Source organism: Lissotriton vulgaris, chromosome 8, assembly GCF_964263255.1.
Source record: "Lissotriton vulgaris chromosome 8, aLisVul1.2, whole genome shotgun sequence".
NCBI lineage: Eukaryota > Metazoa > Chordata > Amphibia > Caudata > Salamandridae > Lissotriton > Lissotriton vulgaris.
The window spans coordinates 885,091,831-885,163,919 of NC_141696.1; positions in this window are offsets into that span (position 1 = coordinate 885,091,831).

A 72,089-nucleotide genomic window follows, 5' to 3' on the forward strand; every position below is an offset into this window, starting at 1 on the left:
TTTTGCATTAAGAAATAGCACTAAATGCAGACTTTCTGTTCGCACGTAATTTAGTGTCATCTTGTGGAATTCGTAGGCAATTCTGTGCAATTATGCCGTATAGAATTATGTAGGTTAGTCCCACTCCTATCTATAACCTATTTAGGGCCTGATTACGATGTCCGTCGAGAAGCCCCTGACCAACAGTCGGATTCCCCTACACCGTGTCGGAACCCATTGTAATCTGTTGGTTGTAAACAATTCCAACTGACCCATTACGAAGCAGGGGAACTATTCTGTCATTCTGAATCGGTTCCTAAGGGCATTTGGAGAATCCAAATCAGTCGTAGCTGATTCGTACAGCTCTATGGACAGTTTTTCTGACTGACTGATTACGATGTCGGATTTCAACAGCCTTTTGTGGCGGGCACCATGGGGTGCCCACCACAGGGTGCATGGTATTCCGCAGACACCCATTTTCCACATAGGAACCCGTGTTGCCAGTCAGAACACAGGCTCCCATTGAAGTCAATAAGAGTCGTTCCAAATGGTATTCGGGAGCATAGTAATCAGTCGAGAGGAACCGCAGACCGTGATTCGGTCAGAACAGAATCCGACAAGGAGTCAGGCGGTTTAGTTTCTGTCCGACATTGTAATCAGGGCCTTTGGAAGTGAATACCTAATTTCAGAGGGGGGGGCGTTTTCCACGCTGCCACGATAGGGGATCTGAGTATTCGGATTAATCCACTAATTCACCAGCTGCTAACATGCACCACCATTCTACTTCAAACCTGTGGAACAAGTTTATTTTGCACTGACCCTTGACTAACTGGTACTGGGCTCCAATGTAGGAGGAGAAGACATATTATTTGTAACTGCATTTCTTCTAATTTCCGTAGCTCTTCTTACTCACCAAAAACATAATTTTCTTTTTTACTGTTCCTATCCCATATACTGTCATACTTCAGGCCACAATCATTTTTCCATTCCCACATTTTTCCTCTTCCTTCTAGGAATCTTGGTGTCATATTTAATTCCTTTCATACTTTCTTTCTGCATATATATTTGGACGATTTTACATTGACTGCGACTGACAAAGTCACTCCAAGTAGGGACGCTTCCTTGAACACACACATACCTCACACATAAGAACAGATCTCAGTGTTTAGGCTAGGCACTCAGATCACCAACTGAACAATCAGATAGAGTGAAAACAAATGTGAAAACATATGCTTCTCATATAGGCAAAGTCCTGCAGCATCTTATCAAAAGGGGTTGCCTCTCCTATTTTGCCAGCACTTAACAGAAATCACAGTAATAAAGCAGAAATTAACAGTACTAGGAAACCTGATATACATTGAACAGTTTCCCGGTGTCTGCAGTGGCAGTACTGTGTCTAGTAATGCATGTATAGGACACACAGAGTGGGTAAGACTTACATGAACACTCTCAGGAGGTCTATTCACAAACTGCATTTTGTAGAACATTTTGTTGTAAAACAAAATATATCAGAAAATACTATTCACAAACCTACATGTGTAGTTTACACCTACCTAGTTTAGGGTCACTCCATGTGTAAGTATAAGCTTTAATAGCAAATATGGGAGGGTGTGCCTGGAAAATGGGTAATACTTACTACTAGAGGTGATAGGAAATAGGCAAGATTAAGGATGGGTTAAAGGAGGGTGAGGGAGGGACACATACCGACTCACAAAAGAGTATGTCCATTGCTATTCACAAATGTTACTTCTAAAGGTACTACAGACTAAAGGAGATCTACAACTTCAGCATATTACTCTATCTCAGAGTCCAGCACCATACATGGTCAACTGCTGGTATTATAACACTATCCGTTAGAAATCAAATGATTTGGGACGCAAAATAAAATGCGTAGGAACTAATGTTAAAATTCATTTAATTATCTAAAATAGTTAAAAGAAAATAAAAAGCTTTAATTAAAAGTTTTAGTAAACATATACAAATAATACATATTTTTTAAATATTTATAAACTATTTGAATAACCTCTTTGTGTTTGAAAATTGACCTGGGCTTAAAGACTAATACAGCGAAGTCACATGTTATGGTGGTGGGGAAAGCACACTATAAAAAAGATCCTGTTATATCAATAACGATAAGTTACTCCAGGTTTCAAATTTCTCTTCTCTAGTCGTCCCCTTTAATCCTAAAGGCTCATGGGTCCATCTATTAGAAGTTAAGATGAGGAGCTTTGATAGAACTCTTGAAGCTCTATTCAGGTTTTCAAGGAAGTTGGGTTACAAACCCATCAAGACTTTCAATAGCATTTATAACAATCACTGTTGTGCTGTTATCATATATGGGGCAGGGGTTTGGGGATACTGTCACACATCAAACTTACAAACTATTGAAAACGTCTTTCTTAGATGATTAATGTCTGCTCCCCCCAGCCTTCAGTTTATCATTTGTCATAAGGAATTGGGGTTAATCCCTTTAACAGCTCAAATTCAAATTTCTCAAATCATGTTATGGGGTTCGATTTGGACAAATGTAGAACCATCCTTTAATCAAACAATAATACAAGATTGCTTAAACTGCGATCATGTTAACAAAATACTGTGGTTTAGCTATGTTAAGAGTCAGTTGGCACTCATTGGGAGGCAGGATTGTTTTATCAACCCCCACTTAAAAAGGGAATAATTAAATGCCCTAACAGAGTGTAGGGAATGTTTGGAACTTAGTAAAAAACATATAGCCGACTTTTTTCTCATGGTTTTCACTGAAATAATTGAGCCATATCTTTTGTTTCCATTTAGCTATTCTCATTTTTTCCCCCTCATAATATTTAGATTCAGCATTGCTCATCTATTAATGTCGAGTAAAACATATCACCACACTTAACTGGACCCCTGCCCATGTGATTGTAATTCAACCCAGAATATGCTGCATTTCTTTTTTTTCTGTCAGGTATACGACAAACCACGCACAGATTTTATTCTACCACTTTTGCAGGTGTTGAATATTAGGAAATGCAGGTACCTTTATTTTACCTCCAGCTCCTTCAATCAGATTATATATGTGATATGATATACAGATTTATTTCCGTTACAATGGGATTAAGTAGGCTAGTAAGAAAATGATTGTTTTGAAAATTTTCTACTGTATTGGATGATTTAACTTTGTTTAAACATATTATTTTTACTTTTAGATGATTCAAATTTTTTTGGCATTACCTAGAGGCACTGCACACTATACAAATTGTCTGTTTTAAAGGATGATGAATTTCAGATTACTTGATTTGGATGGCTATGCAGTGTACTGTGAATATTTGTTTTAAACATACTGAGTTACTTTTTTAAGTATTTTATATATTGTTGTACTTTTTATGTGTATCTTTTATGGTTTGCCAAACTTAATACATTTTGCCGATTGATTGATTGATGTAACAACATTTTTATTAAATATAATTAAATTACTTGTAAATATCAATTATAATAATTATTTTTGCCTGCCAAAAATATTTTTGATATTAGGTTGGAACTTATTTTTTGATTTAAGTTTGAGAAAGATAATATTATTTTAACTTGTACATACAATAATTAAATATTTATTTTAAGATTTAATTATTGGTACTGTAACAGTTTTCTTTAGTTCTACATTGAAAGTATATTTAGATCTACAGAAAAAAATGCAACTGCAATATTACCTACATTTTGAAATAAAAATGAAATTATTTTCAATATATATATTAAATTAAAAATATTTTTCCCAAGTTTGCATTAAGAATTAAATTCCCAACTAAATTACAAAAATATTCGTTTATTATGCATGAATAACATTTAATCTATGTAATTAATTAAAAGTAATTTTATTATATTTTCATAAAATGTATTGTTACATTAAATGTAAAATCCATAAAAGGTTATTAACATATATAATATAATCACATAAGAGCATGGTCTAATTTACTTTTTAAATTAAATTATATGTTTTTTAAAATATTTTAAATGATTCAGTATAAACAAATATTATTTACTATTGGGTTTACATTCATGTACCGGCCTACATTATTTTCTACAGGAGATTTTTTCAGTACCAGGGGTTGGCCATGTGCTATGCTGGACTTACTACTGTTGCGTTTAGTTGTAACTTACGTTTGTAAGTGAGGTTCCAACACTTTTTTCAGGGAGTAGAGGTGTATATCTGCACTCATGGGGAACTTTACCCTCAGATTTTTTGACCAGTATATAGTAAAAAAGTTACGCAAAAGTGTAAGAGTCAAATTACACATGTGAATTACTCACAAGTGTAACTTACTTTTGTGAATAGCCCCTCTATTCGGTGACGAAAATAATATTTTCAATTGCATACAAAATTTGCCCTAGAGTTGTCTGACATTGTTAATAAAGGACTTTATGATACTCTCTTTCTATGGCGATTCTTAGTTTACCATGGGTAGACCTCCACTGTGTACAGTAACAGCATAATGACTAGCAGAGTTTATATGTAACCAAAATAATGGAAAATATATCCATTAACAATTGTGTTATTAAAAAAGGCTATTTATCATTACAGGCCTAGTTAAGGAGGCAGAAGATCCATTCACTTAACTGATGCCTCTCACTTGGCATACTCAGTATCCTTTTTAAATATTCCTTCAATTTCATATGGGATAAAATATAGAATTTATTATATGACACTAGGACCTCTAGTACGGATGAGCATGTATTTCACTGCACTGAAGATGCAGACACCCAGGCAGGAAGCATTTTTTGCAAGACCCTCTTAATTTCAATTTTTGTTGGAGGAGCTGAAGGCGTCAGTAAAGCTTCCCTAGCTCACCTGTATAAACATTTATAACTTAAATGTTTTTATTTAAGCTTTACATATCCAAAAGAACAGAGTTTTTAACATCACATAAAACATATTACCCGTTTAACTATTATCACTTTTGCTCCTTGCAATATTGCTACCATGAAGCTTTAACCATTTACACCTTCAACAACAAGAGTAAATAAAGTGGGAGGAAGAGGGGAGGCTGAGAAGAGAAAGTCACATGATTGAGAAAAGAACAAAGACCTCTTATCCACCTCAATAACAGTGGGCCCGATTCACAGAACTAACTTAAGACAAAATCCTAAACTTACTACTTTTGGTATTCACAGAACATGCTTACTACTTTTGTATTCACAGAATGCACTTACTACTTATGGTATTCACAGAATGGATTTACTTAGCCACGGCCAAAATCTCCACAACCGGGCCGGAATCTCCACCTCCTGGTCGGAATCTCCGCCACCGGTCCGGAATCTCCGGCCCGAGTGTGGACGTAAAGTTAGCTGTCATAAATCCATTCTGTGAATACCAAAAGTAGTAAGTTCATTCTGTGAATACCAAAAGTTGTAGGTACGTTCTGTGAATACCAAAAGTAGTAAGTTTAGGATTTTGTCTTAAGTTAGCTCTGTGAATATGGCCCAGAGTGTTACATTTCTGCCACTGAACTAGGATTTAAAAAAAGCCCCAGAATATTCCTCCTAGTTATTTTCAGGGTTTTTACACTTTGGAACAGGCTGCTCTCCTTGCTTTGCTTCTCAGAAGCTTTGGGCAGGCTTCACCTGTGTAAACAAGTAAGTATTAATACCGCACACCATGTAGGGTCCACATGGAAGCCAAAGTGAGGCATTAATGTTCAAAGGTAAGACTCTTCAGTAACTCAGGTTTGAAATGTTAAATTGTTATGAAGACTCCCTGAAATCCCTTGGATGAAAATCACCAGTAGACGTTGCATGTCTTCAAAGAGTTTCTTAACTCACTGGTGTGAGGGATTTTTGCCATTGCATGTCTTTAGGAGGTTAATCAAATATCTTAGGTCTCATACCATTTCCAGTATTTATATCACGGTGTGATTTCAGAATATTCCATAAATCCTAGAGGAGAGTTGTTTTTTTATGATTTTTATTAAATCTTTTGATATTTTATTGAGGTTTACAGATTATATGTATTGTGTGAATATTTGGAATGTGTATATATGTTTGTCAACATTTTAACATGCATTGGAATATTATACACTTTCTTTTTTGTGGTTTCAAAGTATAGATGAAATTCTTAATTTTTTAAGTGCTGTATATTTTTCAAAATCTGGTATCCATTTTTCAGGTTGTTGGTGGTGTGGATTTTAGGGTCTTATTTGCAATGCTTAGGGCCCCATTTGGATAGCGGGCGGAAAATCACCCGACTGCCATGGAGGCGGGAAACAATCGCCCGCCAGGACAGCTGATAAACCGGCAGTCAAATTAGGAGCAACTGCCAAAAAAGACCGACCGTGGCAGTAGCGGGAAAATGGTGAGGTCCAAAAACCGACCACGGCGGTCGGAAATGCTGCGGAAAAGCTTCAACCCGCCGCAAGCAAAGCGGAGACACCGCACGGAAAATTAGGATATCACCGATGGTCCCGCGGTACGATCCGCTGTTTCAGACCGCCGTGGTCGCACACAGGAGTGAAGGGGAGAGACAGCGGAAGAGCTGCAGCATAGCCACCGCAGCGGACGGTACATGAAAAACATGGCGGACGATGCCAAAACACCGCAAAAATGCCAAACTTAGCACAAACCAAAGTAGCCATGCCCTCCACATACACAAAACACATACCAATGAAAAAACAAATGCCCAAAAAAACATACAATTCCCAGGACAACACCCACAACACACCTGACATCAAAATCCCATTTGGACAAACCCACACAGCTGAGTATAAAACCAGCCCCTTTACTGACCACAATCCTTTGCAACACTCCAGAAGAGAAGGGCATACACCAGATCTGACAGGAGAGGCAAAAGAACACAGCACACACACCACCACCACTATCATCATCACTACCACCATCACACCAGCACCAACAATCCCCCACCACACAACACACCTCACATCAAGACCACACCCACCACACACACCCCTGCACCTACAAACACTTCAAACACCACGCACCATGGCAGCACAGAAAATGCCTAAATTCACAGAGAGTGAGTTAACAGTCATGGTCAATGAGATAGTCAGAGTGGAACCACAACTGTTTGGTGGCCTGGTCCAACAGACACCATTAGCCACAAGGACCAAATGTGGGAAAGGATAGTTCAAAGGTTCAATGCAGTAGGGACCACCCCGCGATCCAAGAAGGAGATCATGAAGCGGTGGCATGATCTCAAGAGGGTTGTCAAAGAGAGGAGAAGCAAGAACTGGGAGCTGGCTGAAAGGACTGGCGGTGGCCCTCCCATTCCACCAAAACCATTCATACCATGGGAGGAGATGGTGCTTGCCATACTGCATCCTGAGAGTCTCACAGGAGTATCCGGGGGAGTGGAGGCTGGTAAGCACTAACAAATGTTAACCAACACATTCATAAGTACTTCCTTGCACAACCCAAACACCATTGCTTTTTCCACCCTTAACTAACAGTTACCTAGCCATCTTGCATGGGAGGCCTGTTTGGGGGTGTGAGGCCTGTACCATGTAAATGTAAAAAATGTAAATTGATACTTGTATAGCGCACTACTCACCCGCAAGGGTCTCAAGGCGCTTGTACGAATACCGCTGTGGAACCCATCCTGGCTTTCCCTGTGAGGCGTCCACTCCTGGGCACCCCCAAGGTGGAAGCCAGGCATCCTTAGCGTTGTGGGGGCTGTTGTGGAGATTAAGCAAGCTATCGCCCAGATTTGCAGAGTGGGACTCCATGATTGGAATAGGCACCGAGGCGAGAATTATCAGGTCCGTGGAATTTTTTGAGCCCAAGATCCGCCGAGGCAGGGAATTGAACCCTGGTCCCGGGCTAGACCTCTGCATCAGGGTCTGCCGCTCTAATCATTGAGCCACACTTCTCCCACCATACCCCCGTCCCACACCTTAGCAGGATAGAAGCCTCCCCACCCAGAAGCATGTGTCAGCCATTGCACTGTTCACCCTCACCTAACAGGTAGGTAGCCATCTTGCTTGGGAAGCCTGTTTGGGGGTTGGAGGCCTGTACCACGACTCCCCCCATAGCCCCTGTCCCACAGCCTACCAAGATGGAGGCCTTCCCCAACACCACCCAGAAGCATGTGTTAGCCATTGCACTGTTCACCCTCACCTAACAGGTAGGTTGCCATCTTGCTTGGGAGGCCTGTTTGGGGGTGGGAGGCCTGCACTCCTACTCAAACCATGCCCCCTGTCCCACACCCCAGCAGCATGGAGCACTCCTTCCCACCCGGGAGCACCTGGAAGCCTTTGCACTGTTCACAAACAAACTTACAGGTAGGTATCCACCTTCACTGGTCTGGCTGTTTGTGGGTAGGAGACCTGCATCACTACACACAGCACCAATTGCATGCAATGCATCGATACCTTACATGTACGAGTAATTGATGTTCCTCCCCACCATGTAATTACGCCCAGTATTGCACTTAATAATAATAGTGAAGATCTCTCAATTGTGTAGTGTACGGACAGTCGATGACACGCAGCTAACAGAATACTTGTACAGTGCCCAACACTGAACATTCCCCATCTAATCCACAGGGGATGAAGAACTCACTGCTGAGGACAACAGCGACCAGCAGAGCCAGTCTCCACCCCGGTAGATGGATTCTCAGCTGTTGACCCCCTGGATAGTTTGGAGGGTGAGCTCCAGGCCGGCCCATCTGGTATGCCAGGGACAAACAGGTCCCAGGCCCACATCCTCCCCACCACCACGTCAGCTGCATCACAGCCTGTGCCTCTACTGCTGCCACCACCACCACCAGTACCACCAGCAGCACTCTCGTTGTCCCAGGGTATGACCAGGACACACCAACAACTGTGGAGGGCAGGGAGAGTGTGCGTGGACCCACAGTGGTGAGGCAACAGGTCCGTGGCAGCAGGGCAGGTGGGAGGGCCAGGGTCACCCCCAGACCTCAGGAGGTTGGCACACCATCCCTGGACCATTTCACCATAGTCATCGGGGCATATGAACAGGTCCAGGGACAAAGTGGCTGGTCTGACGAACTATTATGTGAGCTGATCCTGCTAATGAGGTTCATTGACACACGCATTAGCAAATGGTGGACCTCATGCTCCAGCAAGTGGCGTTACTGAGGGACAGGCCTGCATCCCAAACAACACCTCCACCCCCCTGTGTTTTGCTGCAGGAAGACAGTGCGCCATCCTCCCCTGCAGCCACAGAGAGGGGTGAGTCCTCAGATGCTGCTGGCCATGCAGCAGGCCCCCCGCTAAAGCAATCAAGGGAGCATCCAAAGAAGAGCCTGGGAGTCTCTGGAGGCAAAGCACCAGCCACACACCAGTCACGGAGTCAGCCCTGATGGCAACCCTCTTCCCCACTGCATTGACTATTCGGACTGGCCTTCCCCACACTGCCTTGTGAATAGTACCTCTCTGTTGGACAGGGTCACCACCTCCATGTGGTGTCTACTCTTGCATCTCATCTACCATGACTGTCAACTCACTGCTCCGTCACCACCTTCATGTAAATATGCCCGCACCCCTCACATGTCAACTTTGTAAATAAGATACCTTACACACTTGAATTTGTACAGTTTTGTTTTTGCTTCAATATCTACAGTGTTGAAAATGTCCATGATGTATCCAAAAGATGTACACTATGTAGTCCTGGAGAATTTCGAGGCACCAATGGAGACACAACAGAACAACAGTCACTGGCATTAGTGTGGCATCACAGACATACACTATACAAAACATCCACATAAGTCTACAGGCAGACAACACAATGTGTACAAGCAGAGTACTATATACGTTCACATGTGAAATGTTACTGCCACATTTCCACACACAGCTGACTCAACATGTGCCTGTCTGTACCATCCTTGCATAGCCCTTCACAACATCAGCAATCACACCAGACAATGTACAAGTCGTACCTCGTCACCCACCTTCAAGTGAAGTAGAGGGTGATGAGCTGTTGACGCATGTCAACTCCTTCCTCCTCTCCACTGTCCTCCTCACTGGACTAAGGGCCCTGAACAGGCGGGGGCCTTGGGTCCTCACCATCATCCAGGAGCAGGGGAATCTCCTTGTGAATGGCAATGTTGTGCAGCATACAGCATGCCACAATGATCTTGCAGACCTTCCCAGGCGAGTATGACAGTGCACCTCCAGTCCTGTCAAGGCAGCGGAATCTTGACTTGACCAGGCCAAAATTCCGCTCAATGACACCTCGGGTCCTGCCATGGGCCTCATTGTACCTGACGTCAGCCGGGGTCCTGGGTTTCCATAGTGGGCTCAGCAGCCATGGACGGCTGGGATAGACGAGTCACCTGTGAATGACAATCACACATTGCAATGTTGCACAGGCAGACGGCAGAAGGTCACACACAGCATGCCATATCACTAGGCCTACTCACCCACAATGCAAGCACGCTCGGGAAAGCAGATTTGCCATCACCTGGGGCACCATGCTGTTCCTCAAGATGTACGAATCATGGGCTGAGCCGGGAAATCTTGCACACACATGTGATATGGTCATGTCCGCAAGGCACACCACCTGCACATTGATTGAATGATAATGTTTATGATTTCTAAAAATGTCCTCACTCACCTGGGGTGGCACCAGACCTACATGGGTACAATCAATGGCACCAACAACATGGTGGATGTGCCCAAGGGGATAGAAGTCACCCTTTACAATGGCCAATTTTGCTCCCCTGGGGAAATGTATGTATTGATCCTTATATATCATCATGGCTGCAAGAACATCCCTCAGCACTAGGATGAACATGGGTTGCGACATCACTGCAGCGCGGGCCATGGTCTCCAGGAAGGAACAAGTTGCAAAAAAGTGGAGGGCTGCCATCACTTTGTATGTGGCTGTGAATACTGTTGGGTAGTGGCGATGAGGCTGCAGGTGGGGCTCTCAAAGGGTCTTCTGTGTAGGTCTGTTGAGCGGAATTTTCGAATGATCGCTATATCCTCCATGTCCTCTAGCACTGTCAGGTGACAAATTAGATAAGGCCTCCTCCTAGTTGAGATGTAAATGGACAAATGTCACTGACAACCATCATGAGATGGCCACAGCACATACCGTTAAGGATGTCACGGAAAACCATGAGAGATGCGTGGCACACCAGGTTACATAGGTGTACATTTGAGACACACAGAGGGCACACCTCTCCATTTACAATACACAAGCGCAAACAACACATAGGTCAATGTGAATGCACACATACTGAAACCCACATTTCACATTTGCACGGCTCGTACCGTACCAACCACCAATGTGTGTAAAATCACCATGACTGTCTCATACCCATCTGCTGTACCTGCCACACCTCAATGCATCATTTGAACTTGGCACACATCAACAACCCAATGATCACAGTAGCTGCAAAACTGTGACTTGTGTGCATGAGCTGATATGAAAGCACAAGTAAGTAACAACACCATACAGTGAGACAAGCCTTGCCAAGGTCAGCACTGACCCACAACACATTGATTTCTTACACATTATTGACACCAGCTTAACACTGTGAAGCATCATCAACCATCAAATGCATAAGTGACATAGCAGGGACCACAGACCAATGTGCGTCACACATAATGTGCGTCCACCTGTGGATTATGAATGAAATGAAATGAAAATTAAACTTATATAGCGCGTAACTACCCTGAGGCCTCGCATCGCTTTAGCTCGAACCATTCAGGCGGCAGGGCAGGGCGCTAAGCTCTTGCAAACAAATGCGTTTTTAATAGCTTTCTAAAAGCTGTCAGGTTGTTATTTTCTCTCAAGACCAACGGAAGAGCGTTCCACAATCTTGCAGCATTGTGCGAAAAAGAGCGACCACCCCAGCGGGATTTTTTTACTTTTGTGATGGTGGCCAGATGTAGCACACTGGAGCGGAGAGCTCTAGAAGGGAAATATGGAGTGACCAAAGGGAGCATGATGGATGGACCTGACCTACGAAGAGCCTTCTGAACCAGGCACATAGATTTGAATTGTATCCTGGACGCTACCGGGAGCCAATGCAACTTCTTCAGGGCAGGTTTGGCCGACTGCCAGTGAGGAATCTGAAAAAGTAGTCTGGCGGCACAATTTTGAATAACCTGGAGTTTGGTGATTGTAGTAAGGGGGGCTCCAAGGTAAAGTGCATTGCTGTAATCCAGGCGTGAGAGAATCAGGGCCTGGACCATGACTCTCCTCGCCTGGAACGGCAATAGAGGGAGAACCTTCCGGAGCATTCTCATAAGTCCGAAGCATGTGGCAGAAGTCTTAGTAGCCTGGACAGTGAAATCAAGTGAACTGCCTAGCCAAACTCCCAGGCTCTTTATCTGGGGTTTGGGGGGAGGACGGGGACCTAGACAGGAAGGCCAGATGGGGGTCAGGATGGTAGGTGAGGGATTACCCAAGAGCATGACTTCCATCTTTTCCCCGTTTAATCTGAGACAGGAAAGTTCCATCCATCTGGCCACAGCCTCAAGACATGGGCTCAGAGTGGTAGACGACCCCTCAGCATTGTTCAAAGATACCACAAGCTGAGTGTCATCTGCATAGGTGACAATACGGATGCCAAATGGATGGACAATCTGTGCAAGGGGCCTCATATAGACATTAAAAAGTGTGGGGCTCAGGGCAGAGCCCTGAGGCACCCCACAGCTGAGTGGCTGTTTGGCGGAGGTAGCTTCCCCTTCAACAACTTGGAAGAAGGAGGTGAGCCATACCAGTGCCGAGCCCGACACTCCCATGCCACTAAGACGGTGTAATAAAGTGGCATGGTTAACCGTGTCGAATGCGGCGGTGAGATCTAGTAGTATGATGGCCGCTTTTCCTCCCTGGTCCAAAACTGTTCTGGCCTCCTCAGTCACTGCTAATAGAGCTGTCTCTGTCCCATGTTGAGGACGGAATCCAGTTTGAGAGGCACATAACAAATCATTGGAATAAAGATGTTCCAATAGGATGTTATTAATGTGCTTCTCCAGCAGCTTACTCATCCATGGCAACAGAGAGATGGGACAAAAATTAGCTACATTATTCTGATCTAAATGAGGTTTTTTAAGTAAGGCCCTAACCATTGCACATTTCCAGGACTTTGGGACGGTGCTTGAGGTAATAGAGGAATTTAAAACGTCCAAAATGGCTGGGCGATTTAACTCAATAGCCGAGGTAAGGACTTGTGGCGGTGCTTGGGGGAGCCTGAGGTGACTTTAGAAATTATTTTGTCTAGCAACACTGGGTCTATAAGGGTGAATTTTTCTAGAATTCAGGGAGGGGGTGTATTGGGGCTTGCTACTATCTCGGCCTCAAGGACGGTTGGATCAGAAATAAAAGAGGAATAAATGGTCTGAATTTTTTGATAAAAGAAAGTTGCTAGGTTATTGCAGCGAGCAAGCGCCCCATCTAGTGGTATTTCCTCCGGGGGGGGGGGGGCAGGGGCTGATCAGAGACTTCGCTATCCGAAAGATTTCCTTGGGGGCATTGGCGGCTAAAATAATTTTTGATTCATAAAACTGGGCTTGAGTTGCCTTAATTTCAGTTTTTTAGAGTCTGATGGCGGCTCTATAATCTGCCTTTTTTCCCTGTGTCCGATCTTGTCTCCAGATCCTTTCTAATTTGCGGCATGATAATTTCATATCCCTTAGTCTGGGGGTGTACCAGGGAGCTACTTTCTGCCTTTTTATACAATGAAGAGCTTCCTTCGGAAGAGCTAAATCAAGGGAGATGTCAATCCAATTATCAAAATTGGCACTAGCTATATCAGGGTTAGAGGACCTCGGAAACTCGCATGCCGCAAGCATGGATTCCCACTTAATAGAGGGAAGTTATGACCACTTCCTACCCAGGTGTCTTTTAGGTTCTTGTACAGGGGGGAGCTCCCAGTGACCCAGTTAATAGGTAACAAGTGGTGATCCGTCCAGGGTATAGGAATAGGGGGTTCAGTTTTTAGGGCATCAAGATTACTGAACACGTGGTCCAAAAGGTGACCTTTAACGTGTGTCGAGAGGAACCCCTTTTGAATCAGGTTAATTGCTCGAAGGCTCAGCCGAAGGCTGTTGGCTGCTGAGTCAAGTTGATCATCTAAATGAAGGTTTAAGTCACCCAAGACGGTGAAGTTAGCCGATATAATCGCTAAGTTAGCAGCTAAGTCTGCTAAGTTTGAGGTAAATTGACCTGACGAACCGGGTGGTCGGTAGATCAAGAGACCCGTGAAGGAATCTGTAGAAGATAGCTCTAATGAAAACAACAGGCTTTCGCAGGCTGGTATAGATGTAGGTGTCAGACGGCATTTAAATCTTTCTCTGTAAATGATGGCCAGACCACCTCCTCTACCCTTATTACGATCGAGCCTCTTGATTGTGTATCCTTGTGGGGTTGCCCATACAGTGGCTGGATCAGCTTCTATATGGAGCCAAGTCTCCATCAAGAAGAGTACATCAGGGTTGTACTCCTCTATTAGAAGGGCCAGCTCAGTGTGATGTTTGGGTAGTGATCTACAATTGAGAAGGAACATCTTCCATGTCTTGTGGGTGGGGATTCTCTTTAAGGTTTTTCCTGGTAGTTTCCAATTCCAATATGCACACTTACGTGAAGCATCTAAGGGGCGGGTGCGGTGCAGGCATTTGGGGTTAGGGACCTTTCTTAACTTATGCAGAGCAACGGAGTTATACGTGATTAAATTCCTGGCCATTTTACCAGAAAACTTGGTTATAGGCACAATAGGCGCGGCTGGGCGCGGACTGGCGCAGACTGGCTTCTCTTAGGCGACTCTTCGGCGCGATGAAAGCGCCCGCTTACGCGTCCGCTGCGCGGAGAAGAAAACCTCTAATTATATAGCTGAGCAGGGGAATAGAGGAAGCCCGCCCCACTGGACCACCGACCAGCGTGCCTGGCTCCTCCTATGATGGACGCTGGTGGTGTATGCAGCCTACAAGCCTACACGTCCCACAATGCCCCTGCGGCACTTAGTCTGCCGTACAGGTATGGGAACAGGAAGTAGTGTAGCGCAATACAATGCCACCGGACAGAGGAATGCAAGAAGGATCAGCAGGAATCGATAGCAGGAATCGATAGATCCAGAAAACCCCCGGCTTCCGCCTCAGGTGTAGGAAATGAAAGGAGAGAAAGGTGCACAGAGCACGTAAACAAGGACAGGTAAGGGCAGCGAGTGGCGAAATACTAACGCGCTAGCAATCAGCGCAGAGTCAAGCTAAAGCAAAATTAAATTAAAGCAGCAATGATGGGGGAATATTACCGGCGCTAGCAATAAACGCAGCTTACACCAATGCAGCACAAGTTTAAAAAGAGCTTGTGGTCAGCGCGCTTCGACGCAATAAAACGGCTAAAAGCGATGCAATTGCTCAACTACCCCCAACCTCCGTCTCAGGTTCTAGCAGGGATGTATTATATGGAATAATGGCATTGTGTGCCAAATGATGTGCACTTAAACATGTTGCTGCTGTGTACTGATGCAGTTTTCACGATGGACATTGCCATTGCATGTGCCCCAAATCGCGGTAGCTACCACCTGGCCACGGCAGTGTGACACCAGCACCACCCCCTTCACAAGTGCGGTAGCCATTGGCATGGAGACATGGGTAGATGGCGGTGGGCATGCTCCACCACCCAAATGGCGGAAGCTACCGCCTGGCCACGGTGGTGTGACACCAGCACCAACCCTTCACAAGTGCGGTAGCCATTGGCATGGAGACCTGTGTAGATGGCGGTGGGCATGCTCCGCCACCCAAATCGCGGAAGCTACCGCCTGGCCACGGCGATGTGACACCGCCATGGGGCATTGCCTACAGCCAATGGGAGCAATGATTGCGGTGGCATGATGCAGTTTTGAAAATTGTGGAAGGCGTGCTCCGCCACCACAGAGGTGGTCATTGGATGCTTTTGAACGAAGCACCATCGCGGTAACGCACCCCGGGCCCTGCGATACATCACCGCCATGGAGCATTGCCTACAGCCAATGGGAGCGATGATTGCGGTGGCATGATGCAGTTTTGAAAATTGTGGAAGGTGTGCTCCGCCACCACGGAGGCGGTCATTGGATGCTTTTGAACGAAGCACCATCGCGGTAACGCACCCCAGGCCCCTGCGATACATCACCTTCATAGAGCATTGCCTACAGCCAATGGGAGCGATGATTGCGGTGGCATGATGCAGTTTTGAAAATTGTGGAAGGCGTGCTCCGCCACCATGGAGGCGGTCATTAGATGCTTTTGAACGAAGCACCATCGCGGTAACGCACCCCGGGACCCTGCAATACATCACCGCCATGGAGCATTGCCTACAGCCAATGGGAGCGCTGATTGCGGTGGCATGATGCAGTTTTGAAAATCGTGGAAGGCGTGCTTTGCCACCGCGGAGGCGGTCATTGGATGCTTCTGAACGATGCACCATTGCGGTAGCGCACCCCGGCCCCCTGCGGTGCATCACCGCCATGGAGCATTGCCTACAGCCAATGGGAGCGATGATTGCGGTAGCATGATGCAGTTTTTAAAATCGCTGAAAGCGTGCTCCGCCAGCGCGGAGGTGGTCATTAGATGCTTTTGAATGAGGCAGACCTGGACAACCAATTGTTGCAGCTTTGCACCTTACAAACGACCCCAGGGGGCTATAAATCTGTGGGAGTGAGCCTCTTATTTCCACTGCTCACAGAGCCTGCTGCCTAGTACCCACTCCTGCTGCTGCCTCAAGTGCCTGTTGCCTGGGACCCTCTCCTGCTGCTGCCTCAAGTGCCTGCTACCTGGGACCCTCTCCTGCTGCTGCCTCAAGTGCCTTCTGCCTGGGACCCCTCACCACTCACTTCCACCACAGGTGTTCCATGCCACAGGGATGGCAAGGACAGAGAAGATCCGTGCCAGTCCATTCACAAGCGAGGAGCTGGAGGTCCTAGTGGACGAGGTGCTGGCACAGTATCCAAGGCTGTATGGTGGCCCCAATGTAGTGGTAAGTCATAATTAAGAGAGCTGGAGGGCAGGGGGAGGGGTGTCAGACATGTAGTTGTGCTGCTGCAGTATATACCTGAGGGTGTGGGGTTGTGTCATACACTGACAAACAAGCTGTCTCCAGGGCGAGGGAGTGTGTGTGTCCCAATGTCACTGTTTTCTCTGCTTGCAGTTGTATGTGTGAGTGGAGTGTGTAACATTGTCAGTCATACACAGCCACAGGATGTTGGACATGTAGGTGCCAGGACAGCAATTGCTCGGGGAATGTTTTTGTGTGCCCCTGTTGTCCGACTCAGTGTGAACCCAGAGACTAGGCCCAGTGCCTGCCCACCCAAACGAGAACACATCACCGAACTTACATGGTCATTGCTCCTGTTCATTCACACTGAATAGAAGATATGCACCATCTCAGCCCTGTATAATTGCACACGAACACACTTCTGTAGATGGCTATTATGTTGGTGAGTCCATGTGCCCCGAGGCCATACACATTGCAAACACATATGTTCACATTGCCCTTGTGAGGTGTCCCCCAGTTTTGGATGGAGGGAGATTACAATAGGTCCTGAGCCTGTGTCTTGCTACTGTACTGATAGATGTTGGCACAAGCTGATCCTCCCTGCTGTGCTTTCTCATAGCCCGATGTGTTAGGATCTACATGGTCATTCAGCATTGGGATAGTGTGGGGAATCTATTAGGGGGGGGAACTGCAGGGTCCACTATCTGAGTGTGACTTCATGTATGCCTTCTTTGCATGCACCATGATCGGTGAGGCCCACACATCTGACAACAAGGTGCCCCAGAGTACCACATGGTGCTTAGTATGGCCTACTTGGCATTGTGGACTGTCATGTCCTAATAGGTGTGTGTGTTGTCCCCTCCTGTTCCCTGAAGGGCTGTCAGTGGCAATGAGTGTTGTCCCCACATCATGTCCCTAGGTGTGGGCAGGGCAAGTTGTGTGTCTGGTACACTTCATCCACGGGCAGGGTGTTGTGGTGTGTGGCCTCAATATGGCTCAATCATGGCAGATATTCAGGGTTACAGGCACTGTTGTGGTCTATGTAGTGTGTTGCTGCAATGTGATTGCAGGGTGTGGTTGTCACCATGTTGATTTGGGCATCTCCTGTACTGCATTGATTGGATTGCTTTGTCCTGATGATGACACTAACTCAACCCTGCATCTGTCTCTCATGCAGAATTGCCAATGGACATGGAAGAACGGGAGCCGGAAACCAGTGGTGGCGAGAGTAGCACCACAGCTGCATTGGAGGCCAGTGAAACAGAGCTCACCAGAGCATCTGAGGGGTACCATAGTATGCAGGAGGAATCCGTGCCGGAGACACAGAATACTACATCATATGATGCCAGCGGTGATGCTTCCATGTTGGCAGGCACAGGAGATGGGGAGTCTGCAACATCATCTACCACACAGAGGCCAGTGCCCAGCCTCCCATCCACTTCATCTGGTGCTGCCCGTGTCCGTGTCAGTAAGAGGGGACGAGTTACATTCACACCTGGCATCACTGAGCCTGCACCTGTCCCCCCTGCTGCCCTCAGTGCAGAGTCTGTAGAGCTCCTGCGCCAGCTTTGTTATGGGCCAGACCGCCCTGCTCAAAGTCTTCAGTGACCATATCAAGAAATTAGGCCAGGTGGTTGCCTACATGGAGGGCATACACTCTGATGTGGGTGGCTACACCGTATAGTTTAGGCTTTGTCATCCACAGTGACGTCTGCCCTTCAACAGGCAGATGCTCCCATTCCTGCTCATGTGCCTTTGTCCACCCCCCAGTCAGTGGCCACATCAGATGACAGTGACCACGGTTTGCATGCGTCACAGACACGATTCAGCACAAGGAGCACACAGCAGACACAACCCAAGCGGACCCACCCACAGACACCATCCCCACAGAAGAGCAGAGTCAGCCCAGAATGCAAAGACAAGAGCCTTTCAGGGAAGATCAAGGGCGAAAAAGCAATGAGGCGGACATCAGGCTCACATGCCTCAGAGGCATCAAAAGCAAAGGACTCTACTGTCCCTTAAACTTCACGCAAAGCTAGGCATGCAGTGTCTGTGCCCACTGAGGAGGTGTTGTATGGCAAGGGTACACCTACGAAGGGCACAGGGCCACATCCCCCCACCACATCAACTCCAATTCCAAGCCCAGTGAAGCAGGTGGAGGAGGGCACTGTAGGGGCTAGCCCTGGCAAAGAGGCAAAGGAGGGCACTGTCAGGGCCACCCCTGGCAAAGAGGCAAAGGAGGGTACTGTAAGTGGGACACCTGGCAAGTAGGAGATGGTGGTCCAGAGGCGTAGCCAGACAAAGCGTTCCGCAGGATCCAGCACGTCACCAGAGGGAGTGCCAGTGTCTGCACCTGATTCGGGACAGTTGGTGTGTGTGCCTGTTGTGTAATCACCAACTCCCATTAACCCCAAGACAGGGAAGCCATTTTGTTTTCCAAAGAAGTGGAAGGGCACCCCTCCAACCTCTACCACCCACACTGTGTCACAGGTCTGCATGACTCCACCTCCACGTGCCACTATACCACCTGGTCCAAACAGCCCACAAGCTTGCCAAACCACTGATAGCCCTACATCACCTGGGCCTCTATCTCCCCGGTCAAGTGTTCCTGCTGTCCCGACACACAGTGAGCTCCAAGTCCGCCTGACAGCCAAATGTGAGAGGCAGTCCCCCTCAAACACCTGTCTCTCATACAGGTGTGCTAGTCCTGCCCATTGTGTGCCCACTGGGTGTGTTGCTGGTCATGGAAGGGTACAGTCAAACACACTCACTGTGCAGCTTCTCATGTCCTGACTCCGCATTTCTCCCTGGCAACTTAAATTGTCATACACTGCTTTGTTGTACTCTCCCCTGTGCCATGCCCACTGGCCCTGTTTCTCTGCTGTGTTGTACTCTCCCTTGTGCAGGCTCTTATGTACTTGCTGTGCCACCTGCCATGGACACTGGCCCTGTTGCTCTGCTATGTTGGAGTCTCCCCTGTACCATGGACACTGGCCCTGTTGATCTGCTGTGTTGGAGTCCCCCCTGTGCAGACTCACATGTACTTGATGTGCCACCTGCCATGGACTCTGGCCCTGTTGCTCTGCTGTGTTGTACTCTCACCTGTGCCATGGACACTGGCCCTGTTGCTCTGTTGTGTTGTACTCTCCCCTGTGCAGACTCTCATGTACTAGCTGTGTCACCTGCCATGGACACTGGCCCTGTTGTTCTGCTGTGTTGTACTCTCCCCTGTGCCATGGACACTGTCCCTGTTGCTCTGCTGTGTTGGAGTCTCCCCTGTGCCATGGACACTGGCCCTGTTGCTCTGCTGTGTTGGAGTCTCCCCTGTGCAGCCTCTCATGTACTTGCTGTGCCACCTGCCAAGGACACTAGCCCTGTTGCTCTGCTGTTTTGTACTCTCACCTGTGCCATGGACACTGGCCCTGTTGCTCTGCTGTGTTGTACTCTCCCCTGTGCAGACTCTCATGTAATTGCTGTGCCACCTGCAATGGACACTGGCCCTGTTGCTGTGCTGTGTTGTACTCTCCCCTGTGCCATGGACACTGGCCCTGTTGCTCTGCTGAGTTGGAGTCTCCCCTGTGCCATGGACACTGGCCCTGTTGCTCTGCTGTGTTGGAGTCTCCCCTGTGCAGCCTCTCATGTACTTGCTGTGCCACCTGCCATGGACACTGGCCTTCCTGTTTGGAGTTTGCCTGTGCAGATTAGCATGCATATGATCAGCATTGTGTGCCTTGCTCTTGTCTACTGTTTTTCTACTGTCACATCTGTGCAATATGTGAATAAAGACAGTTACTCCTGGTGTGTGTTTTGTCGGTTTCCTTGGTGATTAAAGTTATTTTGGTGTGTGCATTTGGTCGCCTGTGCCCCATGCTCAATGTGTCACTTCAACATTGCCAAGCTCTTTGCCCGCATCACATTTTTAAACAGGGGTGACAGGGTCTTCAGTCCATTCAGACACTGATACTGTTTACAAGACACATACATACATACATATCTGTTTTGCCTCTTTTGCCTGTCATGCCGTTCTCTTTTTAGTGTTTTTCTATTGTTGGCTAAGTTGTTGCCATGTCAGCTTGGGGTACACTGCCAGCACAGGGTGTGATGCTGTGCACAGGTTTCCATGCAGGCTGGGCAATGTCATGATGTATGTGTGTTAATTCTGTATATGTACCCAGCTGTGTATGTGTATGGTCATTTTGTGTTGGCCCTTAGTCCTGGTCCCCTGCCCTACATGAGATGTGTGCTCTTGGGTGGTGAAGAGGTGTGCAGTGTGAAGGGTGTGACGTTGTATTGGCTGTGGATGTGTGTGTGCCCCTGGATTGTGATAGACACAAATGTGTCACCCAGGAGTTGTGTGCCTGTTGTTTGGATTGTCCTGCCCTGTGTACATGATTGTATGCACTTGTGTGAGTTGTCTGTTGTGCACTGTGCAGTGTGTTGGTGTGTCCATGCAGTTCTGTGTGACTCATACTTGTTGTTTTGGTCAGTCATGAGTGTGCAATGTGTGTGTGACTTGCACATCAGTGTTGTGTTTGTTTGATCATCAATGTGTCTTGAGTGTGTTTGTGTAGACTGTGTGGCCCTGCTGCTCCTCACTAGCATTGTGTTTGTGTTTGTCATGCATTGCAGGCATATGGTGCCTTTTCTCCTCCTGTATGGCATGGTGTGTGTGGTGTAATGCCATCACCTATGTGTGTCACTTGTGCCTAGCCATTGTGGGTCTGCACTCCCTCTATATGTGTATGGTACACCCCTTACATGTCTACTACTGACATGCTAGTCAGTTGACTTGGATGTCAGCTGTCCCCTTGGTTTACATGTGTATGTGCCTCCCCATCACTTCATTTGTGACACTGTGCCTTGTGGTGCAGTTCTTGGGCCAAGAGTGATGTTCCACTCTGGACATTGCCCCAATGTTTTATGTGGGATGTTCTTGAGCTATTTATCAGTGAGGATTGCTCATGTGCACTTCAGCTGTGTGTGCTGCCCAGTGCTCTGGTGAAGATGGTTCTGCTCTTGTATCCCAGAGTGGTGCATCCTGTTGATGTTGTGTTGGATGTATGTGTGTTGGATGTGGTATTGCTTCACTTCCTGTGTGTGCTGTTGTATTTGTGCTGTGCTGATTTGTGGTGTGTGTGTTGAGGTTGTATCAGTCATGTCTGTGCGTAGCTGTTGTGCTGGGTGTGCACAGACTGCTTGTTGTGCATACAGTGATGTGTGTATGTGGGCTTGGCATTGCCTGATGTGCATCCCCTGATGTCCTGTGGTGTTTGTTGATTTTTGCTTTCATGTGCATATGTTGTTGGTTTGATGTGGAAGTGTAGTTCTGTGCAGGTGCACTTCTTGTGTGATTTGTGGTATGTTGTGTGTGTTTTGTTCTTGAGTGATGATGTTGTGCACTCATGTTGTGTTTGTGCTCCCATTGCCTTTCCACAGTTTGGCTGACAGGGTATTTCTGTTTCTGTTGGGGTTCTATGTGTGTTCCTGTGGTGTTTGTGTGTTGTTTTTGGGCAGGCATTTGTTCAGGCTTCCATGTGTGTGTGTTCTGTTTGTGGGTACACCCAGGGTGTGTGTTTGTTTGTGTGTATATGTGCTGGGAAGTATTGGCAGCCTACAGTGTGTGAGGCACTGGTGTTGTGTGTTCCTTGGCAGCCACTCCTGCAGTGGCTGTCTCCCTTGTAGTTTGTTGTGTGGTGCACGGTGTGCATTGTGCTTGCTTGTTGCAGTGCTTGTTCCTTGTTGCTGTGCATGGGGGTGCACAGGATGGGTACCTGGCCTGTGACTTGATGGGGTGTGTGGATGTGTGGTTGGGGGTGGTGTGTCCCTGTGGTGTTTGTGCCCTGCCCATGCCTTGGAGTGGCCCTGCCTTCTGCATTGTGCGCATGTGTTGACCGCGGCGGTGACTTGACCGGGAACGGGATGTTGCTGCTAGGTTGCGGTCGATGTGTGTCCCAGATGCAGAGGGGTGACTTGGTGACAGGTGGGTCATCTGTGGGTGCCCTTGTGGATGTGTTGTAACCCCCTATGTGGATAAAAAATCCTAGGACATCAGCAAGGAGTAAGACCAATTTTTACATAACCAGTGGTGTGAAGAAGGAACGAAAAATGAACTGTATGTAAACATATATTTAATAAGTTCGAATAAAAATCATATAGAAACCCAACTATATGATGGAGTAAAAAGTGCTATTCATAAAAAAGTAAACATACATATTACAAATCAATACATGTCTTATAAAGCATATACATTACAAAGAACAAAACATTCATATAATGCAATAGTATAAAAAGTACTCAAAAATTTAATCATTAAAAACTCGACCCGCGTTTCGGCAGAAAACCGCCTTCTTCGGGAGTCTCTGCTGATATTCTGGAAATACATATACAGAAAACAAGAGACATATATCAGTTCATAACTCTTAGTCGGTGTAATAAGAAAAGGTAAAAACAACATTTGAACAGCCGGTACCTAATATATCTAACAAAAACATCAATCTTCAACACCTACAAAGTTAGAGCATTAAATTTGGTCATTTCTAGTCATACGATAGACAAATATCTTCAACAATATTGTACAGTACTTAGTTAATAAAGAGTTTCATAATTCCTTATCAAACATATATTGCACCATGTTTTTTGTTCCCCATTGTGAGGTATATAAAACAAACCCTAATGACATGAAGATATTCAAAGCAATAATATATATCTCTTAAACTACATAACTATTTCAATTGATATATATAACACACTTACATTGAGCCCCAGCAGGGTGTCTGTTATGGTTTTGGACCCTGTGTCAGCCCGTGTGTTGCGTGTTGTATTTGTGTATTTGCGTTCCTGTGGTGGCGTCTGCTGCGGCCCATTTGATGGTAGTACTGTAGCAGGTACATCACCGGATGCATATGTAGGGCTGGGTCCATTGCATTCATGATCGGGTGGAGAGGACCGGGGCTATCGCGATCTGCTGTCGAGTTTCCGCTGTCTCTGGTTGGGCGGTGTCTCCGCTGCAGTGCATTTGCCTGTTTGGGCCATCCTAATTTGTGGAGCGGGGCGGACGTCATTCCGCACGGCGGTGAGTCTCCATTGGCTCCCACCACCGCGGTGGCAGGCACACTTTGATGGCGGTGCGCGTCGCTCTGCGGCGGATGGGAAATTACCTATGTTTTGCTATACTAATATGGTGGACGTGAGTACCGCTGCTCGTGGACGGAAAAAGGCATTTTTCCTCCCCACCAGCACCGCAGTGGAGCCACCGCCTGACATCCTAATGGACCCCTTAGTTGGTAAAACAGTTAGTGCAGAGTCTTGAAAGTTTTCTAAGAAGCCTGCCTCTGGAATCGTTCGGGTTGCACTTCATGCTTCTTTCTTCAACCACTCTACACTTCCTGTCTATTTATCACACTCTTAGAGGTTCTTTTTAAATCTGCCCTTTTCCTCGCTATTGTTTTTCAATGTTTCTCCTTCTTTCTCTGGGTCAAATTCTGATGAGGAAAAATAAGTCATGATCCCAAAAAGTGAGTGTCAGTGACCACCACTGACAACCACCTGCATTTGTTAACCACTAGTTTTTTGCAAGTAAGCAACTGAAGCCTCCTGAAAACGATGTGCCTTGTTGGCTGTGCTGCAGCACATCAGGAACACTGTTTCCTATACATTGAGGAACATCATGTCTACTCTGAAACAAACCTGAGATCGTACTGCATCAAACCACAGATTGGATGAAGCAATAACATCCCGCACAGCAAATTAGACCCAAGCTAAATCTGCATTACTCCAGCATAATTAGCATCAATTTATGTTACTCTTGTTGCGCAAAAATCCTGCAAATAGACTATTTTGTCACATTGCATAATTGCTTGCCATTTGTTGTAAATATTTGCTGCAAGTGTGGCATTTGTTGTAAAAAGAATTAACCGGAAACGTATGATAACCCCTGCACTTGGCCCACTCCAATTAGTACAAATCCCACATATACTTTTATGAATAAACTTACAACAGTTATGTGTTTGCATTTTCTATGGGAACACTTGGCAGCAGTTTTATTACATGCATGAACTCTACATTACATCATTGATCTCGTAAAACACAGAGGTCAGTCCTAATTCAAGATGACAGTCCATAAAACATGTTTTAGTGTCATAACTCATTCTAAGTGTCACAAATCATTCTGACAGGATCATAAATCATAATTACATGACCGGTCATAAATCATGGTTGAGAGGTCATAACTCATCTCTGCTATACACAAATCATTCTGACAGGATCATAAATCATAATTACATGACATGTGTTAAATCATGGTTGAGAGGTCATACCTCATCTCTGCCATACATAAATCATTTTGGCAAGATCAAAAAAACTTGCTGCATTACAGGTCATAAATCATCAACAGTTGACTTGTCACAAATCATCTCTGCAATATATCAATCAAGTCCTTGTCTTTTGCTTGTCATAATTCTGCCACCTTTGTTGTTGATGCCATTCTCCATGCCGCTTTTGCGGTATTAAAGTTTGTTGGTTCTCTTTCTGATCGTGAGGGGGTAGCCTCTTACTGGAGTTAGGCCCCCAACTCACTACCTTGTATGTCCTTTTTGTGCACTGCTAACCGGTGGGTCTGAGCTGCGAGTGTCGTGCTCTGCTTACTCCCTCATCATCCTACTTACCCTGCCTTAAGGTATCTCAAGGTAAGTGGCCTTGTTCCAGCTCAGTGCCCTTCAGTGTTCTTCCTTTCCCAACCAAAGTACCCCTTTTACTGCTTGCTTGCCCTCACAGCCCTGCAACAATGTTGTTGTTCTGGTGTGGGTCTCACATTTACTGTGCACTGCCACTGCCCCACCAATGTATCTTCTGCGGGGGCAGCGCAGTCCTTTAAACCCTCCTGAGCCCCAGCTGAGAGTGTGGTGGGAGCTTCAAAACATTGCTAGTCTTGACCGGCCCCCCATTGGACCGGTATGTTCAGGCCAACCCTGGCATGCTTTCTTCCCCAGAGGGGGTGGCGGGATGCTCCTCCCGTCACTGTTTGCTGTTAACCCGGCTTGGACTAAACATTTCCCGTTATTGTGCCTGACCCTGATGCCCCATTTGGGGCAGCCCCTGCCATGACCCCCGCACTTGGGTGACTCCAATTAGTACAAATCTCACATATATCTTTATGAATAAACTTACATCAGCCATGTGTTTGCATTTTCTGTGGGAATACTTGGCTGCAGTTTTATTACATGCATGGACTCTATGTTACATCATTCACCTCGTAAAACACAGTGGTCAGTCCTAATTCAAGATGACAAGTCCATAAAACATTTTTCAGTGTCATAACTCATTCTGAGTGTCATAAATCATTCTGACAGAAAAAAACTGAAAACATGGTTATTCAATCAGTAAGTCACATCTCTGTACTTCCGGATCATGGTGAGACATTACTGCACTTTTAGCGCCGAGACGCCCAAGGGTAATTGTACGCGCTCTACAAATGGCATTAATAAATAAATAAATAAATAAATCATAATTATATGACAGGTCATGAATCACGGTTGACAGATCATAACTCATCTCTGCTATCCATAAATAATTTCAGCCGAATTATAAAACCTTGATGGCTGTCCCAAATCATCTCTGCCATATATCAATCAAGTCCTTGTCATTTACTTGCCATAATTCTGCCACCTTTGTTGTAGAGGCTGTTCTCCATGATCATTAAGGGGTAATAGAACATTGGAATGTTGGGAGCTCCATTGCAGACAATGGAGTGCTCCCTGCTTCTACGGGCCTTCCAATGTTCTACAAAGGCTTCTTGAAGCTTGAGGGGATTTATATCCCCTCGAGCTTCGAGAACCCTTTGTTTAATGTGTTAGAACATTCTGCCCTCTCGTGGCAGAATGTTCTAATAGCCTTATAGCCATTATAGCCCTTCGTAGCAAGGCTATACCGGCAATAAAAGTCTCGCCTTCGGCTCGGGCCTTTAACGATTCAGCTGGCCTTTAATAGCCGGTATAACCTGCTAAGGTGGGCTATAAGGCTATAATAAAGTTTGTTGGTTCTTTCTCTGATCGTGAGGGGGTAGCCTTTTACTAGAGTTAGGCCCCAATGTTCTACCTTGTTTGTTTATTTTCTGCCCTGCCAACTGGCGGGTCTGTGCTGCAAGTGCCATGCTCCGCTTACTCCCCCATCGGCCTATTTACCCTGCTGTAAGCTATCCCAAGTTAGGTGGTCTTCTCCGCATCAACGCCCTCCAGTGTGCTTCCTTTACCAACCAATGTATCTCTTTTAACACCACGCCACCTGTGGGGCTCACGTCCCCAGGCAGCTCCCCCTTTTGCCTTTTGGGGTCTGTTCTTTCTTACTCCTTTTTGGTGCAGCTCACCTCTTGGCTCTCACCAGTACCTTTCAGTGTCCCAGCCATCAGGCTTTCCAAGAATCACTGCTATGGCAATACATTCCCTTCTGACATCTTACCTGCCGCCTTTATGTTTTAAAGAGCCGTTTATTGGAACTGTCTCCGCCACACTGCCGATGGTTGTTGGACCGTTGGCCTTCCCTTGTGCCACTATGCTTTGGCTATCAGTCCCTGATGCTGTAATTTTCAAGCAGACCATGATCTTGGATCTTTAGGGTTAGGGCACCATGACCCGGCCTCAAGAGAGACTACTGTCTTAGGTCTGGTGCCTGGTACTCAGCAGGCATGCCCTCCGTGTCTGGATAAGCTACCTAACCCTGGGTCAGAGGCCTCCTGTAACCAAAGCTTGTCATATGGAGGAGTATACCCCAAATGACTGATTCACCAGGGGCCCTTACTTTGGTGCACTGCCAATGCCCCACGAATGTACCTTCTGCAGGGGCAGCGCAGTCCTTTCAACAACCTTGAACCCCAGCCGAGGGTGGGGTGGTGCCCCTCCCTTTGGGGGAGCTCAGAACATTACTTGTCTTAACTAGGCTCTTATTGGCCTGGTGTCTTCGCTCCAACCCTGGCGTGCTTACGTCCCCTGAGGGTGTGGCAGGATGCTCCTCCCTTCATTGTTTGCTGCTAAACTGGCTTGGACTGGACATTTGCGGGTCCCCGGCGGCCGTTATTGCGCCCGCCCCTGATGCTCCCTTTGGGGACTGCCTCGGCCAGTACAAGACGAATACCAGAGAGTGAGCAGATGTTGGTTGTGATGCTCTTATTTTCTACACTATGTTTTTTTAGCATGGAATGCATTTTCATGTCCAAAGCGGATACAAGTATGCATTTTCCAAATGGTAGTGTAATCAGGCATAATTTTGCGTAATTCTGGAATCTCACATAATTATGCCAAAGATATTTATGCAAATCTAACACACACATCCCGAAAGCAAATGATGTTAAACCTGCTGTCCTTGTTTATAACCAAAGTCATATGTTTTATAAAGGGACAGAAAGAGGCAGTGAACAATTGAGCATATTTTCTTCTGTTCTGCTGCTATCCCTGCAGGGTTACAGGAGAATCTGCTTAATGCATCACTGACTCCTGAGACTGCTAGTCCATAGTATGACTATAATGCATCCCGGTCTGATGAGAGAAGACATTGGCAGACCGATTTCTCCTCTCCTTGCAAATACATTGCTATCAGACCATCAGGAAACATTCTATACATCACACACTCCCTCACAAATATGACAGGAAATCTTTTACAAACTGCTTGATAGTGGTGGGAAAGAACCCTTTAGCTTTTTGTGCAGGTCCTAAGGCCTACGCCTATCTAGACCCCACATTCTGTCCTCCTCATCTTACCTTCTATCACAGCTCTGTCTCAATATAGACCCCACTGACTCTCTTGCAACATTAGTGTCAACCACCAATGTTGGATCATTATACCCGCTTCCACCTCTACTTCCTACAAACACAAGGGCAACTTCCTTCTCTCCTCCTGCTACTGATAATTGCCAGCACCAGGAGCCACCCACAGGAATCTATCCAAGATTGAAAAATAACAGCAAGCCTTCCTTTTTCTTCCCACCTAGTCTTCTCTCGCTTAGGTGAGTCTATAGCAGTGGTACTCAAAGTAAATGTAAATGTCCAGTATTTGTAAGGCGCAAACAATTACCCGAAGGTTTGAAGGCGCTGGGGGCTGTCGGAAAGATTAAGCGAGCTATTGCCCAGAGTGACATGGTGATCGAACCATGAGCCCCCGGGTTCCGGAGTCAGTCGCCCTGGCTGCTGCACCACACCTCTTGCACTGTGGCCCTCCCGACGCTCAAATGTGGCCCCCAGGTTTAAAGCAGCACTGAGCTGTTGTTTACTTCAGAGAGCCCTAACATTAAAAAAAATATGTTAAATAATTTGGGAAGTTTTTAATTACAAGCCAACTGCAGCAAAGGAAAATAATATAATACTGTATCCTGCAACATTTAACTACCCACAAAGCCCCACTCCCATCCTGCCAGCATCAATGCGGACCTCGGGCTCACCACAGACCATACTTTGTGGCCCCTCGGAAAATGTTTGTATCTATGGTCTATAGCAGTGGTTCCCAAACTGTGCGCCGCGGCACGCCCTTGTGCTGTAATGAGGTGCCAGGGGCGCCGCGCGCACGATGTGGGAAATTGCATGCTAGCGAGTAATGGGCAGGGAGTGAGTGGGTATCAGAGGCGCAACTAGAGCCAAATTTCGGGGGAGGACTCATCAAATATTTCGGGGGTGGCTTAAGATCTTAATCAATAGGCAGAGTGGGGCTGCAGGGGCTCTTAGAAGGTGTGAAACAACAGCAAGGCCTCATTAACATGCAAATGGTCTTTTTAAAGACCTGTGAAGTGCTCGGTGCGACTGTGTGTGTTCCCGGAAGCTGTCTCATCCCGGGCTGCCACACATACGGGGGGAGGTTTGGGGGGGGGGGTGGTTTCTTGAAGCCCTTTGAGCAGTCGCGGATGGTGACATTTTACATTTAGTTTATGAGCAGACTGTAAATCTGTATGAAGTGAAATGCGACTTTAGTATAGTTCAATAGTAACATTTGGCCTGAGAGAAAAAAAATATTAATTATGTTAATGGTCTGTGTAACAGAGGATTAAGGTATTTAGTGAAAATTATATGTGAGCTATAGAGGTTACGTGGGTGTGGGGTGGAGGGGACGGATTTGGTTGGTTATTAGGCAAAGCTTTCCAGAAGAGAAGAGGAGTCACTAGTAACGTCTCAAGAGAGGCCGAGTGCCCAGTGTTTCAGATGCAGAGGGAACAATTGCCATGACTGGCTCATGCTATTTGTTAATCACTTGTACTGCACGCCATCTGGTGATATGATTCAGACAACCTCACTCACCTGCGTCGGAACTGGACAGCGGCAACGCAGCTAATCCTGGAGGGTCATTGAAAGCATAGGCTGATTATTTCACAACCTGCGCATGTAGGGGCAGATTTACAAGCCCATGCACCGCCGGTGCATCACATTGCGTGACGCACCAGTGGCGCAGCCTGCTAAGGGATATTCGCAAGGTGAACTCTGCTTGTAAATATCGCCCCTGTTCACGCAGAACTTTGTGTGTTAGGGGCGGGACATGGGTGTTGCTGTGGGTGTGACCACGCAACACCCATGTCCACTGATGCATTTCCAGATTTACGAGAAATCGTAGACCTGGAAATGCGCCAGTTTGCTGAGCCAACATAGGGGCGGCGAAGCCAAGCGAAACGAGGAGAAATGTTTTCATTTCTCCTTGTTTTTTCCTCTTTCAATGCGTGCTGCATTCTACAGCACACATTAAAAGTGGAAAATGCCTGCAGTGATTGCTTTTGTGCATGAAGGGGCCCCTTCCTTCACAAAAGCAATCTCACCATGGTGCAAGGGTGCCTGCTCCGGCGCATAGCAGCTGTTTCTGAGCCAGCGCTGGGGAGAGCACAGGAATGCAGCATATCATTGTAGATATGTCGCATTCCTGTGCTCTGAAAGTGCCACAGCCAAAGGGCTTGCGGTGCCGCGCTGCAGCACTTTCTTGTGGATCTGCCCCTCAATATCTACAAACCGGCTAGGGCGCTCGACCTCGGACCCGAGGAACTGGGTTCGAATGTGGTAATGACGCTAAACATACTGTGATTCTGGGCATATCACTTAATCTCCCGGTGCCTCACAAAAATGAATGTGTGTCCTCATGTAACGTAACTGGGACAATGTAAAGTGCTCTGATACCCGTTTCGGGTCAAGTTTGCGCTATATAAAACTGAGTTCTGTGTATTCTCTGCATTGTGCTTTCGCTCACCAGCACGGCCCAGTCCTAAAAAATGAGTGCAGGTTGGCCCCGCCGTAACTTGACCACCATAAATTCACTATTGAGACGGACTTGAAAGCTGCGCACTTGGATGCTCCAATAAGAATTTCACTGCCAGGCCTCAACCCTGAGACTTTCCTAGGCCCTCGAGAGACACCACCGCACCGTGGAACCAACAGGCACTCCGAAAAGGACATCTGTGTGCTATATGAACCCCCCCCCCCCCCCAAAAACATAAATATGGTTGTTGACCGCACTGCTTCCTCTTCATGGATGTCAAGTTGATCCGTTTTAAAGAGCCAGTTCATTGAAATGTAAGAATTGCATCCTCTTACACAGACTTATGTCATAAGCAGTCACCAACCCAACAATAAAGGCTCTGGTGTGTTTCTTTGATGACTGACGCCCAGTTGGGTTGTCAAGCCTAACGTGACATCATCATTCTCCCTTTAAACACTTGCTACTCCATTGCAGGATTCGCAATGGAACGAAAGGCATGCAGTGGACGCTAGGAACTCCCCCCCCCCACAGAACTGCACCCCTGAGTTCTGTACACCGTACACTACTGTTCTTCTACATTAATACTGCAGTGCACGTTACAGACACCGCCAAGTCAGGCTGCTCTCAGCCAAAGCACCTACCGCCCTCTACCCCAACCGGCTGAGCCCTTCTGACCTGAGAGCGCCGGCCCAGGCCCAGCTGGTAAGGTAGCTCAGGAGGTGGAGTGCTGAGTGCAAAGACGTGCGTGTAGCCTGCAGGCTTGAATTGCAGGAGGGAAAACCAGCCTTTCATCCTTCTGTGGTCGTTCCAACGTGCTTCACTGAGTTAGGCAGCAGTAGCTCTGAGTATTCAAGCGGCAAGAGGCCATTGAGTGTGTACCCTGCACTGTTATGCGCCCTGTGATTGAGACCCCCAAAACTGACACCAGACGACTACAGGGAAAGATTCTGCATTTTCAGACAGTGGGAGTTAGGGTCAGCCCAGTTCAGATTTCTTTACACCCCAAGAAACACTTCGTTTTAGGGGTGAAATGTGGTGGCAGCGTCCCAGATTAACCCTGGCCTCCCCAGTTAACAGATTCTATTTAACTGCGACACGGTCATGGTCATTTATGTTTCTGCCTTCTCGCACTGCGAGAAAGCAGTGAGTCGATGACCCACGTCCCAATGGGGGAGCTGCCACTGCCTTTGAGTACAATGGGTGTTGCGCGCCTGGTGTGTATGTGTGAAAACGCAGTGCTGGTGGGGGAGTGCATATAACAGGCTGGTCAAGCGTTGTGTTGGTCAGGGATCGGCAGATAAAATCTGTGTGCAGTGTGAAATGTTCTCATTTCAGATAGAGAGAAGACTGGGCCACAGTATCAGTGGGTAATGGCGGCACTTGCGATTTATAGCTGTACAAAGCTGCAAGTGTGACTGTGAGGCAGAAAGCGCTTCATGATAAAGTGCGTTGATATTTATTTGGCTGAGAGGTCGCCATTGTCTTCTTGAATTTTAATAGCACAAACAAATGTAAGCGAATGGCAGGATTATGAGGTTGGGGTCAAGCTGAGTGTACATTGTAAGGTTTAGAGGCAGAAGGCTGACTGCTCTAGGCCACAGGGGTCAGGGTGGTTACTAGACTCCAGGCTTTAGATGGGTGCAGGGGCCCGTCTGTAAGCTCCAGAGTGGCCAGGGGCCCGGCTGCTGGCTCCACAGTGCCCAGGGGCCAGGCTGGGTGCGCCGATAAGCAGCAGGAGTTGGAAGCCTGCAGGGGTCACGCTGAAGTGCTACAGCCTGCAGGAATTGGATGGCGCAGGGGTCAGGCCAGGCGATCCAAGCTGCAGGAGTTATATTTATATTTGTCAGAAACATAGGTTCCAGAAGCTTTGAGCAGTCCTGGGCTGTGTACAGAGTCTGTCCACATGGGAGGGAGGTAGGGGGGAGCAACCGGCAGTCAATCGACCATGATGGGGATTCTAGAAAAAACGCCTGTTACTGGAATTGGAAAAGGTTGCCTCTCGAGGGACTATTCATGGATTCTTCTGAGAATGAGATTTAAGTTCTAAAACGCCACACTGCGGTGATGGGCCTGTGGTCTTTGAGCTTGTAGGAAGCTGCCGTGGACCCTAGCTCAAGCACGGAAAACGGTCTGATACCTTGGGTTGGCAGTTAAAGAGCACCTACAGTTGGGGTCGGGGAGCAGTGGGTCCCTCAGAACTCTGGACCCTGGTGCCCCTGCCCGGCTGCATTATTAAACGTTATGCCCATGCCGTGGCATCCGAAGGGCAGGAGAAAGGGCACATTGCCTCAGCTCCTCAAAATAAAGCCAGAAATACAGAGAACCTGGAAGGTGAATTAACTCAATAAACAAAAGTCAGAAATGTGAACTGATGTACGCATTCGACATTGTTCTGTGAATGGTGATAGTGGTCGCACATTATAAAGCGCAGGGCTGGGGTTACCACAGACACCAGAGGCCTCTTCGTACGAATGGAGGGGTTTAACCAGTGTTTTAAGTGGGATCCAGAGGGTGGCTGTGGGTGTGGGGGGAGTCTCTTAAAGGGGCGTCTACAGTAATAAAAAAAAATCTCTTAGCTAAAGTTTCAAGGCCTCAGATTGGCTTGTGAATATTTAGTTCTGAAAATGTCTATTTCCAAATGAACAGACCAGCAATTAAATATCTTTTGGCGCACTTTGTGGAGAGGTGCGATGAGGTTATAGTCTGTGGTTAGCTGCCATGAGTGGTGTATTTCTTTACCAATCACGCGTAAGCGGCAAGGTTTAAATGAGGAATCTTAATAAACATGTTTTTGTCCTTTCATGTGCCTTTTTAAGGCTCACGAGACTTTATAAAATTACATCGCACTCTGCGTTTAATTCATTTTTTTACGTATGCCTATCGTTTACACGTTGGTGAAAAAAAAAGCAATTGAACCTAAGACGATCTGACTTTTGTTGTAGGGGTCCTCAACCTGATGAATGCTGATCCAGGGACAAAGTAGAAATGCCTGGAGCAAAATGCAAAAATGAAACGAATCAATTCCACAACCCCAAGAATAATAAAAACAAAAAAAAACCCTCGATGATGGTTAATATGCAAAGGTGAAAAACAAACGCAAAATAATACTCACATTTTTGCTTTTTACATTTGCATACAAGAAACATGTCGCCCTCTCCATGTGGAAAACATGTTGCAGATTCGCTGTGTGCAGGAGTGTGTGACACCGAAGGCATCTCAGAGGAGCATTATAATGGCTTATTCATTTGCCAGCTGTCATTAAAACAGTGTGTATTGCACAGTATTATTATCCTTGTGAGGTTGTGGGGTGAAGAGAAAAAAAACTATTTTAATTGCTGCCTTCCTGTCATGGCAGTTCCTTTTAGAAATCTCGACTGCACAAGCAATGTTTCTTGACTTCCTTGCTTGCAGAATGCCAGGCAAATTGCTGGAGTGTTTTTTTCCCAATTTCGACCTTTACAATTGATTCAATCCATTACTGGGAGTTACCAGACACCATGTAAATTTGATCCACTATCTGAGCAACTCGATAAGACGCTCGACGACACCTTATGTCTCTGTACCTATCTAACTTGAGCCTGAAGCACTTACTGGCATGCTGTAAGTAATTCAGGTAGTAATGTGTGTTAGGCAGTTAATGAGCCTTCAATTTGATGAGCTGATTAAATGCAATGAACTAGCCAGGCCTGCTAAACAAAGCCACGATGCTTCAGTGGGATAATTGTCTTTGTTAGCGAATATCATTAGGAATGACATTAAGGAAAAAAAATGAAGAGAGTGTAAGAGTTTTAAAAGCTTAAACAATATTCCACAAACATACTGCGCTGAAAAATATATTCTTGTCAATCGTGCTGAAGTACACTGCCTAATACAAGAATCTGCAAGGCTTTAAAGAGCACTCAGAATATTTCTATGAGCAAAATCGCAAAATATTGTTAAAATGTTTTTTTTAGGTTTGAAAACCCCATTCTCGTTATACACCTGTTCAATGTTATATTAGGTTAGTAGTATGCAGCAACATTTGACACCATTCTTATCCACGTTATGCAACCTACTGAGTTATCCCTGCAATATGCAAGCTTCAGTTAGTGAGTGTGACTCCATTTTGCATTTCGCGATCCCTATTAGGCTGTGTCTGAACTAGGCCCCGTTATTCGTTTTGCTTGCCTCAGCCGAACACTGTAATTATTTATTTTTTTCTTTTCTGTTCAAGGTTGCCTTCTGACTTACTAATGAATAGGCCATTCTGCCCTCGCATACCTATCCGTGTGTCTAGCTCTGCTCCCACGTTAGGAGACGCTGAGACCCAGCACGGCAACCTTGAGACAGTGATAGTGTGCACCCATCTAGTAGGTGGTCACCAATCCTTCTGTGCCTCCTTTGTTCATGTTCGACCTAAGCCGGTAACTTTCCAGTGTGAGCGTGGTTGGAGGTTCTTGGGAGGAATGGTTATGTGTTGCAAACTGTTGGGGGGGCCAGTCCTTTGGCAGACATCTTAGGGTGCAGGTCAGATTGGACTACTCTGCAGAATATTGCTAATAAATAACTGTTTGTATTCTCTACTGTCTGACCGACTCTTCGTTTTGGTAGAAGGCGAGTAGGAGGTGTTAGATAACCTGGATGGCCCTTTAGGGCCACTTCCTGCAGTTTATTATATGTAACAATATCATTTTCCAACAGGTTTCCTCTTTCCGTTTAACAGAGGAATCCACGCGTGCCTGGGCAAAGTTTAACTTTATGTTTAGCTTTGGGCTTATAACTAAGTATGTCCAGTTTGCCATTGGCTAGGCAGTGGTGGCTCCTCCGTTAAGGCAGAGGAGCGTTGCCCCACTACTTTTAAGCAGTATAACTAAAGAAAAAAGAAAATGATAATAACTCGAAGTTATTATCATTTGATTTTTTCTTTTGTTGCTGCAGCTTTGCGGGCAGGAAGGGGCAGGGCTGCTCCTGACAGAGCAGGGGAAGAGAGGAGTGGTTTGCACTCCCTAAAGTGTGCATGAATGTTTGGCCGGACAAACATTCATGACCACTTTACAAGTTCTCCATGCAGGCTGTATTACAGCCTGCATGGAGAACATGCTCAGCCTCCCATTCTCTGGCTGAGCGCCGTACAACGGCAGTCAGACAAATCACAATGCTGCATTGCAGTGTTGTGATTGGCTATTGGGCGCTGTGAGTCAGATGCATCCCGCTTCCTGCCCTGGAAGTGGGGAAGAGAACCGAGAGGAGGTGGCGATGACAGCAGGCGGCAGCGGCATAAGACAGGTAAGTGTGTATTTTTTTTTTAATTCCCCCATGACCCGCCCTCACCGCTTTCAAATACCAGCCGCCACTCTGGTTATGATTTAATATTTTGCTTCCTGGGTCTGTATTAACTGTTAAAATGGTAATTTTACCTATTTGGCAAAGTTCTGTATGGGGAACATTGTCAAAATTGTGTGTAATTTCTTCCAAACATCAAAAAATGAAGGGTGTGTGCAAGTCGCATAACTCCATGTAGCGTATTGATGTGGAATTACCTAAGAATCCTGTGAGATTATGCTCAAATTATGCAAGAAGAGTAATTCTGCATTTAGTGCATTCTCAAGGTTCAAAAATGCCCTCTCACGTCCAAAGTGGACATGAGGATGCATTTTGAGCTAAGAACTAGCACTGAATGGCAACAGAACACGAATAGCGAGCAACAGTTCTCGCTCGCTAAATGTGTTCTTGGGGTAGGATTTTACCCCAACTCACTACTGGCATTTAGCAATATTTTCTTAGCACAAAATGTACCCTTGTGTTCAAAATGGACATGAGAAACAGTGCTAAATGCAGCAGGACACGAATTGCAAGCATGAGCAGTAGCTTGCACTCACTAAATGAATGAGAGGTACTTGTATAGAACACGGCTACTTCAAGGAGTGTTCCAGTGCTAACAGGCACAGCCTATGTATGCAAACCCAAACAAAGATCTTACTGCCCTCAGAAAAATCCAGGTTTTGAGTTTTTTACGAAAAGTAAGCTCAAAAGTGATCAGGCGCAAATTGCGAGGGAACTCATTACACGACTTGGCTGCAAGGAAGGAAAAGGTTTTACCGCCACTTTGGATACGTTTGGAAAGTGGGATTACCAGAATGGAGGCAGAAGCAGAACGCAGCACTCTAGCGGGAATATACTGGGTGAATCTCAAATGTGTTCCTGCGGTAGGATTTTCCCCTCAAATTACTCTTAATTACACATGGATAAGTAATCAAATAATTATCGGTAATTCTGCATCAAAGAGTGACTAGAATTACCGAAATTACTCGGATTACTCCAGCGTAATGGAAATTCTGTCCAAGCCTATAAATAAAATAACAATTTTGCATGTTGTACAAATTATTCATAGAATGTTGTTGATATTTTAGACTCCTAATACATCAGTGCCAGAAAAAGCACTATAAGGAGGGCTGGATAGGGAATCAAAAGCAGTCCTGGGAAAACGTTTGAAACCAGTCATACTGCCTTTGCCCCCCCTCTTTGTCTCTCTCTCTCTCTCTCTCTCTCTCTCGCTCTCTCTCTCTTTCTCTCCCAGCTGTAACAGTGCCTGCTGTTATTAACCAGAGGCTGCTGAACAAATATCAGGCCCCTCCCACCCGCAAATGTCTGATGGGATAAATGGCCAGTCCAGACTTGAATATCAACACCACAAAGTCTACAGTGGGAGGTAGCTGCATGAATTACTGAAATCCAAAGTTTCAGAACTACCAGATTATACATCATAACAATTTTTATGCCAAAATTAGGACATGTCTGCTATTGCTAAGCTCCATTAAACAAGGGCACTATGACTTCAAGTCCAGTAAAACACATGCAAACTGAAGAGCAGCAGAAGTTTCCACTAGGGTGGACAACCTCAGTACAAACAAAATCCATCCACCTTTCATCTTCTTTCTGTCCTCTGACCACCTGACAATGTGCCGGAATGGAAAGTCCTGAAAGACCCTCTATATTGGGGATATGCCTGTTACCTCATATGATTGAAAGGCACCCCTGTAGGCCATGTGGCCCAGCTTAGCAACAGAGCATCTAGAGGTCTACAACAAAGGCACAACAGGCAATGTGTGCTCATACCTTCTGGTTAATATATCCTCAATCACTTCCTCATCCACCTCATCCACCTCATCCTTAAACCATTGTCTGACATGGACTACCCCATCATTTAACCCTTTCGATGCTGATGACGAGCTCAGCTCGTCATCACCCACAGGTGTCGTGTGCTGATGACGAGCTCAGCTCGTCATGGTGCCACTAAAATGGCATTTTCCAGCACAGGGGGGGGGAAACGCCCAGCAGCCATGTGGTTAAACACCAGCCCCTCTTCTTTTACTCCTCACCATGGTCTGCCTGCATGACATTAGGCCTCCTGTCAGTTCCCTTAGCTTTGATTTCCTTCTCTACTTCTCAGGCTACAATGCTGTGCATCCCGTTTCCAACCATTGTCCCCTTAATCACGCCCTGTCTAAGACATCTTCACTTAGAAGAGTTTTGGTTCTGGTTTGGTTCTCTCCTTTCTCTGACCACCAAATGTTGATCCTTCTGTAATATACTGGCACCTCACCTCTCTACCCTTGTTAAATACCGCCTGCTTGTCCCATTTCTCACACCACTCACTCTGATACTCTTTCCTTTCTTCGACTCTCCTGACCCACCACTCATGCTTGTGTACTGGAATCCTTCATCTTCTCTTGGGTAACCATACAATCCTTCAACTTTCCATCCATTCAAACCAAGTTAACTCTCTCCTTACACTATTGGATACTGAGTCCGAACCATCCTCCTCCTTGCCATTGCATGCCCTCCACCTTCACTTTCGTAATTTGTGAGCACTACCATCTAGCCCATCTTTCACACTGCATACTCTTTTCTCAATCACGCTCTCACTTTCACCCTTTCCACACATCATCAATCATTAACCTACACTTCTTTACCAAGACATTGCAGGGAGATGATGCTGTCCCTAACTTTCACAATATTATAGTCCCAGAATACAAAAGTAATCTGCAGAACTCACCTCTGTGAAATATATAGGGAGAGTGCCCATTATTTCTAAGAACCCTGGGTCATATTTATGACAAATGTGGTGCAGGGCAGTGCAACAAGTCACCTTGATGCCACCATGGTGCAAGGAAGCCTGTGTTGTTTGTGCAGGATTGTTTTTGTGCAGAAAGGGACACCTTCCTGTATAAAAACAATCCTGAGAGTCTTTTTTTCTTTTTATGTGTGCTGCAGAATTCAGCACATGTAGAAAGATGAACAAGCATTTGCAATGCAACAAGCCTCGCATTTGTGAGAGTTCAAGCTATTGGCAATTTCTGTTTTGATAATTAACACATAAATAAAAGGCATTGTCATTTACAATGCCAATAGCTCAAACTCTTCCACGCCACCATTGTATCAGGATGCTTAGAAAGTGAAAGCGCGCATGGCACGCTGAAATTTGCCGGAAAGTATGTCATAACTGCAGTGGGAGAAACGCATTAAAGAAAATACGGCTTACAGACTAAATAAGCCATACCATTCAACAACTGGAGTAAATGGGCCAGTCCTCATGGGAGGGTACAAATAAAGACAAGGCAGTACTAAGGAGGCACTAACAAGCTTATTAATGAATCAGAAGCCAGCATTTACGAAGGACAATGACACAAACCAATGAAAAATATGGATGGCGAGGGGGCGGAGCATCAGTCCGTATTCGAATACAGTATGCCTCGGCGAGCAGCGCAAGCGCTGCCCATGCTCAACCTAAATAACTAGGAGAAATAAAGATATTTCTCCTTTCTTATGCCTCACCTGGAGAAACATATCTTTTTGGCACATTCCGGGTTGACCAGGGGCCCGATTCACAGAACTAACTTAAGACAAAATCCTAAACTTACTACTTTTGGTATTCACAGAAGGCATTTAGTAGTAGTAAAGTTAGGATTTTGTCTTAAGTTGACTTAAGACAAACTTAAGACAGGCTTAAGACAGACTACGACAGACTTAAGACAAACTTAAGACAGACTTATGATAGACTTAAGACAGACTTAAGTTAGGATTTTGTCTGAAGTTTGTCTTAAGTCTGTCTTAAGTCTGTCTTCAGCCTGGGCACTCTGGACTTTGCTGGACTTTGCTCTGGGCATCGAGACTGCAACTGGGAAGACTCCTGCTGCTCCTCATTTCATCGTCCTGCTAATCAGCTGAAACCTGTGTGCCCGTGCTCCATACAGGAACCTCACAAGGCCTGTGGACATCCAAGACACCTGATGAAATCTCCCTTAAAGTTAAGGAGTCATCTCCCTGCATCTGTAGGCACAGCAACACAGCTGGCCGGTCTGCTGATCCTGGGCTCCCACATACCCTGAATAGCTCAGCAACACAAGTAGTGGTTCTGCAACTCTCTCAAGGCCTGCACTGTCTTCTCATCGAGTTTGAGGCCAGTCTCCCTTGTTAACCACTGGAACAGAACCCCTGTGCATCACATCGACTTGCGGTTGCCAAGGCTTGTTGACTCCCTTCCTCAGAGATATATGGGCTCCAATAATCTCCAGCCTCAAGCATCTCCTGCATTCAAGATCATCATGCTCACCACATCCCATGCACCGTGGGCCTTCATTTTTGGTGAGCTACTCGAGGTACTCTTGCGCCTCCTGTGCCTCGAGCCTGTGGGTCCTCTTGAAGGTCTTATTTTACTCCAGTGGGCTCCCCTGATTGCTTGGGTCCTACTCCGACTCCTCTGCTTGTGGCAAGTCACTTGGACCTTGCTGGTCCTGACACTGCACCTTTTTCGCTTGCCACATTGTTTGCTGTTGCCAAGGCTTGTTGGTGCTCCTAATGGACACAGACCCCTCAGCTCTCGACATCCAATGTGGAACTGCTCGTGAATGGCTCCTGGCATTCCACAACATCACCTGGTCCACACAGCTGCAGCTCTAAGGTCATCGTCAACTCTCCCCCATCACCTGACACCGGTGGGCATTCGTTTTCTGTGCCTCCTGGTCACTCCTCAGTGGCATAGACTCTGTCCCCTCTGCTTATAGGTACTTCTCATCATGAATCCACCTTTGGGTTCCACAGACACTTTAACCTTCTTTGCCAGCGGCATCTTCCTGAAGTCCTCCATTGAGTTCGACAGCGGTTTCCGATGCCATTTTGCACCTATTTACCCGGCATCTCTGGTGTGGGTATCCTGGTTCCCAGGGTATCCACGTTTGGGGTGGTTCTGCAACCTTCTGTCTTCCACAGGGTTTCTTCAGGGTCCGCTGGAAAGGGTCCTTCTTCTTTAAAATTGCAACCGCGAATTACCCATTGACTTAATTTGAACACGCAGTCGTGTTCTCACTCTGCACATGACCTCCGTGGGGTTCCTAGATACTCACCTTGGGTGGTTCTTTGGGTCCCAGCTGTTCTTTGTCCTCTGGGTTTAGTGTGGTTTGGTCTCCTATTGTGTATTTGTACTACTTACGTGCTCTATTTCCTAAGTATTGTGTGTATTATGTTTATATCTCCGGGTAGGAGATACTCCAATGTGTTAGTGAGTGTTTGTAATAAAATAACTATGTTTATAACTACACTGTGATTCTTTTTCACTTTACCTGTACCATAGGATTAAGTACTGGTAAAACAAGCTACTTTACACTTCTTCTGGACAAAGCCTGACGGCTGCTCTCCACAGCTACCACTTCCAGAGCTGTCTAAGGTTGTCTAAGACTCCTAAAATGACCATAAGGGTTGCCTGGATTAGTGCAGTGTGCTACACTTACATAAGTGAGCACGATATACTAAGCCAGCCTCTCACAAGTATGCTGACTCATCTTCATCAGAAGACATCCTATCTCAAAGTCAACCTTCACGCTGCTTCCATGGACTTGAATATGCTTTGCATACTTGTGGGACTGAAAACTTGTTTCAACAAATTGTGACAAAATCTCTCATCTCTACTTGAAAGCCCAGATTGTGCACCAGATCACCAACAGACCTTTCCACACAGGTGTGCACAAACTGTGGACGCCTTCTTGAAGGGTGGCGATGCCAACACAATCAAGAAGGTTAACCTGTACTGACCACCACATCATCGTCTTCTTCTACAGTTATCCTGAAAAGCAGAAATACCACTTGAACCTAACTCCATGAGACTCATTAAAGCCTGAAAAACACTTATCAATGAAGCATATAAATGCCCTAACCTGAAACTCACCTGCCAGCATATCTGTTGAAGGGATTGATTTATATCTAGAAGACTTCATAACCCGTGAGGGGTCACAAAGGCTCCAATGGTCCTCTAAGTGGAGAATAGGGCTTTGGACAGATAATGGAAGAAGAGACGTGGTTTACACATTAAAGGGCAACCTGATGCAAGTTAAAGATAATGCACTACCCAACCTATGTCACTGTATCAGCTTGCCCGAAGACAAAATTCTTCTAGCTGCTGCTGAATCCAGGAAACCTCTGGCCCCTTCCATGGACATCAATTACTCTGAGTTATTCTGTGACATCTCTGCAATTCACTTTATTACTGCAAGAAACAACATCCTTTTTGTCATGATCCTCCCTTTCTTATGTATGATTTTGCTGGCTTTTGATCTCTGGGTGTTATGCCACTGCTAAACAGTGTTAAGGCACCTTTGATTCCCCCTTAAACATGTACTGTGATTTGGATTTGCTTAATTGGCTTATTTAATTTTCCAATACGGTCCTGGTAGATTGCCCAGAAAAGGAACTAATGGCATAGAAGCTGAATGTTATATGTTGTTTACAGTGTGCATTTACACTAGGCTTGGGCAGAGCTTGCAGAGTTTTACTCTGCGGAATTCCACAGAGTTTCCCAAAAACTCTGTGGGATTCCATGGAGCTCTGAGAGTGGGCAGAGTTCTGAGTCAGAGTCAGTATCAGTACTTGCTTGCCGGATTGGAAGCATAATAATGTTAAACAAATAGGGCAGTGGCAAAGGTGGTGAACTTTCTCCTTACCTTGGAATAAACGTGACAACCTCCCCAGTTGGAGCTGGAAATACTTACAAGCTGGGTTAAAGGAGTCTCCGCCATGCTGGCGCTTGTCCTCCGGGTCGGTTCGCAAGGGGTCCCCATGTCGCCCCTGAGCCTCCTCTCCATAGCCAGGGTGATCCCTGGGTCCGTTGGAAGCCTATGGTGTATTCCTGGAAGGTAATGGTCGGTCACGGTGAGTGTCCCACTACTGGAAAAAGGCCTCTGCTTTCTCCGGGCTGACACAGAGCTCAGCATACAGGGACAAATACACATCCAGATGCTGAATACTCACAGTACCCCAAAGAGTTCTCCCTCCTTTTACTAGTTTTGACAAATGACCATGTGCACCAATCTTTGCACCTCTCCCTTGTAGTCTTAATGTGCTCTACCACTTCATACAGAGCTTCGAAGCCCTAACATCAAAGGGGCAGATTTATGAGTTCTGGCGCATCTCTGCAAATCAGCAGGGATGCGCTAGAACTGATGCGTCACGCAATTCCCTCCTTGCGGCACCACAGATGCGCCGCATTTATAATGCGGCGCACCATGGTGCAAGGAAGGGCAGATGCGTGACGCATCTTGTGGTGTACGGGCGGCGCAAAGCTGGAGTAGCGTCGCAAGTGCGACGCAACTCCTGCAATGTACAGAGGCCACCCATACATAATGTGGTGCGTCACTCCTTACGCCTGCTTCAAGCAGGCGTAAGGATTTGACGCAGCAGCCTCGTAAAACTGACTCAGTGAAATCTTGTAGATTTCACTGCGTCAGTTTTATGGGGCTTTCCTACGAGGGAACGCCCACCCTGCGACAGAACGCCCACATGAAACCTGACGCAGGTTTCATGTGGCGCAGGGCTTTACAATGTGACGCATCTGCCTAGATGCGTCACGTTGTAAATAGTTCGCAGGGATGCGCCACGTTTCCGCGCCGTTGCGTCACGCAACGGCGGCGTAAACGTGGCGCAAGTCCGTCATAAATCTGCCCCATAGTGTTTTACTGTTTAAGAATTATACTGGCTTCAGAGTTTTCACTCTTGACACCAGGCCCTCTTTGTGTACTTGATTCTCATGGCTAGAGCTTTCGAGCTCAAAGCTGGGGAACCAGGTTCGAGTCTTGGAAGGGACGCCCAAAATCCTGTGATTCTGGGCAAATCACTTAATCTCCCTGTGACTAACAAAATGAACAAAATGTAACACACTTGGTGCTCATGTAAAGGATTTTTTACAGACAAAATAGAAGGGGGACTGCGTATTAATGATCACTGTGATCAAAGGTTGGGGGAACACACAAGGGTTTTAAAACTGCCCTCACACACAGAGAACTGTGTCATGCTTCATCATAGGTTTCTAACACATCTCCGCGCAGATCAACACTGAAGGTGGAGCAATAGGGACGGGGAAGACAATACAACACATAGGTGGAAACAGTATGTGATCACAAGTGAACATAAGTGCAGAAACAGTGATTAAAACTGGTCACGGGAAATCCGAAATATAACTTTAATCTTGGATACCCTGTCCAGAGTAAAAAGGTCACTTCAAGACCAAGACCAGGTGGTATGGAAAGCTATATTAAGTCACATACCCCTTCACTCTGCAAAACCATCGACATGTTTCAGCAGGCAAAATTAAATACCCTGGCTTTCATCAGGACTCACATAAGAAAAAGATCCCATGGGTACTAACCCTACCTCCTTTGAACCAAGAGTAGAGGGAAGACACCTTTCTGAGTAAATGCTCAGATAAAGTGGGAGAGCGCCTTGCTCTCCAAGAGGAACCTGTAACAAAGTTAATAAAAACAAGTATCAAACAAACTCTGCAGTGCCCTCTGTGAATAAACAAACACACATACAAAATGGTGTTCACCCACCAGATCGGAACAGCGATTCCTTATGGGCATCTCAACACCGACGCAGGCCAAAGGAGCGATTATTAAGTCCCTGCATTGTATTAAAAAAAATGTCAGACATCCAAAAAGAGTGCACAATCTGCACTCATTTATTCTTAAAAAATTACCCAGGTAAAAACACAGGCATCAGTGCTAGGAGACAGGTACAGGACCATGCACTCTGAAAATCTTACCGAATTCATTTAAAATCATGTAAAGGATTCTGATACCTTCAGATCGTGACTACATACCTAAATGCTGTTTTCACTGCGTTTGGTGGGCTAGGTTTTCTAAGAACAGGCCCAGGTGTGACTGATAACTTTCTTTCACAACCCTGCGTGGGAAAATGCTATACAATGATATTTTCCGTTTAGTTTCAAAACTCTAATTTAAAGATGAAAGTAGAGTTTTGATCATTTTAGTTGAACGGTAACTTTGTGGAAGGATACTTTGTGCTGCCTGAGCTAAAATTGGTTGAGAGGGGGAGGAGCCAAGCTCGCGACCGAGATGGCCGCACTATAGCTCGGCTCCGTCAGCCTTCCTGCCCAACACGCATATCCTGACACGCATCCTGCCCCGAGACGACACACTCGGGAAGAAATGGAAAGGTGAAGCAACGCTCGTACTCACCGTCTTTCCCGGGGGCTCCTGCGAGCTGCGGATCCAAAGCTGTGCCCCTGCTTGGTCCGGGGCCTCCGCGGTGTGGAGACCGGGGACTTGCCTGTGGAGGTTGGCCGGAGTGACGGTGTCGGCGGCGGCCCCTGGTGGAGGAGAGGGGTTGGCTGGGAGAGGCCAATTTGCGGTGATGCCGGTGGCGACTGACCGGGCCCGGTCCAGCGGCCGGAGGGCCCCGCGGTAGGGCGCGGCACGCCGTAGATGGGGGAAGCCCGAGTAGGAGGCATCCCCCGTTTGTTGCCCTGTCCAGCCATCTTGAAGCCCTGCGCCCGGAGTCGGCGTGTGGCGCCCGCGGGGCGGTGACGCTGGCGGTCCCCCCCCTTTTGGTGGCTCTCCTTTCTGCACCCAGGTTGCCATTTTTGGAGCTCGGAGGGACTCCAGCGGTGGCCTTGCTTGAGAGCCCGCTCCAGTGGTTGGGGCGTGTGGAGACGCGGCTGGACCTGCAAGATGGCGGCCAGCGCCCTGGGTCACGGATTTACTCAGGTGGCGAATTTGGGTCCCTGAAATGCACGGGGGCCTGGTCCTGTGAGCGTGAGCCCACGCTTGGTGATGTCCTTGATGCCCTACAGTCTTTACGCGCGACCATGGCCCTCGACGCCCCTGTGCATGATAGAAGGTCTGCCGCCATTTCCGTTGGGCCGTCCCTCATGAACGCGGCTCGACTTCGAGTGGGTGCTGCTTCGTCCCCCTCAGTTGCTGTGAGGAGCGCTGCCGCCGTGCATCGACAGGACTGTACGCCTGCGGCCCGAATCTCCAGGTAGCCTTGATTGTGGCAGGCGCGGGTGTGGGCTCCGCACTAGGGCCCGTTCCTGCTCGAATGATCGGGGAACGGCGTGGATTGCCGATTCGAACTGCCTCGGTGAGGTCCCGTTGCTACCTTGCGGGGGAGACTTTACTTTCCTGGGCGGCGAGACTGCACCCATATTGTTTGCTGATCCAGTTGTCGTTATTGGATAGTCTGGACTGCCGCAATGAGTTCTTGCTTTGTCGCTGGTTGCCGGAGTCCTCTGGTTCACACCCTTGGTCCGTCTTGTTTCGATCATATGGCCTTTCCATCTTGAAATGTTTGCTGCCCACTACTCTACCACGCGTAGTAGCGATGACTAAAAGGACAGGGGTGAGCTGGTTTGCTCCCGGAGGACTACTGGTTAACGGATGGAGATGAGGACTGCCCCCAACTACGACGATATGGACGATTCCCATGAAGGTTTATGATACCTGAGACTGTGTCGATTTCGTTTTGATGTTGCATAAATGCGTGTGAAGGTGAGGGGCAGGGGCCGAACGATTTGATTGACGGCTTCCTCTCCCCCTGGTTCTTTTTCTTTCTTGTCTCTTTTGTTTCCTCTCCCTCTCTCTATCTTTTCCTACATTTCAGGTTTCCTATTTAGGACGACAGGCACGCTGCTGGGGCGGTAGGCCATAGCCTTCTGCAGGGGTTCAGGGTGGGGTGGGTGGGTTGGGGTCTCTTTCTATTTGTTTCCCTTTAGTTCTATGGCTCTCTTGTATCCCTTTATCGGGACGCCGTGTCTGTGCGTGTCTCCCATGGTGTGGTTGCTGGTGGGCTGGGGGGTGAGCTACTTTCTTTCTACGGTATTGATTGCACATATATCATGGCTTCCACGCCCCACCCCCGATAGCGGGATCCTCAGTCGCTTTGCGTGCCTTTATCGCTGTGGGGCGCGTGCAGCAGCGCGGCGTTCTTTCTTTTCTTATTTATAGTATTCCCCCCCCTCTTTTTTACTTCTTATTTAGGTTAGTATAGAGGATGATTGTAACTACTGTTGCTGTTCTGGTTCCTCCGTTATGTATCAGTACAATACTTAGGTGGTCGATGGGCACGTGGGGGCCACGATGGGCACTGATTAGAAATATGGCGTCTATATTCTGATTGCTGTGATCTGTTGCTGAGAACCGTCTTTATCGATGCCTTTATGTCTTGATGCTTGATTCGTGGCCCGCTATGGGAACTTAGATGTTTAAAAACTGCAACTGATCCTGCTATACTTCCTATTATAAAATTAACCTTCTTTAATCCTGCTTCCAGCGGTCGCACTCCGTTTTTCTAAGATTGAACTACTTGCTTGCACAATGCTGGGTGACTGCTGGGAAACCCCTTTATTGAATCACGTGCTTCTCATAATGTGTCGTGGCCGGCCTGATTGATTGTGGGCCTGTATTTGTATGCTTCTATCTGCACAATAAAGGTTTTAAAAAAAAAATAATAATAATAAAATTGGTTGAGAACCAGTTTGTCACTTAGCCGCAAACCAGTTGCTTAGTGCAAATTCCTGCAGAGAATTGATAACCCTGCTCAAAGAGGACAACAGTTTTGCCACTTAAAAGGGATTAGACATCTGGGAGGAGGGCAGGAACAGTTGATAGAACACAGGACAGCCTTAGTCTTTATTCTTTTGACTTGGAGATGCCAAATGGGACTGACAAAATCTGCTCCCATTCATTCCCAGGACCCTACTTGATTTTCTGGCTCCAACCTAAGCACGTCGGAGAACCCGTTTTTTGACCTAGTTAGAGTTGATGATACCTCATCTGAACAATTCTGAGGGTAAGAAAGAGACTGAACCCCTCCAAATAAAATAATAATTTAGCCATTATAGATGTAGGGCTGTCAATTATTACGGTAAAGCAAAGAGGAAGTGCTGCAGAAGAATTTGTGCATATGACATGATAGAGAGGATTGGGATTAGCAATACTTGACTAATGTATAGAATAAAACTGACACCACATCACCACTTCCTCAGAACACTCCTAAAACAGAGAAGATAGCATCTGATTAAACAAGACCCTGCTGGATGAAAAGAACTGAAGGATTCCTGCCTTCAATAGGCATCTAGGGACTAGATCTGCAAGGGCGAGGTGGCTGGCTTAATGTTTTCCTGCTTCAGGGACACAAAGGGTAGAAGAACTGACTTCAAGATAGTCCAATTAACCATTAAGGATTGAACCCTGCAGGAGCCTTGGCTAGGGAGAGACATTGTACCTGTTATCCTGTCCTGAGGTTGTGACGCAGCAGGAGTGACCAGAAAAAACGTTGTTAGCAATTAGAGACAGTGGGACTTTTTCCACATATATTAGACTGGTAAGTGCTGAGGCTTGCCCATCAACGGTGCAGACAAGAAAGGCAAGTAACCAATTTCATTCATATTGGAGATTTTTGCTTTGCTGAAAACTCATTCAGCGTGACTTTTCAGTAACAGTATCTGGGCTCATGGAGCCCTGCCTAGTTAAGACCAAGTCTGGAGGTAAAACCTTGGACATGGGCTAGGTGACAAATCTGTTTCAGTAGCAAAGCAATCTTGATTGCTATGAAATCCAGCTTTATCCTGCTGAGAGCCTTTGGTGCAAAGCAGCAATTAATTCAGCAGGAGCTTCATGACGGCATAACAGACTTCTCAGGAGCCTTTCTGGCTTCAAACTTGGACCTTGCCCTGCTGGAATCCTTTGAGTTGCATAAAAAGTGACTAAGGGCCCGATTACGATCTTGGTGGCCAGGGTTACTCTGTCAAAAATGTGACGGATATCCTGTCTGCTGGATTACAATCCCTCACTTCTCAGGACTAATTAAAATGTCCATCTGACATAACTTAGTAAATCTCCTTCTATTACCCTATTACCAGCGAATTAGAAAACATTGGAGCCATTGTGGGGCACTCATTAAATCAGATTGACCAAGTAATCACATTCTCACTCTTATCCTGAGAACTGTTGTTAGACTTGGCATCCTTGGTGTGGTTTCCCTGTCTTGAATGCCAGAAACCGGTCCTCGGAAGCTTGTTTCCGGTCCAGGGAAGGCATGGCTTGGCAGTTCGGGCTGGACTGTTCCCATGAGGCACAGGGTCAGACTGATTTGCATATGGCCATGTCTGAACTGGGGTGGTGTGGAGTGCAAAAAAACGATGGATTTAGGCCCAGATCTCTGTACTGGGGTGAATGTATGACATTGTTCTGCATTCTGTCCATCAACTGTGGTTTTTGTATTTGTCACCCCGAGTGGGATGGGTATGCTCAGACGTGAGTCCCATGCTCTCCACACCACTGGATTCAAGCAAGCCGGGCTGAAGATGGCTGGAATGCCAGAAACCGGTCCTCGGAAGCTTGTTTCCGGTCCAGGGAAGGCATGGCTTGGCAGTTCGGGCTGGACTGTTCCCATGAGGCACAGGGTCAGACTGATTTGCATATGGCCATGTCTGAACTGGGGTGGTGTGGAGTGCAAAAAAACGATGGATTTAGGCCCAGAGATCTGTACTGGGGTGAATGTATGACATTGTTCTGCATTCTGTCCATCAACTGTGGTTTTTGCATTTGTCACCCCGAGTGGGATGGGAATGCTCAGACGTGAGTCCCATGCTCTCCACACCACTGGATTCAAGCAAGCCATGGCCAGACACCAATTTAGAGCCAAAGATTCCTATTCCTCCTAGTGGAATCTTGGTGGTTCTGGACCTATGTATTGCGTCGACGTTTCGACCCTGGTGTGTCTCCGTGGATGGTCACGACGGGTCTTTATCAAGACTGGGGAGTGAAGGGGTTGGCAGTTTAGTGAAGGCCAGGAATCTCAGCCTTAATCTGTAGAGCTTGATGGCCTGGACAACCGTAATGGTGTGAATCCAGTTGGAGAGTCTGACGGTTGGTGCATAGTCCCATCCGCCTTGCCGGTATAGGAATAGTAATCTTTGGCTCCAAAATTGGTGTTTGGCCACCATAAAATCATCTGTGTATATATTTGTATATAGGACATTGTTGGCACTGTATATATTATTCACTCATTGAGCACCTTTTTCACACAAATGTCACTGAATTGCACTTTAATACTCGTGCTATGTATGTGAACAACTGAATGAATTTAATTCTGTTGTAAATACTGAGTACAATCTCTTGATTATTGATTTATTGGTTGAGTACTTTTGTCTAGAGCTGTGTTTATCGGAGTACATTAATCTAGGATTGCATTATTAGCATGGTGAAATCATTTTGTTTTACCCAACAGAACCATTTCTTTGTAAACCATTCAATACCCAGGTTCTGAGGGACACAGGATTACCCCTTTTCTTTAAAATGTGCATTCACTTTAGACAGTCACACACAGGGAGCTGATTTGTGCCCGGCATATCCTGACTGACACACGAATAGGGCTGTGTCTGTCCTCTCACAATGTTGTCACTGTTCCCTGTAGTATGTCTGGAGCCAGGCCAGGGCAAGACAGGATCTGTGCATTACAAAGACTATCCCTTGAAGTTTGCCTCCCCCAGAGGCCAAAAGGGGTATAAGTATTTTTGACCTCTAACCCAACATTTTTAGAACAAGTCTGGACTACGATGAGATTCTACCAAAAAAAGAGCTGGAGAAGCTATAGGAGGGGAACTGCCACACTGCTTGTTGCTGTGTTGTGCTGGCCTACTGCTAGCTGCTTCTGCCTTGGAGAAGTACTGGACTACACTTTGCTTTTGTATCCTGCTTATCAAGGTTCTCCAAGGGCTTGTGTGTGCTCGCCTCTTCTTGGAAATCTCAGTGCCATCAAAGACTTCACCTGCAGCCCCTGAACTCCTCTGCTGGGTGTTCTGACCTGCCAAGAGATGCCAGTTCCAGTTCTGGGCCCTTTGAGTAGGCTTTGTTGCAGAAAAAAAGAGGAACATTCATGCAGGGACCTGTTGTGCCTGTTTTTCATGCCAAAAGCTTGCCATACAGTCAAAAGACCAACATATCCCTGCGCCGCAGCCAAAGGTTCGATGTAGCGCTTGCTTGCGGCTGGCAGAATAGAAGCAGCCCCTGTGTCACTGCCGCCCCATTGAACCCAGCGCGTCTGGATTTTTCACGCATCGCACTTGTGCATCAAGTCCACAACCAAGGGTGCATGTCCAGAGAAACGATGCATCACCTTTCTTTGCAGGAAGAAAGCAACACATCACCCCATGAAGTAAGAAACTGACACATAACCTCCTCTCACAGTAAGAAACCAATGCATCACCTCCCCTACATAGCAGTAAGCAAGTGACATATCACCTCCTCTAGGAGCAAGGAACCTGCGCATCCCCTTCCCTGCATGTAAGGAGCCATGTGTGGAAGGGACCAATGCATTGTTTTGCTTTCCGGTGCCTCCCCTCCCCTGGGATGGTTTTCGTCTTCGATTTTGATGCATCCCAGGTGCTTTGAGCTAAAAGGGAGGCATCCATAGTTTTGTATGGACTAAACCGTTTTACAACTTTTAAAAGTGATATCTTGATTTGTGTATGGTGGATGGTTGTCATTTTGATCTTGTTATGTTTGGATAAAGATCGGTTATGTTTTCTAACTGGAATGGTGTCCATTTGCAGTGTTTTCACTGTGTTACTGCTGTGTAGCTGGGGGCAGATGCCTTGTAGTCTATGGCAGCGAAATATGGGGCTATGCAAACGGCGAACAACTACAGATAGCTGAAAATAACTTTTTAAAGCGTCTGCTATGTGTCCCAGTAAGTACACCGAATTTAGAGGTACATGAAGAGCTGGGAAGCCAGCACTTATCCGACACTGTTGGATTAAGACCACTGTTATGCTGGGTAAATTTATGGCTAAATCAGGAAATTCCTTTAACCCATCAGATAGTGGGAGATCTTGTATCGCTTGATCATGCAATGTGTGTACCATGGCTTAAATACTTGAAGTCCCAATTTCTGCAGCTTGGACGTCTGAACTTGTTTGAAAAACCGAGTGAAATAGTTAAGGGTGATGTTGCAGCAATTAAGAGGGCTTTCTATATGGATCACAGTGCCCTAAGAGAAGAAGTTGAGCTCTTGAAACCCAATGTTAGGAAATATATCATGTTAAGAACTTGTGATACCATGGAATTGTATCTAACATGCTCCTTTACCTCCCATGAAAAATTCTTGCTGACCCGGTTCAGGTTTAACATCTTCCATCACCTTTTAATCAGACCAAAGTTGGACATTTTTAAGAAAAATGCAGCTCCCTGTGGCTGCGACGGGAAGTCTCCACAGGATATGCTGCATTTTATATTTTTATGTAGATTTTACGAATACCCCCGTAGGCGGTATCTTGTTTCTCTTTTAAAGAGATTAAATTTTAATCAAATTAGACCTGCCCTCATGTATTTACAGCTCTTGCACACTGACAGTGTCCTCCAGGTGCTAGAATTTTTAAAACTAAGGGGCATATTACCAACAACTAGCGATAATTTTTGTCTCTAACTTGTTTAGAGACAAAAATTATCGCCGCACATCGGCGATTTTTATCGCAGATAAACCTTGCTATTAACAAGGTTTATCGCAAATGCGATAAAAAACGGCCGAAATGCATGAATATCGCTGAAAAGTCCGCGATATTCATGCATTATCGAGCAAATGCTCTTAGCCATGTTATCCACCTCCCATTGGATAACATGGCTAAGAACTGCTCAGGGCAGGTGTTAGCTTTTGGAGATATTCCCGCTTAGCGCGAATATCTCCAAAAGTTGGTAATAGGAGATAGCGATGTTAGCGACTGTTTTCAGTCTCTAACATCTTGGCACGCCCACTTTGCATCTCATTAGTGATAAATATCACTGACATGCAAAGTGGGGCCCAAGATGGTCGCTATCTCCTACTAGCTGTCGCTAACTGGTGTTAGCGACAGCTTGGTAATAGGGAGATAATTTTATCTCCGCTTTCTTGGCTTTTAAAGCCAAAAAAGCGGAGATAAACCCCCTTGATAATATGCCCCTAACTGTGAGATTAAGAAAATGTTTAGATGAGTAATTATGAATTAGCTGGAGTCCAATGCACCAATGCACTTTGTTGTACGTGGGCACTACTTGCACTTTATCTGTGGTACTGATTTTGTCTACTCACTCTTCTAAGAAAAGTGTATGATGTATGAATTATGATTGACTTTGTAAATATTGTGGTGTTTTTATAATGAAATGTGTAATGATCTTGTGCTTTTATGGATTGCAATATATCCGAAATAAAGTCAATTTGATTTGATTTGATTTGATTCTTTCCTTTTGAGATCCTTCCAGCTGAAACAATCCCACTATCCACTTTGATTTTTGGTTACAACTCACATGGAAGCTAAGTGGGATCAGAACTATTCAAGGCTTCTTTTTCCCTCTGTTGATGAAATTTAATCTAGAAGTAGTCATGACCGAAGGATACAACCATTCATTGTTGTTTTAGGTTACTAAAATTGTCTGCTTTTTCAGTTTTGTTATGAACTCAAAATGTGTGTAATGTTTATATAAGAATATATTTCTTGGAAATAAAGTACTTCTGAATCTGAATCTATATGACCTGAACTGTTTTAAACCTTTCAAAAGTGATATCTTGATTTGTGTATGTTGGAATTTTGTTGTTTTGGTCTTGTTAGGTTTTGACAAAGATTGGTTATTTTTTTAACTGGTGTGGTGTCCATTTGTAGTGTTTTCACTGTTACTGTGTGTTATGTACAAATACTTTGCACATTGCCTCTAAGTATTGCCTGACTGCTCTTGCCAAGCTATCAAGGGCACGAGAAGGGGTTATCGTGGGTGTATAACTCCCTTACCCTGACTAAAAGGAAGAGTCTGTAATTGGACAGGGTGCAGGCCACTGCCAACTATAGACCCCCACTTCTAACAACTATTACAAACCATTTGATGTTCCTGGGGTTTTGTTAGTGGGCACAGTCGGCCATCATCCTTGTAAAATCATACTAAGACTATAAAACAACATCTACCCAGGGGTTCCAGCATTCCTCCTCGTCAAAATCTAGAAGATCCCAAATTCAGCAGCCTGGCTTTTCTGTTGGAACTGGAACATAAAATCCCAAACATATTACTAGAGTGAATTAGGTTCATCATCGAACAGCTTTCTTAGCAAGGGCCTCGGGCCAAACTCACTCATCAAAAGAACTGTGTGGTTCTATTGTACTTTTTCCAAGGGAAAATGATTCCCAATATATTATGCTTTCTTGTCTTTCAAGCAGGAGCCACACTCTTCCAGGTTTCTTTCTATAAAAAACACAGTAACCCTCACTCACACTCAGTGTTTGACCATGGTTTAAAATTAACACACTACATTTCTCGCTGACATTTTTTGCGTATATTGTTTTTCTTGTAATGGGATAACAGTTGGAAATGATCATCTTTTGAGGGATATTCCCTTAGAGTTTTGCCTTCAAAAATTTTTTTTTTTTGCTGAAATGGTTTTTCTGTACGGAGAAAAAGGGCTAGTGCTCTCCCTCTCAAACATGATAAAATGGATATATTCCTAATTGCCACATTCAATTTACTTATAAGTTCCTAATAAATGGTACCACATGTTTCCAGGGCCTGTAAATTAAATGCTATCTGTGAGCCCCAGCACTTTGGGCCCGATTCACAGAACTAACTTAAGACAAAATCCTAAACTTACTACCATTTTGGTATTCACAGAAGGCACTTACTGATTTTGGTATTCACAGAAGGCACTCACTCATTTCGGTATTCACAGAAGTTAGGAGTCCTAACTTTAGGACTCCTAAATGCCTTCTGTGAATACTGAAAGTCTTAAAATTAGGATTTTTCTTAGTTTAATAGTAGTAAAGTTAGGACTCCTAACTTTAGAACTCCTAAATGCCTTCTGTGAATACTGAAAGTCTTAAAATTAGGATTTTTCTCAATTTAGTAGTAGTAAAGTTAGATTCCTAACTTTAGGACTCCTAAATGCCTTCTGTGAATACCAAAAGTCTTAAAATTAGGATTTTTCTCAATTTAGTAGTAGTAAAGTTAGGACTCCTAACGTTAGAACTTCTAAATGCCTTCTGTGAATACCGAAAGTCTTAAAATTAGGATTGTTCTAAATTTAGTAGTAGTAAAGTTAGGGCTCCTAACTTTAGGACTCCTAAACTGAGAAGAATCCTAATTTTAAGACTTTCGGTATTCACAGAAGGCATTTAGGAGTCCTAAAGTTAGGAGTCCTAACTTTACTACTCCTAAACTGTGTAAAATCCTAACTTTAAGACTTTCCGTATTCACAGAAGGCATTTAGGAGTCCTAAAGTTAGGACTCCTAACTTCTGTGAATACCGAAATGAGTAAGTGTCTTCAGTGAATACCAAAATGAGTAAGTGCCTTCTGTGAATACGAAAATGGTAGTAAGTTTAGGATTTTGTCTTAAGTTAGTTCTGTGAATCAGGCCCTTATTGTGCCACCCACTAAAGCAGCAATGTAAAGCATGTCTTAGGCCTACACTACAGCCTGTAAAGCAGTTCCAAAAACTGCAATTTCGACCAGGCAAAATATACCTTTTTCCAGGCTTAAATGTCCAAAATGTGAGCAAAAAACGATGGGTTTAGGCCCAGATATCTACTGGGATGAATTTATGACATTGTTCTGCATTCTGTCTATCAACTGTTGTTTTTATTTTTAGAAAGTTGCCATTTTTCTGCCCAAACCAAATGTTCACTTCTGGCAGTGTCCATGATCATAGGGCATTTAATTGCTCTCCTGTGATGTGATGTGTATTCCTTTCAGATAGCGTACAAAAGAGACTTGGGTGTGGAGAAAGGTGATCCTCTACTAAGCTGGATGGCCTAGGTAATTGTACTCAGCCCTTCCCGAGCTTCAAACAGTACCCTGAGGGCTGTGGCCGCCCCTTCCTGACTTCTGAAGCTGACCGCATGTCACTGGTATATACAGCTCACATCTGGGCATTCCTTCCTTTGTTACCCTAGACAGGTTGAGCCAAACCTAGCGAAGAGAGAAGAACTGACCAAAACCATTTTGGGGGAGGCAAAAGGGGTGATGCCCACACACAGGGGGGTACGGTATAAAAAAGTGGCACTCATCAGAACAGCCCTGGGCCTGAGAAGCATTAAAATAAGGACTGCCCTGATGTCTGAAGAAGGAAGACATCACCTGCTTGCCATGAACGCAGGACCCCAGAAGTGACTCCAATGGTCAGTTGGCTGAAGTTCAGTTTGAGCTACAGGGACACAACAAGCTTCCAGAGGTCCTATTTTTAGATGACCTGACCCCACTGGACCTCACCTGGACCTTTGTCTGCCTCTTTGGAAGTAACTCCTGACCCCACAAGTACTGTCTTCAAGGTCATAGACCCTTGACTGCAATCAGAGTGTACTCCTCCCTGCCTAAATGAACGTTCTATCTGACCCTAAGCAAAGCGACGTAAAACCTTGAAGAGTCACGCTACTCTCCACCAAAGTCTCCACTGTATCCGACACGTAATATCACAAAGCACTACACAGCTACACATCTTCTCCTCGAGGGCTTCAACAAATGCTAAGTGATGCAGAGTGCTGCAAATCAATGCCGTGCGGGCCGCACACCAAAATCGAAAGGTAACATGACCAGCAGGATGAACATGGTCCTGTATTCAGCATACACTTCATTGCAGTTGCTTGAACTTTATCTAGTCTGGCGAGACCAAATATCTGCAGCTCGCGCTTCTCGTCTTTAGTCACCATTTTTACCTAAAACCTTTTAAAACTCATATCTACTGTTCTACTGACTGGATATTTGTCATTTTGGTGTTGTTTTATTTATTAAAGCAATCTCTTTATTTCTAAATTGGTGTCAGATTATTCTTGTATGTTGTTTTCACTTTATACTGTTTAAGTACTGCATAAATACTTTACATTTTGCCTTTAAGTTAAGCCTGAATGTTTTTCCCAAGATACTAGCTGGTTAAGCATTAGTTTATTTAGTGACTTTTGTGGTTCACCCTGACAAGGTTTGTGTTTTTACTTGAGTAGAGATCTCACCTCTCACAACTAATAATCCAATTTCTTACAGTAACACTGTTTGCCCTTTCCACTATTTCATGGGTGTTAGACCTGTCATCCTTAGGGTGGTCTTCTCACAAATGTTTTGCCAGGTTACCTCCTCTTTTTCCTGTATCTTTTGTGGCCGTAGGACTCTAAGCACTTTACCACTGATGACCAGTGCTGAAGTACACATGCCTCTCCCATAAACATGGCAACATTGGTGTGTGCACAATTGACATATTTAATTTACTTGTGAGTCCCTTGTAAAGTTGTATACCATATACACAGGGCCTGTAAATAAACACTACTAGTAGGCCTGCAACACTGATTGATTACAAAAGTAACTTTTCAAACCTGTCTCAGGTATCCCACTGCAGTGTGTGCAATTTACTGTCACTTAGACTTGGCATTTCAAACCCTTTGTCAAGTCTTAAGCTCCCATTTTATTATACATAAGTCAACCCAAGGTAGGCCCTAGGAACTCCATAGGGCAGGGTGCTGTGCAAGTAAAAGGTAGGGCATATACTTTTAAGTTTTGCTTGTCCTGGTGGTGACAAACACCCACATTTATTTTCCACTACTGTGAGACCTACTACTCACATAGGTTATTATTGGGAATTCATTAATTCAGCTTTAAGCAGTAATTCCTGATTGGAAAGGAGCATCTGCATCATGTGTTATATCATTGGGCTGGTAATGATAAATCCTCTTCACTAGTAAAGGTGGGTTTACATTACTATTTTAAAAATGCCACTTTTAGAAAGTGAACACAAGCAGATGATGGAAGGAGCGCTGAAACTTTTCAGACAGTCACCCCCAGCCACAGATCTGGGTTGAATCCATCATCATTCATTAGCTCACTTCGACAACTCAGTTCAGACCAAGCTATATGCAAATCAGTCCTGACCCTGTGCCTCATGGGAACAGTCCAGCCCGAACTGCCAGTCCAGGTCTTCCTTGAACTACAAGCAAGCATTCTTGGACCGGTTTTGGGGTAACACCCCTCATCAGCCAGGCTAGCTTGAGTCCAGTGGCAAAGTGAGCAAGGGACCCATGTCTGGGCATTCCCTGCCAAATTAGGGCGAACAAAGCAAACACAAGGGGATGATGGACGGAGCGCTGAAACTTGTCAGACACTCACCCCCAGTCACAGATCTGGACTTGAATCCATCATTATAATGTAGCTCACTTCACCACCTCAGTTCAGACCCAGCTATATGCAAATCAGTCTTGACCCTGTGCCTCATGGGAACAGCGCAGCCCGAACTGCCTAACCAGGTCTTCCCTAAACTGGAAGCAAGCATCCTGGGACCGGTTTCGGGGTAACCCTCCTCATCAGCCAGGTTAGCTTGAATCCAGTGGCAAAGTGAACAAGGGACCCAAGTCTGGGCATACCCCGCCAACATAGGGCAAACAAAGCAAACACATGGAGATGATGGACGGAGAGCTAAAACTTTTCAGACACTCATACCCAGTCACAGATCTGGGTTGAATCAAGCATCTTTCTTTAGCTCACTTCGCCACCTCAGTTCAGACCCAACTATATGCAAACCAGTTTTGACCCTGTGTCTCATGGGAACAGTCCAGCCAAGCCAGGTCTTCCCTGCACTGGAAACAAGCATCTTGGGATCGGCTTCGGGGAACACCCTACATCAGCCAGGCTAGCTTGATTCCAGTGGTAAAGTGAGCAAGGGACCCAAGTCTGGGTATACCTTGCCAATTTAGCATGAACAAAGCAAACAGAAGGAGATGATGGACGGAGTGCTGAAACTTTTCAGACACTCACCCCCAGTCATAGGCTGTGGTTTGTAACAAAGATAAATTAGGGATAGACAGTGCGGCATCAAGCATTTTTGACAGTAAAAAATCAGCATGGGTACCCAAATCTTTTAGGTATGTCCCTTCTAGGCCTGTATCTGCCAGTCACTGGCTAGCCACTAAAGCTGGGAGGCCAATGAGTAAAGCTCGAAGTTTGGTAACCCCAGGCCTCCCTCAATGGATGGGCGCTGTAGAGTTGCTAATGACACCCTCCACCTTCCCTTCTCCAGTATTAGGTCTCGCAGCAGGGAGTCCAGCTATCTAAACCATGAGGTGGGGATTGTGGTAGGAGGATTACTAAAGAAATACAGCATGGGCGGCAGCATAACCTTTTTAGAAAAGGAGACCTGGGCCTTGATCAGCATTTAAGAGATATGAGAGCCTTTCCTATATTACCCTCCCACAGGTCCTCTAATGAATGAAATACCTGGATCCGCAAATATCGAAAAGTTGAAGGGGCTCAGTTAAGAACCTCCATAGGTTTGGGGCGGGCATGTCAGCAGACACAGGGAAGAGGTAGATCTTGGTTGGGTTAACTTTAAGTCCGGATAGTACCTCGAACTGCCCCATTAGGTCTATCACTGTCTCTGTACCTGAAGCTACGTCATTGAGATAAATCAACAGGTCAGCAGCATGTTAGGAGATAATATGGGTATGCTCCCCTAAGGTCAGGCCTAGCCCCGCACCGGCCCGTCTAAACAATGTTCCTAGGGGTTCAATAGTCAGTCCGAACAGAATGGGTGACAGCTAGCAACCTTATTGCTTGACTGTGTGGACACTGTGTTACCAGTTTTTACCCTGGCTGTGGGGAGTTCGTACAGCAGCATTACTCTTCTCACCCAGCCCTCGCCCAGGTCTATGATTAATGATTTCTATCAAATAATCCTATCGCACTATATCGAAAGCCTTTTCCACGCCTAATGACAAAATGGCTACTTGTGTTAGTTGCCGTATGTCTGATTGATACAACACTGAATACAGTCTGGGCAGGTTGAACAAAGTAGTCCGGGCTGGGATAAATCCGTTCTGCTATACGTGAACTAGCTCAGGCATATGAGATAGTAAACAAAGCGCTAAGACCTTTCTAAGAATTTTAAAATCCATGTTAAGCATGGAGAGTGGTCGGAAATCTTTTATCTAGGCCTCAGTCATGGGTTTCTTAGGAAGCTGAATGACTAATGGACCCACAGATGGACCCGCGTGGACCCAGGGAGGTGTCCCAGTCTCAGAGATTCAGTATATAGTCTCTCCAGTTGTGGTCCTAGTTTTGAGGCATAGGTCAAGTAAAATTCGGCCTAAAGTCCATCAGGACCCGGAGTCTTCCCTGTGGCCATGCTTTTAATTGCCACTCAGATCTCTTGAACTGTCACCGGGCCTCCCACGGTATCTACCATCTGTCTATCAAGCGTCTGGGGATGTAACACTCTCAGGAATTCCCTCTAAATTTCGCGGGATATCGGGGGATGATCTCTATACAGGGCTTTATAATAGTCACAAAATAAATCATTGATAGTCTCGGGAACATAGTTTGGATTCCTCGTGCTGGATCGGACTTGAATAATCAAAGATCCACAAGTCTTCAGCCTATTTAGCCACGCTAACAATCTACCAGGCCTCAGTTCTTCTTCCTGCACCTTAGTAAGGTAACCCTTGTAGGCGTGACATCGCAACCGTTCAAGAGCTTGGTGATACAGTGCGGACGTTTCTCTCTAAGGTGTGTAGCGTGTCTGGTCTAGTTCCCTGTTCATTATCCAACATATGTAATTTGCCCTCCAATGTTTCCATATCTTGATGAAGCTCTGTCTGTGCCCCTATTGATTGTCCCAGGCAATGCCCTCTCATCACCACCATGAACATTTCCCACTCCACCAGTGTTGTGGATACCGTTTATGTATTATTTTCAAAGTAATTGTCTATGGCTGTGCCTATGCTTTCTTGGAAACAAGTGTCTTCTAGTGGCAACAGGTTTAGCCGCCATAGTGGTATCGGTGGGCGTTTCTGCTGGGGCTGGAGGGTCAGCAGGAGGGGGTTATTATCTGAAAATGTGCGCTCCAGACATTCCGTGTGGGTAACAGAGCAAACCAAGCCAGGTGTACTCAGCAATAAATCCAGCCTGGTGTGCAATTGGTGAAAGGGGGAGTAATACTAGTAGTCTAGATCCCCTGCTTGTTGCATCCTCCAAGGGTCTTCCAGACCCCAGTGTCCCCTCCAATCCCGGAATCCTACTGTTGTGCAGTAGGTCTAGGCACCTGGTAGTGGAGGGTGTGAGTGGTCTAGGGTAATGTCAGTAACACAATTAAAGTCACCCTCCAACAATATGTTCGATGTTAACACCTCGTCCATTGGGCTGAAAGATTATGAAGGAACAACACCTGATCTTAATTAGGGGCATATATACTATCTAACGTGATGTCCTGTCAAAGGAGCCTACCCTTCAACATTACATGTCTACCTACTTTGTATATTATTGTAGACAGAGGCTCAAAAGATACACCAGCCCTTACGAAGATCATCGCACCTCTAGCATTCGCAGAGTAGGAGGTCGCTAATATTTGCCCTCTCCATCTTCTGCGTAGTTGCTCCACTTTGCCACAAATTAGGTGCATTTTCTGAAAGTGCAATCCACACTCCTCTCCTGCACAAGTATCTATGCATGTTGTTTCGTTTAACAGCTGAGCCCATCCCCCTGATGTTCCATGTCAGTATTTTCAATGTATGTCGTTTGAAGGCCATTTTCAAGAATCATAACACTTAGTACCGCCATCACTCACCCGTCTCCCTCCCCAATCCCTGAAGTAGGAGGTTAAGATCCCATCTGCAAAAGGCACAAAAAAGTAACAATGAAAACCCCATAAACTAAAACTCCCTCTTCATCAGAGCAGCCTGGCAATGACCACCTGCCCAAACTGCAAGCAAACTATCTTGGTCATCGGGAGACCACCTCTAAAACTAGATGAGGCCTTCCAAGGGCGGGGGTAGGCCACAGCATGCGTGCAAGCATGTGTACTGCAAAACTATTCCATTCAGTTCAACTCATGCCGGCCCTTTTAGCATGTGTCTCCAGCCTGTCCAGTTGCAGTCGTAGCAGGGCCTTCCACATTGTTCCAATGTATGACTCCCCTCAGAAAGGCTCAGCTTGGTCAGAGGTCAGCAGCCATTCTCAGGGTGACAACCGGCAGCACAACACTGCCCACACATGAGCTGTCTGAATCCGAGTCCCCAGTCCCTTCAGTCAATCGAGAGTCAGATTCTGAAACAGTGTCAGTAGTCTTCAAGATTTCAGCTACAGCCTGTAGGGCAGCTGCTCCCTCCTTCTCTGTCTGAGATGGGCTAGGCCTTTTAGATAGTTTCCGTTTTGACCTGGTGTGTTCTCTTTCAGGATCTTGTTGCTCCACGCCCGATCAGTCTCATTGACTCCCTCCAAAAAGTTATCGCACATATGGTCCTGGGCAGAGTTCAGGGTTGGATTGAACTAGAGGATATCCTTTCTCCTATGCAAGCGGGCTTCAGATCGGGGTGTGTCCTGGCGCCAACACTCTTCCTGTTATTTATAGATCAAGTAGTCAAATTCTTCGGAGACACTCCCTCTGATGCCCCCTCGCTGGCAGGGACAAGGTTCCCAATGCTTATCTTTGCCGACGACACCTTACTCCTCTCCAAAACACGTAGTGGCTTACAGCGGGCTCTGGACCGCTTTGAGGAGTTTTGTGTCATCAATGACCTCAAGGTAAACGTGGGTAAAACCAAGTTTATGTTCCTAACTAGGAATCATTCCGTCCGGAGCTCTGTGAGTATGAGTGGAGTCAACTTGGAACAAGTTGAGACCATGACATACTTGGGGGTTACCCTGGACCGTCGCTTGCGATGGAAAGAGCAAGTAGGTGCCCAACAGCTTAAATTTGCCCGACTAACTGGTTGCCTTTTGAGTGAGCAAAAGAGATCGATTACAAAACGGGTAACCCCAGCGTTAAAGATCTATGACACTAAGATCAATGCTGCAATCCTATATGGCGCAGATCTCTGGGGATACATGGATCTCTCAAGCCTATTCAAAATTCAGTGTAAGTTCTTACGGAGTTTGGTAGGGTTACCCCAATCCTCCCCCTCTATACCCCTTTGCCAGGATTTGGGGTGCTACCCAATTAACGAGATGGCAAGATTTAGACTGGTGGCCTTTTGGAGGCGTATATGGACCTCCCCTGACCTTACCCTCTTTGCGAAGGAATTGGCTGAAGTCAGGTCAATTAGGGGTTCTGGAAGAATTCCATGGCTACAAACGGTAAAAACCATTCTGGTCGAAATGGGACTGGAACAGCTGTGGGTATCTCCGAGTACTAATGCCTTTCCCTCCAAACAGGAATTTAAGGCATTGTACTGGGCCTCGGTTCGTCAATCGTTGGTGACTGCTTCCAGCTCTACTAGTCTAACAGGAAGGTTCCTGACCATTAAATTGGATCCCTCCCGTGAGACTTATTGGGATATTATCACCAGACTGCTGGATAAGAAACTTTATCATCAGTTTCGGGTAGGAGCCCTGCCACTGATTTCTTTTACAAAAAATTGGGTTAATGGAGTAACGGAATTTTGCAGTCGGTGTCCAGGTCACAGGGAAACTGAGGGTTATTTCTTGTTTGCCTGTCCGACCTATCTAGCGGCACGAACAAAAGGGTTAAGACCACTGTTTATGCGTCTCCCTTTCAGAAGGTCCTCTGAGGCTATTTGGGTGTTAAAAACTAACACCTCAGAGGTGTTCGTGGTGAGCCTAGCCAAATTTTTAGGGTGGGCTTGGGCCATCAGGGCAAGAAGCAGACAAAGCCATCAATAGGGCCTCCCAATTTATCCACTTAAGTATAACCGTTTTCCTTAAATGTAGGATAATGTATATTGTATTAGGAATGGTTTTACTTATCTTGCATTTTTTTTAAACTCTCTTTTATATTTTCTGGTCAGGTTTGTCGTCGTATTTCTTGGATGTTTAATTACTTTTTAACTTCAAAAGTGTTTTTAGTCTAATAATAATGAATTTTGACAATGTCGCTGTTACTGTATAAAGCTACTATAAAGGAATATTGTCAAGATGTTCAAAAGTTTTAAACATGTTTTAAATATTGTCTTTTATGATTTTGATATCGAAATAAAGACTTTAAAACCTGAAAACCTGACTGAATGGTCCCCTTCAGACCGCGAGCATTGCAATCCGTCAGTCGGAATTTTTTCTGACGAGTCTGGTGGATGGATTCCTCATGGTCTAGGGGAATCCGACTGTCGGTCGGAGGCTTTCCAAACAACATCGTAATTAATTTTTACTCAGAAACATTGCTAGGAACAAATAATAGCTAAGGACAATTAATGCCAGGACTAATTTTGGTGAAACCACAAGTTTGGATTTATTTCACAAAATGAGATAAGGCTCTCAAAATATTATTAAAGCCAATTGGCAGTCCATCAAGTCTGCACTTGTGCACTGTTGTGCAGTGGCACTTAAGCTTGCCTTCTAATTCACTGCCAAGAGAAACCTCATCAGGAATGGGCATCTAGTAGGCAGATCAGGCACATCAAAGATCTTACATGGGGGGTTGGGTTTGGGAGGGGGTGTCGGTTTGGTAGGGGTAGCTTGGGATGTAGAAGAGGTGGGTTGAGTCATGAAAGGGGTAGATTTGTGTTTGGTAGGTATGGGTTGTGATGTCGAAGGGGTAGGTTGAAGTGTGGAAGGGGTCAATTTGTATTTGTTAAGGGTGGGTCAGATTTTAGAAGTGGTTAGAGCAAGGGTAAAAAGGACATAGTCTCTTGGAAAATGGGAAGGTGTTTGGCAGGGAGTTGGGTTTCGGAGGTAGAGGGAGTGGGAGTGGCAGTGTCTGATGTGCATGTGTCTGTTGAGGGTGCAGTTTACTGTGAGTTTGGTGTATGTCATGCACATTTGAGTGTGTATTGCATCATAGTTGCCTGTTGTTTGGATGAGTGTGGGCATTTGAGCTTTGTGGGTTTTAATTCTAATGTGTGTGTCTGTGTGTAGATGGATGTGATGTGGAGATGCTAGGTATAGTTGGAATGGAGAGGTGTGGTGCAGCGGCCAGGGCAGCTGACTTCGGAGCACAGGGTTCACGGTTCGATCCCCAGCTCCGGCGGCAGCTCAGGTCAGCACCATGTGACTCTGGGCAATAGCTCACTTAATTTCCATGATGGCCCCCAGCGCCTTGATACCAGTATGGGTGAGTAGTTTGTGCTTTACAAATACGGATTTATAGTCGTGGCACATGTGGGTGTGGTGGTGGCTGTGGTATATGTGGAAGTGCCAGGGTGGTAGCTGCAGTATCTGTGGGTGTGCTGGTGGTGTCTGTGGTTTTGCTTGTGGTGGGAGTGGTGCATGTGGGTGTGGTGGTAGATAGGTATCTATGGGTGTGCTGGTGTTATCGGTTGTGCATGTGGGTGTGGTGGTGGAGTGGTGACTATGGATATGCTGGTGGTGGGGATTGTGCATGTGGGTGTGGTTGGGGCTGCTTTGTCAGTATGTTTGGTTGTGCGCCTGTGTTTTTTATGGTGTCTGTTTTTATGTGTGTGCTGTATGTGTGTGTTGGAGTAGATGTGTGGAAAGTTGTAAATGTGCTTAGAGCAGGACTGGGAATAGGGAATTGGTGTAGGAATGAGGTGGGAGGTGGGGCACAAGGTGGGGATTATTGGTAGGCCGCAGTCAGTGAGGAGGCCAGAACTTGGAACGACCACTGTAGGTTGGACATACCACTATGAATGCCTTCCAGGTAAGCTAGCATTTGGTGCATTATGCAGCTAAAGCCCTGGATGTCATTCAGGAGTGCAGTCTGGCCTACAGCAATGCAGCGGAGGAGGTCAGTAGCCTCCTCACTCAGTGCATCTGGGAGACAGGGGCAGTGGGTGAGGTACCTGGGGCAACGGAGATGCCATCCCTTTTAGGGGGTTAGTTGGCCACCTAGCATGGAGCAAAAGGATGGGTGGAGATGGTACTTTGGGTGGTGGACACATATGCAGGTGTAACAGGAGCAGAAGGGTCCCCCACCACTAGGGTCTGATGCTTGGAGGGCCCCATAGAAGATGTTGCAATGAGCCCATCATGTCCATCTCCTCACCCTCTGTGTCACGGTGCCCCTCAGTTTTGGTGGTCTCACCCGATGAGACACAGTGTCCAGCTGCTATCCTGCCTTGGTGGCCAACGTCTCCTTCACCTTCTCCAGACTCTTAAGTCATCATCTTATGCATGTAGGGAACATCTTCGGACACCATTTTCTCACAGTTTTGTAATTCCCCATGAAAGCTCCTACATCAAATGTGATTTTGTCTCTTAACCATACTCATTTCTCTAAAGGAACTTTTGAACACCCCTGAATGGTTAGCCTTTGTTCTCCAGAAAAGTGAACTTATGTCACCAATTAAGATATATACCAAATATATCTTTGGACACTGTGTGTGAAAGGTCCAAAAAGCTGTATTAATGATATACACTAAAAGTAAAATATGAATCAATGTGTGTCAACAAATACTGCAATGTTGTAACAATATTTGTAGAAACTGAAAGCCTGTCTCCTTTGTTTGGCCATTCCACAATGATAACACTTACCTCTAGTCACTTAAGTAATGTAGAAATGTACAACTTAATATATGCTTTTGCTGAAGTAGCTTATCAATTTAATATGTATTTACCTACGCTGTTGAAGACATGTAGACATATTGTCATTGTGGATTGACAAAGGACTCCAATAGCATAAGTAAATACAAAAGGCTTGATACATTTCTAATCCACTTCAGTACAAAACAACAACTTATTCACATAAGACTCAGAAATATCTCAAATTGGTACAATGTGAAATTAGGAACATCTACTGTATCATAACTGCATAGTATGCAATGTCACATGTAATTGACAAACTCCTGTAAAGAAATCTTTACCATCGTTAAGGAGTTTGTCTCTCCTAAATCCAGCACAGTTCAGCATAAGTTTTCTGAATCTTGTGTAAAGGAGCTGGCCACTTTCTTCAGTACTAAAATTAAACTGATTCAAGAATCCTTCCCTCCCTCTGTTCCCAGTCTATTTCTTACTGATTGCAATCCGTTGTCCTTTTCATCTGATTCCTTCCCCATTCTTTCGCAGTTTCCAGCTCTATCAGAATCTATTTCTCTGGATCTCCTACTTAAGATCAAATCAGGCTCTCCATTAGACCCGTGTCCGGCGATCTTTCTAGCCAGAAACGCCAAGATTCTGAACTCACTAATAAATCCTGTTTTGAACTTGTCCTTGTCTAGCGGCACTGTCCCACCAGCCTGGAAGAAGGCAATGGTTGTTCCACTCTTAAAAAAACCAGGCCTTGATCCGGAGAAACACGCCAACTACAGACCTATATCTCTCCTGCCCAGTTTAGCTAAGATCGTCGAGAAGCACGTCCATTCTGTGCTTTCCTCCTTCCTGGAAGACCAATGGTTACTCCATCCTACCCAGTCTGGCTTCCGCTCCAATTTGAGCACCGAGACCGCTCTATTGGAAGTAAACGAAGCCATTAAGGAAACTCTCGACTCTGGGGGTAGAGTTATGCTGGTGATGTTGGATCTGTCGGCGGCCTTCGACACCGTTCCTCATGAGGCCCTCTTGAGTAGACTCTATGAGATCGGTCTCAGAGGGACGGTGTTGAGCTGGCTGAGATCTTACCTAGCGGGTCGCCGACAAGTGGTCTGGGCCCCCCGTACTCTGCCGAGGTGCCGCCGATGGATGTGGGAGTCCCACAAGGGTCGGTGCTTAGCCCGACCCTTTTTAACATCTTCATGACTCCACTGGCGGTACTGGCGGAGTCCCTGGGTGCCCAGATCATATCATACGCTGACGACACCCAGCTTCTCTTCACCTGTAAAAAAGGTACGGAGTTCGATGGGGAGAGCATCCGCGGTTGCCTTGGGGCTGTCTTCGACTGGTTTCAGCGAAGCAGCCTCAAGTGCAACCCCGATAAATCAGAGGTGCTCTTCTTTGGCTGCCAGGTAGACCTGCCTTGGCAGGAATGGTGGCCTGTGAGTATGTCACCCTCTTCCTCTTCTTCCATGGTTGCTAAAAATCTTGGGATCAAAATTGATAATACTCTTTCACTTAAATCCCAGATTACAGGTCTCACCAGCACTTGTTTCGGTCTGTTAAAAATGCTGCAAAAATTCTTTCCCCTGCTCCCTTTGGTCCACAGGAAGTTGACGGTACAGGCTCTAATTTGCTCCAGGCTTGATTATTCTAATGTTCTCTACCTGGGTTTGCCAGAATACCTCTTGCAAAAACTCCAGGTAGTCCAAAATTCCGCGGCAAGGGCTATTTTTGGCTTGCCTCGTCATGCTAGGGCATCGGAGTTGCTTCTCTCCCTTCATTGGCTTCCTGTCAAGAAGCGGATTACATTTAAGACTCTTACATTGGCCCATAAGGCACTCCATTCTGTAGGTGCCTCTTACATCCAGAAACGGCTTTCTCTTTATAAGCCTACTCGATCTCTCAGATCTGAATCTCTTGGCTTGGCAACTGTTCCACCCATTAGGAAAGTCAGGATAGGTGGACGTTCTTTTACACATCTCGCCCCTAAACTGTGGAACACCCTTCCCGTTGATCTGCGCCGCATTCCCAATCTGCTGGCCTTTAGAAAGGCACTGAAAACTTGGCTTTATAATCAATAACTGTTAGGTCTCCTGTTTCCTCTTTTCCCCTTTCAGCCATGGGTCAGAAAGCGCCGGGACACTCCTTGGAGTAGCCGTGCGCTATATAAGCCACCCATTAACATTAAGACACCCATTAACATTGGTCTATCATTACATCATCCTCAATAATGAAGGAGCATCACATCTGACACAACAAAGACTATTGGGCTGTTTGGTACAACTGTCCCTCATGACATCAAAGCACCTGATGTATATTGGAGTTCAGGCATCCGTGTGTCTGCTCAGAACATCCCTTTGGTTGTCAACTGGAATCAGATGATATATTTTCCAATAAATTAATAGACAAAGTACATCATCATACACATTGTGCAAAATATACACCTTTAAGAACTCTTCTTGTGTGTTGGTCATCGGTCACCCTTAATGTTGATGGGAAAAATCCTGGCTGTTACAAAAAATGATTCATACGACATGCGAAACTCTGATAAGAACTTACCCCTTGTCGCTGCAGTTGGCCCTCAACTGCTCATCAAGCTCTAGACAGGCCACCACTAGAATGCGAGCCATTAGGGGGGTCTGGATGGGGCACACCCACTTCCTGCGTTGGGAAGACTGCCTGAGCGGACTACCGCTGACCTTTCTGGTCCAGTGTCGTAGGTAAGCATGAGCACAAAATCCGTTCCGCTCGCGGATTTTGTGAATTTTCGGTAAATTCGCGATCCGCGAATTTACCGAAAATCCGCAAATTCGCGAGCGGCGGATCCGGGGGGCAAAAGTTCAAGCCTTCAAGCTTGAAGTTGTTGCAACTATTTTAGGATGGCGCCGGCAAGCTGCCAGCGCCATCCTAAAATAGTTACAAAGTTAGCTTCAACAGGAAGCACTAATAGATAAAATAAAGCAGGTGCTCGAGCACCTGCTTTATTTTATCTATTAGTGCTTCCTGATGAAGCTAATTTAGTAACTATTTTAGGATGGCGCTGGCAGCTTGCAGGCGCCATTTTAAAATAAAACAGGAGTGGGGCAGAGGGCAGAAGGTCACAGAGTGGGGTAGAGGGCATAAGGGCACAGCAACGAGTGGGGCAGAGGGCAGAAGGGCACAAAAAACGAGTGGGGTAAGGGGCACAAGGTCACAACAATGAGTGGGGCAGAGGGTAGAAGGGCACAAAAAATGAGTGGGGCAGAGGGCAGAAGGGCACAAAAAACGAGAGGGTGGCAGTGATGAACCAGAGGGCGCATTGCGGGCTTGCACACAAAAACCTGCGAACACGCAAAGCGCCCCGCGAACACGCAAAGCGCCCCGCGAACACGCCAAGCGCCCCGCGAACTCGCAAAAATAAAAAAATCCGCAAATTCGCATGAATTTTTCGAATCGCAAATTCGCAAATCCGCAAATTCGGGAATCGCGAATTTGCAAAATTCGCCCATGCTTAGTCGTTGGTCCTCCCACCTCTTTTGGCAATGGATGCTGCACTGCTTGTAGACCCCAGGGTCCGCACATTCCTGGCGCTGGCCTTCTAAATGCCCTGCTTCTGATGGACGTTGACCTGTATGGATACTTGAAATGAGGAAAAACAATGGTTTTGTGACTTTCTGTTTGTCTATGTGGATGTGACACAATTTCTCTACATCTATCACAATCATGACTCATAAGTTACCATGCAATATGTGTATTTTCACATGCTGACCAAAGCAAATAGCTTAATACACACTTTTGTAGTGACCTGTTGACTACACTCATCCTATATCATGGTTTAACACACTAATCCAGGAATGTGACATCATCTGGCCCAGGGGAATCCTACATAATCTGTGATGTGACCTACTTCGGACCAGTGCAAAACATTGTGACATACTGAAAGCTAATCATAAAAACTTATGGCATAGTGAATACTTTCCAGGAGTAAGGAGCCTGCAGTTTGGACATGACACACTTTGAAATGGGAGTAAAATTAAATGAAGTGTTAGCTCAAGAAGTTAGCTAACACTCCCATTCAACTTTTAGGGTCATATTTCTAAGCACACCTCATATTTTGACCTGGCAAGGATATATGTTTATGACAGATACACCTCAGTACTTTAGTTGTTTGTCCCAGTGACTCAGGCCCATCCTGGCCCCTGATTCGACTGGGCACTGTTCATTGTCAGGCCTTGCTATGTGCAGCCTGATGATCATGATGTCACATGAAGACAGCCTTTCCTTAACATGTACGTGAAAAAAACGACCTTGTGCCCATCTAATAGGTGGCCTCAAGGCTGTGTGCTACTCTGAAGGGGTCTGTGAGCTACTGGTAGCTCCCAAACAACTGTTTGGTGAGCCCTGATCTAGGCAGTGATTTGTGGGACGATACAGATAGCTAATATAATTTTAATTTGGTTTGTACAGAATACATAGGCATGACCAGTTGTTAAGAGTATATCATGTGTTTTCTAACTTCCATGATGTGAGTTTTCAAAATAGCCCATGTAATTCAAACATATACATACATATATCTCTACATACACACCAAATAGAACCTAGGGCTTTAAACACACAACACATATTAATGTTGTTTTTTAACATTATAAAGTGCTCACAAATCCGAAACATCAATGTCCTATGTAAGGAACAAAATATATGACACTTAAAATCAATCACTACACTTCACTTAGGAACTCGAAGGGACATTATAGCTCATGTTAATGGGAAAAAAACAGTTCGTCAGATTCCCATATGAATTTCAAACAAGTACCTGATCCTCTGGTGAGCCATACAGCTGGCCATACAGGGAAAGGATTTTCTTTGCCAGCAACTTCAGCTCCTCTGGCATTAAGGCAGGGGTCTTTTCACCTGCTCAACCTGGCATGGTAGCTCCCAGAGGTGACAAACAGCAAGGAAAAGTGGAGGAGGTCTTGATAGCAGCAGTGTTAGGCGGCAAGTGAGCTTTTTTTCCAACCGCCTTGTACATGTATTCAACCTACATGATCGTCAGCGGAGACAGACATAGCCATTGACCTCCTATGTTACTTTCACCATCACTAGACTACGGCTGTGTCTGTCATGGAGTTTGCTGCCCACCATGTGGCCAAATTCCGCTGTGCCTGATTTCTAATGTCCTATCAGTGAGGTCAGGTACCTACCATCTTAGAAGTTCAAAATAGTGTGCATGTGACTGATAAGTGCACCACCACCACTCAAAATATATAGTGCACTACTGTACTGAAATGCGCTATTTGAGCAGTGCTGC